Raw genomic sequence first — 71,451 nt, forward strand, 5'->3', positions numbered from 1 at the left:
GAGGCGGAGCTTGCAGTGAGCCGAGATCGCGCCACCGCACTCCAGCCTGGGCAACAAAGCTAGACTCCGTCTCAAAAAAAAAAAGAACCTGAACATGTGAACATTTTAAGTACAAAAGTCAATATTTATATCCTAAGTACAAGATTCTGGAGCAAAGAGATGAAAGAGTTAGCCTCTCCAACCACTCCCATTCCACACCCACCAACAGACTGAAGAGTTCAAAATGGGAGCCAGGCTCCTGCCGACTGTCCATCCTCAAGCCAAGTCCTAGGTGGGAGTGAGAACTTAAGCCCACTTTCTCTCTGGAACCTGGGAGGCAGCAGCCATGCAGATGTACTCTGAGCTAGTGGCATGGTGGAAGTAAAGGAGAAAATGTGGTGTGCAACAGAGGCACCAGAAGACCTCTCAGTTTCCTCAGAGTGGCATGGAGATCAGAATCTGGAAGTTTGTGTGCCTCTAAGATGTGTAAGAGATGGACAAAAGATAACCAGTGACCCCTAAAGGGCCCAGAAGTCAGAGGAGGAAACAAAGTGGCCACCATGGCCCTCATGACCAGGGGCTCTTTGGATGGCCTCTATCAACACATGGCCCTTCATATGCATTTCTTACTTTTCTTTGTATCTCCACTGGCTAGCACAGTGGCCAAGAAATACTTGCTTTGTAAAATAATGTAGTTGGGATAACGAAGCAGTAAAGTGTCCCTAGGGAACCTGAGTTCTGTTTGTACCATTTTCCTTAACTCTTTATGTAACCAATCTCCAGGCACCATTAATAACAAAACAACTCTAACACTGGTGCTCTGATAAGGAAATATGAAAAACAAATGATAGGCATATAGAATTCCAAAATCTGTAGGGCTACACAGTCCGTGAGTACAAGCTGGAATTGCAAACAGACACCTGAAGTATTTTTCAATTATTAATACTTTATTACATTAGCACTGAATATATTAATTTTTCTCCTAACATTTTAGATATCAAATATAAAATTTAGTACATACACACATACATTGTGAATATTTTCTGTTTCCATCCATGCAGGTCTTATTAAGAGTCCTGTGAAGTGGAGGGAATTGGGGATCAGACAGGACTTGTTGCAGAGCACTGGATAAGGAGTGACATTTCTACAGCTTCTTCAGCTGAGTGGATGTACAACTCTTACTGCACATGGTGGACGACGGGGGTGACGCAGGTGCAGCCAACAGTCACCAGCACCTTCTCCAACTGGAAAGAAACAGAGCAGCCTTGGTGCTTCCTCCGGAGGACCAGGGTCTCTTGCTGGATGGGAACGGAATTCATGGAGATGTCTTCCTTTCCTTGAGCATTGATGCAGCCCAAGTGCTTACACTGGGCCTGTACAACTTCCGAGGGATACCGGTTGGGGTCCCAAGTGACACTGCAGGAGGAGCAAGCCAAAGCACCATGGTGAGGCATGGGGGAGGAAGACAGCGAATGAGAGCCCCACAGCACTGGGTGCTCACCTGCAGGGAGGTAGTTCCGCAGGGCTGTGGCACAGGCTCCGGAGCCACACAGCCTGGAAGCATACACCAGCCTCTGGCAGTGACTTACCTTTCTAAGCCTCAGTTTCCTCAATTATAAGATGGGGATTTTCATATTCCATTTTCTCATGCAACTGTTGAGAATGCTCAGTGATACAAGTACATATAAAATACCCCACTGTACAAATGTTAGCATTCAATTCACATTAGATCTCTTATTGGCATTATTATTATTACAATTATTCTTTATTCTCTGCCTGGAGATTGAACGTCACTAGTCAGTCTTCCATCACTAGTCGGACTACAGAGCCTGTTGCTTGGAAAGGAAAGCCACAGTCCCAGAGGTCTGTGAATCTCAGACCTTTTCTTCATTTCTCCTTTAATAGGCCCCTCTGCCTGGAGGCATAAAGACCGCAACATTTATCCTGCCAGCTTGCCACTGTACATACTCCACTTGTAGTGTGACAGGACTCCCACCAAGTTACTTGAGGGTGTGTATCCACTGTCTGAACCATGAAGGATGGGCAGTGAGCCAGGGCCACCAGCACAGCCAAGGAGCAGGCCACTGAGAACCCAAATATCTCAGAGAGTATCTGAGAACCTACCAAGGGAAACAGTCCCATTGGACACACACAGTAGGCAAAGAGCCAGAAAATTTGCTTATGAGCAGCTTAGAGATGGGAGGCAGGGCGGATCTCTAGATCTGTCCTGCTGTGGCCCTAGGGCGCCCCATATGTAAGTCTTAATAAACTCATCTACTCGCTAAGCTGGACTTGTCCAAGTCATTCTTTGGTCTCTCCACATCTTCCCAGTTTGAGGCAGGGGGCACTACAGTCCCAAGGTTTTCTCATAACACACTCACATGAGAAGCTACATGACAACCCCAGAAACACTTCAATTGTCCCTGGAATCTATTTTTATACTTACATTTGGAGAGTAGGAGGGGGTGCTTGGTGTTCCAAGAACCTGTATCTTAAGGCCAAATTACAAAACTGTACCCTGAAGGTCTCCACCTAACATCCCATTTCCCAGACTGGCCTTTCTCCTCCACTCATTCCCACTCCTTAAAGGATAATGTCTAATCTGAGTGGATCTCCTTGAACCGACTTTTCTGTTTCCCATTTATCCTCATGCGGAGATAATTATGCAATCTGCTTTAAAGAACCCTCTCTTCCAACACAGGAAAATTTGTGAATTCTGTCCTAGAGCTACACGAAGCAGAAAAAGGCACAGAGTTTATGAGAATGTGGAAGCAAAATATTAGGACCATCAACCACAAAGGTGAACCTAGCCCAAAACAAGAAAGATGTGAGCTCCCAGGTAAAATGAAATTTTCATTGTTAAGAGGATTTTCCCTTGTATGTTTTCTACGTATTCTACATTTTCTACTTTATGATAAGAAAGAATTAACATATTTTTCCAAAGAATGTGAAGATCAGTCTCATTTGCACTTACGTGTAATTCCAGGGGGAGGTGGAGCGGCTCTCGATGTTACGTGACATGGAAACACGCTGGTTTTCATTGATGATGCCAGTGTCAAGCTTCATACTACCTTCTGGCACAGGTGGGCAACTCTCAGGCTTTTGGAAAAAAGTATGTCCTACTTTGGGGATTTTCCTAGCTGCCACCTCATTCAGAAAGGCAAGTCCCAATATCAACAGCAGCAAGTACTTGACCTGGAAAACAGAAGAGGCTGCAATCAGTTAGAGACTCGCCTCACCTACTAGCAAGAGATGCATGCTTTTGTGGAACTCAGCATTCCTGTCCTTTTATGGGATCAGGGCTTCTCTTTGCACCTCAGTTCCTCACCTGGAAATGGGAACACTCATACCTAAAGGTATCAAGGTGCCAAACTGAGAACTAAACTCATTAGCCTAGCTAGTAAGTGAAGCCCTCCGGAGTCTAAGAGCTTCTAAACAGTGAGACAGAAAGATGCCAGGGTCTGAGATTCGGTTAAAATCCTATCCTGGCTTCCTTGCTGAGCCTCTAGTTTCTCTTCCTTCCAAGTGGATAATAATGCTCATTTTATGAGACTACTAACAAGATTAAATAGCATGTTCTATATAAAACACCTATAAATCTGTAAAACGAAAATAGAGGCTTAATAAACGATAGCTCTTGTTTTTACTTCCAACTTGATATCCCGTGAATCTCCCACAAAATCCTTCCTCCAAGCCACTCCTCCACCTAGAATACACTGCCTAGAATACTCTGTCTGTCAAAATCCTACCCTTCCATTAAGGCCCAGCTCAGATATGATCTCCTCTAAGAACAGTCTCTAAAATGGTTCAATCAGAAGTATGTTTATTATCCTTAAATTATAAAGCTTTGATCATCTAGCACTCAAGCAGCATTTTTTAATTGTCTGGAAATGTAGTATTTGTGTTCCTGTCAGATCTACACCCATTAGATTGTAAGTTCCTGCATATTACACATGTTCATAAACACTTTCGGAATGAATGAAAGAGTGAGTGAGTGAATGAATGAACAAAACGATACAGTTAAATTGAACTATATAGTTAAGCTGACTGCATTAAGAAAAACATTATGCAAAACCAACGTTAGCAAAGTTCCAATTATCCATGCTAATTGAAAGAAACCGGGGCACTAATGATGCACAACAACGGAGAATATGGAAACTATTTCTCTTTAGCTCTGGAGCGTTTTTTTTATACTTACATTGAAACGCCACTTTATCTGGTGTTATAGTAACGTACAAAGAATGAAAGTGCCCCAAAGACCTAATGAAAAGAAAAGCTAAAAATCTTGCCAGATTCCCTTTGTCACAACCATGCTTTGCTCACCCACCATCGCCACTGACCCTTACTGGGGATGAGCAAGGCCCATCACAGACTCTCAACATAATACAGAAGAAGAGCTGAAGGCCGGGTGCGGTGGCTCACGCCTATAATCCCAGCACTTTGGGAGGCCAAGGCAGGTGGATCACCTGAAGTCAGGAGTTCAAGACCAGCCTGGCCAACATGGTGAAACCTCGTCTCTACTAAAAATACAAAAATTAGCCACGCATGGTGGCGCACACCTGTAATCCCAGCTACTTGGGAGGCTGAGGCAGGAGAATCGTTTGAACCCAGGAGGCGGAGGTTGCAGTGAAAAGAAATCGAGCCACTGCACTCCAGCCTGGGCAACAGTATGAGACTCCTTCTTGGGAAAAAAGGAAGAAGAAGAAGAAGAAGAGTTGAAGATAAGTTGCTTTTATTCTCTAGGCTTAGCGTTGTTCAGGCTCACACCTTCCATGAGTTAAGATAGGGAAGGTGATTAGACATGTTGGTTTCAAAGGCTCTCCTTTTCACATTTTGCAGATACTAGAGACAAAAAACCAATAAGAGTAAACAAAAAGGTCATAGTGTCCATTTGCCATACTGAGGAAGCTGATATTAAAAAGAAGTTGAAAGCAAGGTTGACCCAGAAAGGTCAGAATGAGGCTAATTTGCCTTTAGATAATCAGCAAGCATCAACTTTCATCCCCCACAATCGTTCGTTCATTCAACAGCTAGTTCTTGACTTTATAGTGCGGTAGCTCAGGGCATGGGCTTCAGAGTCAGAAGTCCAGGGTCTGTAACTCAATTCCGGGACTCTTAGCAACTATGATTCTGTTTCCTCAAAAAAAAAAAAAAAAAAAAAAAAAAAAAAAAAAAAAGTATATATATGTGAAGATTAAATGAGATGATCCACACAAATCATGAAGAATAGTGGCAGCATATGATAAGTATCCAATACTGGTGACTCTAACTTGCTAACTCTATATTGTGCTACACAGTAGACTAGATAGATGTGGAATTCATGCTCATATACCTTCTGTCTTGACAAAGTGCTATGGCTTTTTTTTTTTTTTTTTTTTTTTTTTTGTGAGATGGAGTCTCACTCTGTTGCCCAGTCAGGAATACAGTGGCACAATCTTGGCTCACTGCAACCTCCACCTCCCAGATTCAAGTGATTCTCCTGCCTTAGCCTCCCAAGTAGCTGGGATTACATATGTGCACCACCACACCTGCTAATTTTTTGTATTTTCAGTAGAGACAGGGTTTCATCATGTGGCCAGGCTGGTCTTGAACTCCTGACCTCAAGTGATCTTCCCACCTCGGCCTCCCAAAGTGCTGGGATTACAGACCTAAGCCACCGTGCCTGGACTGCTATGACTTTTTTTTTTAAAGATGTCAGCTTATATTAAAGGGTCTTAGATAACTTCCCAAGCCTATCAATCACATCTTTAGGGTTCTTAAGTAAATTCCTCCTTTGTGTTTTCTCTTTCCTCTTTTGTGTCATACTCACTGAATCACTATTAATTTTCATTATGAAAGCTTTTAAATACATACATTGGAGTTCTATGATTTAGCAATAATTACCATGTTTCTAACAAGTTATTATATTTGCTAATATAGAGTATTTTAGAAAACGCTTTTACTGGATTTTCACAACTACCTGGTGAGGTTGACAGAGCTAGTATTAATTATCCCAATTAGACAGGTGAAAGAGTTCTGTCCCAAAGGGAATAAATAACTTGGTTGGGTTCACCAGCATATGAGTACCAGTCTCAGGACTCAAACCAAGGTGTCAGTAGTCAGTGCTATTGCCATTGAAGGTTATTTTTATTATTACCAACATTAATCTTAGTTTTGTCTCATTAGAAGAGCCAAGCATTTTAAGCGATGTGACAGCTGAACTAGATGTGCATACGTGTTGTAGGTCACATAGCTCTTTATCAGGAAATCAGATGATGTCTGCAAATTACTCCAATTTGCTCCACAAAGCTTTTGATCTGAAACTGTAGATGTTAGTGGTTATGTAATACAGAGCAGGGGCTCTGAACCAGGCTGTCGCTGGTTCTTAAGAATGATTTAAACAGTACCTCTCAGAGAAATTCAGAGCATTGTATGGACTTGAACTCTTATATGCCACCTAGAAAGCAGATGAATAGATATTGCTCTCAATCTATAGAACAGGGGACAGAGGCAAGGGAAAGCACCAGGTGAAGGTGAGCTATAACAGGACACCAACCTTCTCAGCCTAGCTTTGCACTTCACTCTAATGTGAGCCCACCTGAGCAATCTGAACATTCACCCCCTATACTCACCAGCAATGTGTGTTCTCCTGTAAGCATGCACCTGGTCAACCGCTAGGTCCATGAGAATTTGCCTCAACTACTTATTGAGGATGTCCTATCTGCCTGCACCTCTCAACTTCTAATTCTATTCCAATGCTCCTTGCATTGTTATGTTTCCTCCTGACAACCCAACAGATTTCTTTAAGGAAACTAGAAATAGAAATAGCTATGGAGCACAAAGCTACCCAACAGAATTGCTTGGATGCAATGGCTTTAAATTCAGAAATCTTGCCTCCGAACCATTCAAAGAGAAGCATAGTGTACTTGGAGCCAGAAAGCTTAGATTGGTGTACCAGTTATTGTGCTTACAGTATCCAGAAAAGTTAAATAAATAGCTTAATTGAGCTTTTGTTCATCTGTATAAAGTGGGAAGTATCCCCATGTACTTCAGAGGATTGATCAGAATTTCCAGGATAATAATAACAATATTAATATGAACAGTTAATACTTACTGAATGCTTTCTCTATCATTACCAGTTGTTGTTTATTAGGATGGCCAAATTAACTGAAACTTAAGCATACACAAATCTGCCAATACAGAGTACAGACTCATTTATTCTCAAAGATGTTAATTAATCCTCCCAATAAATGCCATGAGAAAGATGCCATTGTTATCTCCACTGTACAGTTGAGGAAACTGAGGCACAGAGAAGATAAATAACTTACCCAAAAATCCTACAGTTAGCAAGCAGTGGAGCCACATATGCCTGACATCAGAGCCTATGCCCCTAAATATGGCACTTTGCTGCGCTACATGTAATCTTTAAAATAACACATAAATATAAAATAAATTAAAACATACCATTGCTATATGCCATGAACCTTTTGTGATATTCAAGCTCTTTTAAATTATATGGCTTGTAAAAGGAGAAAACAAGGAAATTACCTAAGCCGATAATAAAATGCAGGATTTCCTAACCTCTGTTTTCATGTGCCTCTGTAGTAAATTCTTCCCAGGCCTTATCTAATGCCAGGCAAGATTCCAGACCTGCTGGGGCTAGATTTTCATTGCATTGACATCTCTCTTTCCTCCAAGAAGAATGAGATGGTGCAAAATAAATAAATAGCAATCAGAGACATGGGAAATTTCCCTTCTCGAGGAGCTGTCCAAAGTCAACACTGGGTGATTTCACTTCTTCTACCCAGGGCACTCCTGCGGTCTCACGGGAATCATTAAACCTTTTGAGGCCTCAGTTTCCTTGGTTAAAATGTATATCTACATAATCCCTAAAGGGCTGGCCAAGCTCCCACCATGAGATAAGAATTTCAGGCCAACCTAACTCTATAATGGATGGCCACAGGAGAGAACCTGCTAGTTGTCTGTGATGCCAAGGACTGCACATACTAACAGCACCTGGGCAAAAGCCATTGGGTGAGGAGCTGCATTTTTTTTTTTCTTTGAGACAGAGTCTCGCTATGTCACCCAGGCTGGAGTGCAGTGGTGTGATCTTGGCTCACTGCAACCTCCACCTCCCAGGTTCAAGCCATTCTCCTGCCTCAGCCTCCCGAGTAGCTGGGATTATAGGCAACTGCCCCACGTCCAGCTAATTTTTGTATTTTTAGTAGAGACAGGGTTTCAAGTTAGCCAGGCTGGTCTCGAACCCCTGACCTCAAGTGATCCGCCCACCTCGGCCTCCCAAAGTGCTGGGATTACAGGCGTGAGCCACTGGGCCTGACCTAATTTTTGTATTTTTAGTAGGGATCCGGTTTTGCCATGTTGGCCAGGCTGGTCTCAAACTTCTGAACTCATGTGATCCACCTGCCTTGGCCTCCTAAAGTGCTGGGATTATAGGCGTGAGCCACCGCACCTGGCCAGGAGCTGCATTTTTATGCCATTATAACTTTTCTAGTTATTTTTTTCTTTTTTGCCACCAGACAGGAGTCAAAATTAAAGTCATCTCTGTTTTTTAAAGAAGTAATTCCAAAAAGACCCCAATCAAACCTAACTCCTTAGAATTCTGTTTTCCTGAAATCCTAGGCATGACGGTCCTTAAACCAGAATGATTGTTGCTACTCACCATGACTGGGCCGTGCAGCGTCTTCACTGTCATGTTGCACTGGTTGCTTGCTTTGTGCAGGAAGCTCTTTCTGTGAATGTATCTTCCTGTGTATGCCTGTGTTCTATCAATGAGAGTACCTGTTAGTTATATAGCAATCATTGCCCCTGTTTTGATTGACCTGCTTACTGTCTTTAAGTTGTGGTTGACCCAGAGTTACTGACGAATGCAGGGTTTTTTTTTTTTTATTCCATTTCCCGAAGGGGAACAAAAGGGGACCCTAAAGAAAGGGATGACAGGAAAAGGACCAAATTTTTCTTTCCTTCTACCCTACTTCCACCCCCAGTGCCCACAAATCAGAGCAACATTTTTAATTTACTACGGAGATGAACCAAGTTAGAAATTGTTGTCAAATCTTTTTTGTTCTCCCACAAATTGCCAACACCCTTGTCACGGACCATATGTTCTACTTTCTAGTCATGCAATATGAATCGTGATTTAAATGGGAGAAAACTCATCCTTAGAGGAGCCTTGGTACTAAACTATCTTTACCTCCATTTTATGAACGGGAAAACAAAACTAAAGAAATGAAATGACATCAGTGAAAGATTCAGAAATGATATACCCTAGTAGTTTTGTTATCTCCCTGAACTAATTATTTTTTAACCCCATGGTTAGACTCCTACTGGTGCTTAATAAATAATCATTATTCATTGTGTTGAAAAAACAAACTGTTTTCCTCTGCTCTCACACCACTACCAGCAATGCAAAAGACTTCCATGACCATATATGTGGGGATTTATCTCCATCAACCAGCAAGCAATCAATTCTGCATCCAACGCCAGCTAAGCATCTTCTAATCCAATTCAATTCTGACGTTATCTCCAGGTAGGCAGAGTCAGATCCCAGGGGTGCCCACAAAACTGCTCCCACTTTAAGCACCAGTCACAGGTCCAAAGCTCTGGGACTTCTGACCGACTAGCCTCAAGTTGAGGTTCCACAAACCCCTTGAGTTTGATTAGGTTTGATTAATTTGTTAGAACAGCTCACAAAACTTAGGGAACACTACTTTATATTTACCAGTATATTCCAAAGGATATTTTTAAGGATACAAGTCAACAGCCAGATGAAAAGGTACATAGAGCAAGGTTTGAAAGGGTCACAAGCACGGAAGTGTTCCTTCCCATGGAGCTGGGGTGCACTACCCTCCCAGCACAGGGATGAGCTACTGTTCACCTTTCTTAGAGCCTCCACAAGTTCAACGGTCCAAAGGCTGTTTGTATCCCATCCTCTTGGGCCTTTTATGGAATCTTCATTGGGCAGACATGATTACAACATGGAAAACTGTAAACAAATGTGATTGGATAAAAAGGGTATAACCTGATATTAATAGGTTGAATGAGGAAACCCAGCCAGGCCTGTCTGTTCAGATTCTTGTTGGCCTCTCTGAACAGCATTCCTTCCTCCTGGGTAGAGGGGAAGACCCTTCCTGAATTGAGGGTCTTATGGCCTATGATTAGACAACGTAAGTCAAAGAATTTCTTTATGACCAGCCCCAAGACAAAAGGTGTGGGAGTGATGTTAGATGAGAGGATATTTTCCGTTTCTATTGTCTTGGGGAGAAAAGGTGGGCAGAAGTTCAGAGAGGGAGATTCTTTTTTCTGAGACCTATTTCTTAGGCCTAAAGTGCTCCAACATTACAATAAAAGACTGTCTTTTTCACCTTTATTGCTCTGAAGCTGTCTGAAGCTGCTTCAGTAACCAAAGACAAAAAAGCTAAATACCCCAACAAAAGATATGCTTATCATTTTTATCACTTGGGATATAATGAGGGCTGTGGGAGTTATGAACCAGGAGCCATGGACAAATATATACATATATATAATATCACATTTATACAACACATAAATGCCCATTACCTTGGCTATCTCTGAGAATGATTTTTTTTTTTTAACCAAAATGAATTAGCAAGCAGAAGCCTTTAAATGCAAGATTGGCGGCCCTGGCGCTGCAGCTGGGGCAGCAGAGCCAGGACGCAGGAACTGACAGACTCAGAGATAGGCGGACTGACCATGGCTGATCAGCCGAAGCCCATCAGCCCGCTCAAGAACCTGCTGGCCAGCGGCTTTGGTGGCATGTGCCTGCTGTTCATGGGGCACCCTCTGGACACCGTCAAGGTCCGACTGCAGACACAGCTACCGAGTTTGCCTAGACAGCCTCCCATGTACTTTGGGACCTTGGACTGTCTCCCGAAGACTCTTAGAAGGGGCATCACGGGGCTATATCAGTGAATGGCTGCTCCTATCATCGGTGTCACCCCCATGTTTGCTGTGTACTTCTTTGGGTTTGGTTAAAGGAAGAAACTACGACAGAAACACCCAGAGGATGTGCTCAGCTATCCCCAGCTGTTTGCAGCTGGTATGTTATCTGGTACATTCACCACAGGCATCGTGACCCCTGGAGCACCCATCAAGTGCTGGTTACAGTTTCAGGCTTCTTCAGGGGAAACCAAGTACATTGGAACCTTGGACTGTGCAAAGAAGCTGTACCAGGAGTTTGGGATCCGAGGCATCTACAAAGGGACCGTGCTTACCCTTATGTGAGATGTTCCAGCTAATGGAATGTAATTCATAACATATAAATGGCTAAAAAATATCTTCACTCCTGAAGGAAAGAGGGTCCGTGAGCTCAGTGCGCCTTGAATCCTGGTGGCTGGGGGCATTGCCAGGAAGGGATCTTCAACTGGGCTGTGGCAATCCCCCAAGATGTGCTCAAGTCTCACTTCCAGACTGTACCTCCTGGGAAATATCCTAATGGTTTTGGAGATGTGCTGAGGGAGCTCATCTGGGATGAAGGAATCACATCCTTATCTAAAGGGTCTGATGCAGTGATGACCCAAGCCTTCCCAGCCAATGTGGCCTGTTTCCTTGGCCTTGAAGTTGCCATGAAGTTTCTGAATTAGGCCACCCCCAACTTGTGAGGCTGAAGGCTGCTCAAGACTTCTGGATGCTGGAACTGTCGCTGAGAAGGAAGAGTAGTGGGTAGAACTAAGCAGACTTGGAGAGTGAGGGGAGGGTGACGGTGGGATTAGAGCTCTGTGCATGGACTTGGTAAGACTATTGCCTTAATGACATCCTCTACCTTGTATAACTTGGTGTGTCATTTTGAAACTTGAATTCATTCTTGTCAATGTAAGGGACTTCAAGAGGATTTGGAGATCTAGTAGTTTCTAGACCAGATACAACCTGTGGCAAGAATGCTGCCTACCAGTTGACGGTGGGCCCTACCTCACCCAAAGTGTTTCTCATTAAAGAGGTAATCTCAGCTTCTCACTGGAGGCACTTTGGATGTTTTCAACCAGCTGACCAGGGGCTGAGATCGCCTTCAATCCCTAGCCAGGAACACCCACTTGATTTCCAAAGTACCACCTAATCCTGGGCTGCACATGGGAATTTGGACTTAAGCCCCACATCTGTGTCCAGGTGGACTGGGCTTATATGCCTAGGGAGAGATAACCTATTAGCTGTTGGATTTTGCCTTTTGTTTTTGTTTTTTGTTTTTTTTACATATGCAAGTAATCAAAAGTAAAACTACAGTAGAGCAGCCTAATTTCCCAAGAGTAGGTGAAAAACTTTCCCTCCTACACAGTGAGGACAGTCCCAGCCTGCTGGGATAAGGGTGAAGGAAGGCTCTTTTTGCACACTCTTTTCTCATGAGAGCGCCATATTTTAACAAGAAACAATAAATGTTGTTTCTAATTTTTGAAGAAAAAATGCTTTAAATGCTCTGACATGAAATTTAAATGACCTGCAAAAAGTTAATTTGTCTCAGATCAGTTCAGGTTGTCAAACATTCTATATGTCAGGCATTGTGCCCTAGAGATACACAAACATTCCCCAAAAAACAGTAACTTATCTTTTTTTACATCCATTAAGATCGGGTAAAATTACACATAATCTTTTCACAAGGCAGGACACATTCTAGCAGGGCAAAGTTATTTTCCTCCAGCGTAACATGTTTGAACAACTCTTCGCCTGAAGAAAATGAAGAGTTGTTCTTAGGTTCATTGGAAGGCCCTCCAAAACTGATCAGAATTCTGTGATCACAGGCCTTCCATCCACCCTGCTCCCCTCCATGCCTGTGCATCCCTCTGCACCTCTCTCTGGAACAACCAGAAGTGTAACTTCTACAAAAAGATTTCTTCAAATCACCCTTTCAGGCATTGTTCCTTTCTTCAACCTCTTGTGCCAATACTTGGTGTATCCTGCCCTCACATACATGTTTTAGGATAGTTCCCTGGGGTCTTCATATATCTGGGTAACTTTACCCTGCCCCCCAATAATCTCTACCAGCCTCCTTCTCCAAATATACATCCTTAAATATACAATCTAGATTAAACTGTGTTCTATGCAAAGATAGACTCAAGTCCCCTAGCCAACTCCTTCTAACCAGACTGAACCGCCTAAGTCCAACTTATGGAGAATTTTCAAGGCCTCCCCGGGAGTGACCTTCCATGTGCACAGTGAAGCTAGCTCCATGAAATCAAGAGCCATGTTTTCATCTTTGCTTGTATCCCTTATGCTCCCAAAGCAACATGTGCAATAGACCTTTAAATGTGTACTAAATTGAGTGGATTGAGTCACTCATCTTCTTCAGTGATCTCTTTTCCATTCAGAGCCATACCTCAATGCATAGAATATGCCAGCTCTCTTGAAATAAAGAATGAATAAATCAGTTGGAACCAAGAGTGCCTAATTCAATACAAGAGGATTTGCTAGATTGCAGGGGAGAACAAAATGGTTCTTTACATAAGCAGGAGGCAACACTGACCTTTGCTAAATTTGGTCACAGTTTTCCCCTTTGGGGTAAAAACAACTGTCCTGTCAAGATGCCAAACTAGTAACTGGCTATCACTGAGTTCAAACTGAATCAACAGATTCAGATCCTTATCTCATCAAACATTCATTGAGCACTTCCTATAACACAAATCGTGTGCTAATACCAGGGACACGATAACGAACATATGATGGGCACACAGCTGACAATGGTGGAACCCTTCACTGACTGGCTCTGTACCACTCATGATCTAAGCTGTCACCAGATTTAAGAGTTTCAAAAGTGCATTGGAGCCATTATTCAACACACTGACAGCTAGACTACTACAGTCAACTCCAAGAGCCCACAAAAAAAGACACCAGAAGACTCTGTTGCCTTAGCCATAAGTTACACACAGCCTCAAATGTAGTAACATATTATAGTTTGTCAAACATCCAAATCAGCAAGATGTTTTCATGCCCTTATGTGTGCTTGGAGCCATGATACATTTTGTTGGAGCTACTATCACAGGTAATAGACTATACTATTAAAGTCTCTGCCTTAATGGGCTTAAAATAGTCATGGAAAAAAGTGAACATGCACATATAACCAATCAGATAATAACATGAGATAGCTGGGAATAATGATAATATAAATGTACACATTTGGTTTTACAAATCCAACTTTTAAAAGGTTTTATTCTCATTTTAAAAAGGTGTATCTAGCCAAGTGTGGTGGCTCACGCCTATAATCCCAACACTTTGGGAGGCCAAGGTGGGCAGATCACTTGAGGCCAGGTGTAGTGGTACACACCTATAGTCCCAGCTACTTGGAGGCTCGGTTCAGAGGATCACTTGAGCCCAGCTACTCGGGAGGTTGAGGCTGCAGTGAGAAGAGATTGTGCCACTGCACTCCAGCCTGGGTTACAGAGTGAGACTCTCTCTCAAAAAGAAAAAAAAAAAAAAAAAAGTGCATCTAATCAAGATATGCTACTGCAACATGACAGTATGTCTGCAGTTACAGAAATTCATGCCTTGAAGTAAAGTGCTGTCATAACAAAAAGCATGAAAAAAAGTGGTCAGGTAGCACATCATAATGGCAATAAAATTGCAGGCTGGATAAATGATAATCCATGCTCTACAATGACAAAACATTTAGTTAAACCATTGCCTGCAATAACTTGAGAGGCAGATCTTGTACCTAATAAACTTGAAGCTCTAGAAAAAGAGATTAGAAAATAGAATGTTAGTTGCATGTGTTTGGATATTATTGTCTGCATTTGGCAAGGTAACACATGAAAGAGATGAGTTCAGGAAAGAGTTGGCAGGTTGATAAACAAAAATGAAAGGAAATGAAGAGAGTCCTGAAATTCAGAACCCTAATTAGCCAGGCGTGGCAGTGGGTACCTGTAACCCCAGCTACTATGGAGGCTGAAGCAGGAGAATCGCTTTGGCCTGGAGACAAAGGTTGCAGTGAGCCGAGATCACAGCACTGCATTCTAGCCTAGGCGACACAGCAAGACCCTGTCTCAAAAAAAAAAGAAAAGAAAAGAAAGAAAGAAATTCAGAGCCCTGTAAGGCTGCAAAAAAATTTAAAAATAAAAATAACTATTTCTATCCCTCAAGAGTAAAAGATAAGATTGAAAAAGCCTTTGAAAGAGAAATGCACAATAAAACCTTTCAACCAAGTAAATTACCGAAGGGCAAGAATTAGAATGAATCATCTGGAAAAAAATTTTAATTGGATAAAAGGACTCAATTAAAAGTGTTATAGTTCTAGCAATCTGCCATCAAATCAAAAGAGAGTTATAGGAATAAAGAAACAAAGAAATAGAAATGTTCTAGGAATTATGCCTCAAAAAGAATTGACTCAGATTAAAAGTTCACTAAGTTTTTGAGAGAGTTCTAGAAATTAATCAGGAACCAATCCTCAGTCCCCCAACCATCAAGGAACAAGAACTAAAGCTCTAAGAAAGGTATATTCACCAACACCATGTCAGATGTGACCAAAGAGGTTACAAGGAGAAAAAAGACATTTTTTTAAACCTTCCAAGAAGTGGAGCCAGGGACCACAGAGTAAAAGGGAAGTGAGCCTCTCCCAAAAAGCAGAAAACTACAGACTCCACAAACTCTACATCATCCTTGGGTTTTTTGTTTTTTTTTTTTTTTTTTTTTTTCCTTTTAATGCAAAAGATTTTCAGTTTCGGACTTTTTTGAACCTACTCATTCAATGTTTCCTATTTGTTTGAGTCAAATATTCAAAACCATTATGCACTTTCTAGAATCTCCACAAAATCACAATTCATAGAAACTAACCCTTCTTTTTAAAGATAATGATTAGGTATGAGTATCGTGGCTGACACCCGTAATCCTAGCACTTTGGAAGGCCAAGGTGGGTAGATAGCTTGACCTCAGGAGTTGGAGACCAGCCTGGGCAACATGGTGAGACTTCGTTTCTACAAAAAAATACAAAAATTAGCCAGGCATGGTGGTACACACCTGTAGTCCCAACTACTCATGAGGTTGAGATGAGGGGATCACTTTAGCTAGATCAAGGCTCTAGTGAGCCGTGATCATGCCACTGCACTCCAGCCTGGGCAACAGAGCAAGATCCTATCTCAAAAAAAAAAAAGAAACATAATGATTATTTGTCAGATGAAAACACTGTACTAGGGTCTTCATATGCCAATATTTGTGAGAGTAGAAATTACTTGGGGCTTAGGTAAACAAAAGATTTAAAAAAAAAAAACAGAAGTCCTCCTTTCCCTTCTGTCTCTGTAGGTTTCTCTCATTCGTTCTCTCTCTCTCTTTCTCAAAGCATGCAATTTCTGATCTTCTGATGAAAAAAGAGCTGGGAGAGACGGCAGTGAAAGAAGGGGATCAGAGGCAAAAGTTGAGAAAAGAAAAGAAAATTAAGGAGAAAAAAAGACTTAGGAAAGGAGTTTCCCCAGAGTGCTGTGTGAGGATCCTGGGCGGAATACAGTTTAAGTGGCTGGACAAAGTTCCAGATCGCATGAGGGACCTCTCAATTCTGAATCTATTCTGTGGACCTGTGAAGGCTTTTGCATTCAAGTTTTATCTACTTATTAGCAGAAACATCATTTATTAAACACTCACTCTGTACCACTCTCTGTGCTGGGTAAGAGGAAGAAAAAAGTGCTACCAAAAAAAAAAAAATTGCCATAACAGTTTTCTCCTTCCAAGAGAGCTGCAAATTTTATGTCAGACCAGATGGCACTTTTGTCTTGAAGAGAACTTACCTTTTTGGAAGTGCAAAGACAGAGCCTATTCCAGGGTAAAGACAGGGAAATTTCTACATATAAAAAATAATATGGTCAGGCACGGTGGCTCATGTCTATCATCCCAGCACTTTGGGAAGCTGAGGCGAGAGAATCACTTGAGGCCAGGAGTTCAAGACCAGCCTGGGCAACACAGGGAGGCCTCCGTCTCTACACAAAATTTAAAAAAAAAAAAAAAAAAAATGCTGGGTATTGCCAGGCGTGGTGGCTTACGGCTGTAATCCCAGCACTTTGGGAGGCTGAGGCGGGCGGATCACGAGGTCAGGAGATGGAGACCATCCTGGCTAACACGGTGAAATCCCATCTCTACTAAAAATACAAAAAATTAGCCGGGCGTGGTGGTGGGCGGTAGTCCCAGCTACTCAGGAGTCTGAGGCTGGAGAATGGTGTGAACCCGGGAGGCGAAGCTTGCAGTGAGCCGAGATCGTGCCACTGCACTCCAGGCTGGGCGACAGAGCGAAACTCCGTCTCAAAAAAAAAAAAAAAAAAAAATGCTGGGCATGGTGGCATGCTCCTGTAGTCCCAGCTACTTGAGGGGCTGACGTCGGAGAATTGCTTCAGCCTAGGCAATCAGGGCTTCAGTGAGCCATGATCCTGCCACTGCTCTCCAGTCTGGGTGACAGAGCAAGATCTTGTCTTCAAAATAATTATAATAATAGGAATTTTAGTTAACCCTAGAGAGAAATGAGGAGAGCTGCCACCCAGAAACTCCTAGTAGCTGAGATGACCAGGGAACTAAGAGTCATGAGCCTTATATTGAAATTGTTTCAATGTGTATGTTGTGCTTTAATTCTTTAATTAATCCTTTAAGTCTCTTTCATTATTTCCATGTCTAAGGTAAACCTCTTTATATACAAAACAGGTTTATGACATCTACATGTGTATATATATAGAGAGAGAGAGGACAACAGCTTCAGGAGGGGAGGCAGCACATATGGATAGAGCAAGATTTGGAATGAGAAAGTTGACTCTTTCTTACCCCTCAATCCTGCAATCTAGGAGAATCTTACTGCTCAAAGTTTGGTCCTGGGAACAGCAGCATCTAGCTTGTTAGCACCTGGGGGCTTGTTAAAATTGGAGATTTTCCTGCTCCAATCCCACACCTACTCAATCAGGCTGCATTTTCACAAGATGCCTAAATGATTCATATCACATGAAAGTCTCGGATGCACCTCGTTAGGGAACATTAGGGAAGGTGCTGAACTTCCCATAAAATTGTAGCGAGGTTCACGGAACACATTACATTTTCTGAAACAGAAATTGACTCAAGTATCCTTGAAAGGCTATTGAGATTAAAAACAAAACAAAACAAAATAAAAAAACAGAAGTCTTAAATCTCAGAGCTTCACTCCCTCGTAGCTAAGAACCATACGTATCTTCCTACTTTGGAAGGTTCTTTGGCAAGTGTGAGGATGAAGAGAATAATGGGAAACTGAGGCTGTTCTTTGTCGGCGGCAGCCTCCATGGGCGTGGCCTGTCCTTGCAACCTCAGGCTGGCAGCAACCCCAGGGTTCCGTGCAGACTTCTCTTACTCAGCAGGCAAGCTGATTTCCTGCGTTGAGGTGGACGGAATTAATCAACACGCTGCCAGAACACAATGCCTGGGGAAAGCCCAGCTGAGCATCTGTCAAATGCTGTCACATTTTCCTGGCTTCCTCCCACCAAAATTTCTCCTCAGCTTGATGAGCCTGGGATCAGCAACTTTTGCTCCTGTCCTTTCCCCCCAGTCATCATACTAACAACCAACAGAGTTTTGGGATGATGGGTGGGGATGACAAGCTTAGGCCCGGAAAGATGACCATTCTTGCCCAGGATTAAATTTCCAAGCTTTTAGGCATAGGCCCAAATCTCATCCCTGCCCCCCAACCTCATTTTTTTTTTTTTTTTTTGAGACAGAGTCTCGCTCTGGGAGACTCGATCTGGGCTCACTGCAAGCTCCGCCTCCCGGGTTCACACCATTCTCCTGCCTCAGCCTCCCGAGTAGCTGGGACTACAGGCGCCCGCAACCTCGCCCGGCTAGTTTTTTATATTCTTTTGAGTAGAGACGGGGTTTCACCGTGTTAGCCAGGATGGTCTCGATCTCCTGACCTCGTGATCCGCCCGTCTCGGCCTCCCAAAGTGCTGGGATTACAGGCTTGAGCCACCGCGCCCGGCCCCAACCTCATTTATTAAAGCAAATTCCTTTCCCAAACCCTCCACATGCGACACACTCAATTTTCTGCTTTTGCTCCACAAAATAGTTTGAATTTCTGAGTCTTCACCCTCTCCAGGCTAGTGTCTTGTTCCTGGAAAAACCATTTCAGTTCTGCTCACCTGGGTTCCACCCAACCTCAACATCCACGTCCTCAGACTCAAAATCCACTCGTCTTTCCTTCTTCCAAACTCTCATCATACTTTCATGACATTTCATTTAGCAATTAACTAGAGACGATGAGAGACAACTTTTTTAACAGTCTACTTGAATGGCTATTTGTATGTGCTTTGGCTTTTTAAATTTTAAAGTATTTACTCCTCATCTGCTCTCTGGATTTAAACTTGCTGAAGGAGACAACTGTGACTTCTTTCTGTCTTTTGGCCTTCCCACCACTCTCACACCCCTAGCAAATTATTCTACCCATAGCTGTAGATATTTATTCACTTGATTTAATTTGATGTCAAGACTAGCTTATTTCTTCTTCTACCTAATTTCTTGCTACCTTCAATTTCTAATATATCAGTACTCACAAAGTTGTCAACAAAATTATTAAAGTGGGAATGTTCTAGAGAAGAGAAAACTTACAGCACATATTTTCAAAACTTTAGAAATTTTTCAAAAGGGAAAGAGATTAGACTGTCTCTAGAACACCAAAGCTTAATGAACATCTGGCAGTGACGTTCCACAGTGGAGTTATGCACGGAGGGGCTGTTTGGATTGGACTACCTCCAAGGTCCCTTCCAACTTTGTGATCCTATGGAAATTCAACAAAAAATCGTATTTCGTTTAAAGATACAATTTCAGTCTTGGAAGTAGGAGTATGTGTGTGTGCACACACACGCGCATGGATGCACACACATATATGGGGTGGGGTAATATATCTTCTGCCCTCTTTAGTTTTCTCCTCCTTCTGTGGAAAACAATCACATAACTCCAAATGCTAAAAATTCCAAGTGTCATAACTGTATGTTTCCCAAGAAGATCCAGATTGAGAAGAGAATAAGAGGCAGCAGAGATCCAGTGAGAGCATTGAAACAACCACACTTCTGAGAAATGTGTTACTTTCACTCCTGCACGGATCTGACTCAGAATGACGATTCTCAGCTTCCCCTAATTTCAGTTGAAATGCTGTAGAAGGACACGATGAAATGGGTTTCCTGTGAGGGACGGTTCTTCATCTGTGCAGAGGTAAGGGCTTGAAGGATGTATGAGGGGCAAAGGAGAAAAAAATGAAGATGGGGAGGTACCTGGAAAGGAAAAGTGGAACCTGCCTGCTCTTCCCCGTCTGCCCTCAGGGCTCCAGAGCAGAGGGCGGGAGCTCCTAAGTTAGCAGGGCTCATTCCACTGCTCTCTCTAATGCTTTAGGCCCTGAGTGGGACTGGGGGCAGGGTAGTGTCAAAGGAAGGTGGATGAGAAAGGACACCAAGGAAAAAATAAAGACTGAAAAGGTTCTTGGCTATGCAGAGCCCAGCCCTTGTTTAAGCTAGAGAGAAGGCTTCTTGTAGATTGCACATTTATGTCAATAATGCAGATTTTGCGTTAAACAACTCAGGAGAATACCACCACTAGCAACTCTGTTATCCTGTGACATCTCTGATACCTTATAGGTCATTTCTAGACCTGGAAACCCATTAGTTTAACCATTAAGTCAGGCAAGACATCTCCTTATCTTTGATATCTGCAGCTATCATAGATTTCAGGAGCCACACAGGTCTTCTGAAACAATCTGGTGCAACCCGCTCAGCTGATGATGGGGGCTCAATGGCTTTCCTACAGATACCCAGTGGTGAAGAAGCTTGGCCTGGACCCAGGCCTCTTGACTCCCTCTAGACTGTCTACAAATAAAAGGATCCCTCTCTCCAGCTCTTTCAGGGCCATTTTTCCCTGGTCTAACACTATCAGCTCTTTAACAATGTGCTGACAAAGGAGGGAAATAATTATAATAGGAATAGCCCTGAGCTCTGAATCCTGTCAGATCAGCGAGGCATTAGATTCTCATGGGAGTGGGAATCCTATTGTGAACTGCGCGTGCAAGGGATCTAGGCTGTGCGCTCCTTATGAGAATCTAATGCCTGATGATCTGAGGTGGAATGGTTTCACCCCAAAACCATCTGCTCTCCGGCCCCACATTCACCCTCAGACTGGGAAAAAATGTCTTCCATGAAATCAGTCCCCGGTACTAAAAAAGTTGGGGGGTGGTCAGAGGACCAAATTTATAAAGCAAGCAGCACCTTCTCAGTGATACCTATGACTTGGGGTCAAGATACCTGAGCAATTCTGTTCTCTAAAAATGAGAAATGAAATTAGTCTTTGGGCTTTTTATTCTGAACCCTTTTTAGCCCTTACATATTATCTTTGTATGAGGAAGTTTTTTTGTTTTGTTTGTTTTTTGAGATGGAGTTTCACTCTTGTTGCCCAGGCTGGAGTGCAATGGCACAATCTCAGCTCACTGCAACCTCTGCCTCCCGGGTTCAAGTGATTCTCCTGACTCAGCCCCCAAAGTAGCTGGGATGACAGGCAGGTGCCACCACACCCAGCTAATTTGTTTTGTATTTAGTAGAGACAGGGTTTCACCATGTTGTTCTGGCTGGTCTCAAACACCTGACCTCAGGTGATCCACCTGCCTTGGCCTCCCAAAGTGCTGGGATTACAGGTATGAGCCACCGCACCCCGCCTGTATTCCACCCTAATGGAAACAGGATCAGACCAGGTGATTTCAATAATAGCTTTTTCATTTTTTTTTTTTTTTTTTTTTTTTTTTTGGAGACAAAATCTCTCTCTGTTGCCCAGGCTGGAGTGCAGTGGCACGATATCAACTCACTGCAACCTCTGCCTCCTGAGTTCAAGCAATCCTCCAGCCTCAGCCTCCCAAGAAGCTGGGACTATAGGCACGTGCCACCACACTGGGTTATTTTTTGTATTTTTAGTAGAGACAGGGTTCACCATGTTGCCCAAGCTGGTCACAAACTCCTGAGCTCAGGCAATCCACCCACCTCAGCCTTTCAAAGGGCTGGGATTATAGGCGTGAGCCACCGTGCCCAGCCAATGATAGTTCTTAAGATGCAATATTCCACCAACTTTTCACCTCAGGTTCTCAAAGCTTATACAGTGGTGAAAGTTGCCTTTTCTGCACTTTCTCTGTTAATAATAGGAAGAATTTTTAAACCATTTCCATAACTCTGAATTGCAGATGTTACTGAAATTATTGTCATGAGAAGTCTATGTGCGAGACCTTAAAAATAAACTTCAAATCTCAACCAGACTACATGTGGCAATTTTTAAAAGGTGGGGATGGGATTGAGGATTATACCCAGTGTCAGCAAAGACATAGGACAATAAAAGCATCCTCATACATATGTGTGGGATATAAATCATCAAGTTAGTGAGCTATACCTAAAACTTTAGGCTGGGCGCGGTGGCTCAAGCCTGTAATCCCAGCACTTTGGGAGGCCGAGACGGGCGGATCACGAGGTCAGGAGATCAAGACCATCCTGGCTAACACGGTGAAACCCCGTCTCTACTAAAAAATACAAAAAACTAGCCGGGCGTGGTGGCGGGCGCCTGTAGTCCCAGCTACTCGGGAGGCTGAGGCAGGAGAATGGCGTGAACCCGGGCGGCGGAGCTTGCAGTGAGCTGAGATCGGGCCACTGCACTCCAGCTTGGGCGAGAGAGCGAGACTCCGTCTCAAAAAAAAAAAAAAAAAAAAAAAACTTTAATAATGTTCCTCTTTTTGGTCCAGCAATTATACTTCTAGGAAATTATCCTAAGTAAAATAAGCATGTGCACCAAAATTTGGCAACATGGTTTTTCATCACAGCATTATTTATAATCTGAAAAACTGATAACAAATATCCAACTACAGGTATCTGAAAAAACATACCAGATACGTTTTCTGTGGATTTTAAATATCTTTTATTTATTTCTTATGGTTACTTTCTAGTGTTTCGCCAATGAAAAGATCCTAGGTTTTGTAATAGGAAAAAATATTTGAGCTGTTCTTCATTTAAGAATGTTAACAGGCTCCAGTAGGGCAGTTTCCTGGTTACTAGAGTGCCTACACTAGCACAAGCTTTGTGAGACAATATGAAATAGCAAACACCGGGTCATTACCAAACAGGCCCCTTTGCCCTCAGGGCAAACCCCTGAGATGGCTCGGAGAACATCACTAGCTATAGATAGTCTTCCACTTCATCTCTGAATGCCGGTACCCACACACCTTGTCACACTAGAATTCTGTCATCTAATCCACGAGATTCACTCATAGATGTAGCTCTCTCTGACCACCTCCAGCTCCCCAGAGCACTCCCAGCCCTTTGAAGTGAGCACACAGTATGCTGATTAGAATATAGTAGTTGGCCGGGCACGGTGGCTCACGCCTGTAATCCCAGCACTTTGGGAGGCCGAGGTGGGTGGATCACCTGAGGTTTAGAGTTCACGACCAGCCCGACCAACATAGAGAAACCCCATCTCTATTAAAAATACAAAATTAGCCGGGCATGGTGGCGCATGCCTGTACTCCCAGCCAGTCGGTATGCTGAGGCAGGAGAATCACTTGAACCCGGGAGGCAGAGGTTGTGATGAGCCTAGATCATGCCATTGCACTCCAGCCTGGGCAACAAGAGCGAAACTCCATCTCAAAAAAACAAAACAAAACAACATAGTAGTTAAGAATCAAGAGTGCCAGTAGGATCTCCACCACATTCTAGCTCTGAAACCCTGGGCAAAGTATCTAATCTTTCTAGGCCTATTTCCTCTATAAAATTGAGATAATAAAATCCATGTCACAGGTGGTAGAAACATTTATTATAATTTATATGGTGCCTAGTATATAGCAGCAGGCCATCGTTTCTCATCTGTCCCAGTCACTGAGTACACAGTTGTGCCTGGGAGCCAAAGTTTGGTTGGGAGTTTAGAACCTATATACATCATCCCTATGTTAAACTCCAATTTTCTCAGCTTTTTATTCTCCATTAGGGTTAAATGTGACCTGTGAACATTTGCCTTCTCCTGCAATCAAAGCTTCAAACATCTGACTTCAAATTCAGTTTCAAAAACATTTTTTGTCCCTAAATTCCTAAACCATTGTTAATCTCAAGTGCCTAATCTGAAGCTTGCTTATACAACTGGATATATTATGAAGTGTCACTCTTAAAACTGGTTTTAAGATTCACCAAAAACGAGTTATAGTAGTTATATTAGGGTAGTAATTTTTGTTCTCTAGCTTCCTGAATATTCCATGTCATATTCGTAGTAATTTTTTTTTTAAATAGTTCAGGTGCAGTGACTCATGCCTGTAATGCCAGCACTTTGGGAGGCTGAGGTCGGAGGATTGTTTGAGGCCAGGAATTCCAGACCAGCCTGGGCAACATAGAGACCCCATCTCTACAAAAGATTTAAAAGTTAGCCAGGCATGGTAGTCCCAGCTGCCTGGGAGGCTGAGGTGGAAAGACTGCTTAAGCCCAGGAGTTTGAGGCTGCAGTGAGCCGTGTTTGCACCATTGCACTCCAGCCTGGACAACAGAGCAAGACTGTCTCAAAAAAGACAGAAAAAAAAAACCACACACTTTCATTTTTAGAGATTTTTATCAGGTTTTATTGTGGTTCCTATTCAGGACTACATGCACTGAAATTACTAGAAAAGCAGCACACATATGCAATATTACAGGAGCTGACCTTTCTATTTCAAGGTTAAATAGTGGTACTTCAAGCTAGGAAGGTTTAGCTTGCTACAAAAAGTACCTGCTGGGAGAACTATTATCAGAATGGTAAATCTCAGCAGAGGCTAATAATATACTCCTACAGGCTGTGGGAAAATACTTAGAGCTTAATAGTAAAAATATTCACGAAAAGACTGAAGAGAATGAGCTAGGATTACACACTGGTTAATAATGGACCAGCCAGAATCCAACACGCATCACTAAGGCGCCAGGTCTGAAAAAGAAAGTAAACCAGGTTTATTTTTCAGGAATTTAAAATGGAGTTAAAATTAATTTTGTTCTAAAGTGTTTCTAGGATGGCCAGGTGTGGCGGCTCAAACCTGTAATCCCAGCAATTTGGGAGGCCAAGGTGAGCACATCACCTGAGGTCAGGAGCTCAGGACCAGCCTGGCCAACCTGGTGAAACCCCATCTCTACTAAAAATACAAAAAAAAGACAGACATGGTGGCAGGTGTCTGTAATCCCAGTTCCTTGGGAGGCTGAGGTGGGAGAATCACTTGAACCCAGGAGGCAGAGTTTGCAGTAAGCCACGATCAGGCCACTACACTCCAGCCTGGGCAACAAAGTGAGACTTCATGTCAAAAAAAAAAAAAAAGCCGGGCGCGGTGGCTCAAGCCTGTAATCCCAGCACTTTGGGAGGCCGAGACGGGTGGATCACAAGGTCAGGAGATCGAGACCATCCTGGCTAACACGGTGAAACCCCGTCTCTACTAAAAAATACAAAAAACTAGCCGGGCGAGGTGGCGGGCGCCTGTAGTCCCAGCTACTCGGGAGGCTGAGGCAGGAGAATGGCGTGAACCCGGGAGGCGGAGCTTGCAGTGAGCTGAGATCCGGCCACTGCACTCCAGCCTGGGTGACAGAGCGAGACCCCGTCTCAAAAAAAAAAAAAAAAAATGTTTCTAGAAATTCAATAAAATCTCTTGAAATAATAGGCAACATCCTGGGACACTACCCACAAAGAAGTAATAAGGAAGCATAGAAATCACTGTCCCTAAAAAGCATATTTAACATGGTGGCCGACAACCCATTCTGACCTGCCTCTCCAAGCAGTCCAACCCAGGTTTTATCAAGCGGTGCCAGTGCTAACACGTCTTGTGGGTGGAACTGACACTGAATGTAAAGAAAATCATGGCCAGGCATGGTGGCTTATGCCTATAATCCCCACACTTTGGGAGGCTGAGGTGGGAAGCTCACTTGAGCCCAGGAGTTCGAGACCAGCCTGAGCAACATAGAGAAACACCATCTCTACAAAAAATGTAAAAATTACTCAGGCAGAGTGATGTGCACCTGTGGTCCCAGCCACTCAGGAGGCTCAAGAGGGAAGATCACTTGAGCCCAGGAGGTCAAGGCTGCAGTGAGCCATGTTTGCACCACTGCAATCCAGCTTGGGCTACAGAGCAAGACTCTATGGCAATTTCAAAGAGAAACAAAAGAAAATCACATGCATTACCAGAAGGGACCTCAGAAATCACGTAGTTCCACCAACTCCTTTTCCAGATATGGAAACTATGCACTTTCCTCTAAGTGGCCAGCCTAGCTTGGCATGTTAACTCTGGTACCTAGTGTCAGAAAAGGAACTCAGATGCACATGCCTTTGCTTGCCAGTGCAGGGCTCATGTCACCCTGCCAACCTTTTGGCTCTCAGGTGAGATTTCCTATGCAACCAGAGTTTAATGCTCCCCCATCCTCACTTACAGCAGACGTGGTGTTACCTGGCTCTTGAGGAGGGAGGAAGGGAAAGGATGGCAAGGAAGGGAAAGAGCTTGCACAGAGTTGTTGTTAGGGCTGAGCACCTGAGGCAGCCAGCACACAGGTGATTCTTGCGCTTGCCATATTCCACTGACCAAACCCTCGAGGCAGAGTTCACTTCACAAGCTCAGAATCATTAGGACAACTGATGTAGTCTGAAATCTCCTCAGGAGACATGAGAAAGAGAGGGCTGGCAGATTCACTGGTTTCTGTGAGCCTTTCTCATTATCCCCCTCGATGTTTTCATACCACCCTGCCCTGTTGTGAGGTAACACTGCCCTCAGGAGAAAGCTGAAAATGCATTGCCGAGCTAGCGCCCAGAGGGTCCTCTCTGGGGGGAAGTGCTTGCCTCAAAGCCACACTGACCAGAATGTGGGAACCATCAGAGTGGAAAGGCAGGGAAGGGATGAGAGTTCAGGAATGCAGCCAGGGTGAAATCATCATAATTGGTTTTGATTAAAGGATCATGTTTCATAAACATTTGTCAAAATGAATCACTTTGTTTTAATGGGCCCTGGAACTTGCAGTAATCAAACCACTGCCATGAAGTAGTAATACACCAGGCGGGAACCTGCCATCTGCTTTCCCAGTTATGTCTCACAAGCATCCTACAAGGCAAGAATCATCCCCATTTTACAGCTGAAATAAAGAGCAGCACAAAACTTACCTGAAGTTGTTTGGTAAATTGCAGAGAAGAGATTCAATCTCAGCAATCCTTACCAAACTGTCCTTTTTGAAAACCATCCTTTCATGTTGCCACTTCATTTATCCAGGGGAGTTAAGGAATAAGGTGCCATTTTTCAAGATACAACTTACTTCTCTAAGCCCCCCCAAATTATTTTAACTACAGTATTTCAGACGACAAACCTAAATGTAAACAGACTTCTCTTTTGGAATCAGGCACGTAATTTAGTGATTTTCTCTGGTGAATCTGGGTCACCACTGCAATCTCTGCAGGGTGGCAACAGTGATACCCTCGGGGGTGACTGGCCTCAAGACATGTCAGCCCACCTGAGCAGCCTCTTTCTGGTTCCCACAGTAGGTCCTGCAGTGGACCACCTGTCAACAAGCAAGAACCTACCCTGGAAAAGCTTACTAGCTCTTTTCTGTTATTGTAAGTTGGGAACTACACACGCAAGTGTCTTAAAACTCAATGGAAAGGTTGAGTCATGCTATTTTAATACAATTAATATCTATTGTGGCTGCTATATAGTCTTCCACTTACTATTCTTTTGACTAGTTTGAAGAGTGATGAAATGGTCAGCAAAGTACACCTGATATTACAGCTATTATCACAATGGTAGATGCACATATCACCCCACCCTGTGCCTCAGTTTCCTCAGGGGTGAAGGACAGACTAAGAGTCCTATTGACAGAATGTTTGCCTTTCTAGAACAAATCACTTGAGAAGATCCCTAAAAACTCCTAGAGTTGTTCTTCATAGCTGTACCCCATCAGTAGCACCTGACATCCTCACGGTCCTCCCTGGATTCCTGTATCTCTGTGTCTGCCCTTATTTGGTATATAATCATACTTAATTTTTTTAATAGAGACAGGGTCTTGCCATGTTGCCCAGGCTGGCCTTAAACTCCTGGACTCAAGCAATTCGCCTGCCTTGGCCTCCCAAAGTGCTGAGATTACAGGCATGAGCCACCATGCCCAGCTGTATACTTTATATTTTTAAATTTTCACCAACATATTGACATATCCCCAGCTTAGAGGCCTCAGAGAAGAAAGCACCACTTTTGCACCCACTGCTGTACCTAGCACAACTTCTGACTCATTGTCAATGCTCAATGAATGGCAAATTCCTCCTTCTGGTACCACTGCACTGTCCTTTGAAACTGGGTTCTCTAGACCACTTCCAATAGGACTTGGATCTCGCATCTGTGAGGGGGGGGGAAAATCACAAATAAAACAGAATTCCCCAACAATTTTGTACTGCTTTTAAGAAAAAAATCCCTTTGTCTTAACGAACCAAAGAATATCTCCTGCTTTGTGGTAAAAGATGACTCTCGGCAAAAACAGAGAAGAAAGTACCTCAGCAATCTTACAGCCAAAAACTAGCACAACTTCAGAGCCACATCTGCCACCAGAAAGCAGCTTCCAGTCCATGTGACCCAAGCCCCCCATAAAGTCACATGATCCTTTTTTAAAGTAACTTGAAAAATTCTTCAAAAGCTATTCAAACCGTACAACAGTAGAAGTCCCACCCTGGCCCCATCACAAGCTTATGTGCATACAGGCTAACCAACCCCAAAAAGTGGACACCCAGGTAGTTTCAAAAGCATCCTATAGGCTGGGCACAGTGGCTCATGCCTATAATCTCACAGTTTAGGAGGCCGAGATGCGAGAATCATGTGAGTCCAGGAGTTCAAGGCCAGCCTGGGCAACAGAGAGACCTCATTTCTACTAAAATAAAAAACAAAAACTTAGCTGGGCATGATGGCATGTGTCTGTGGTCCCAGCTACTCGGGAGACTGAGGCAGGAGGATCACTTGAGCCCAGGAGGTCGAGGCTGTCGTGAGCTGATTGTACCACTGCACTCTAGTCTGGGAACAAAGCGAGACCCTGTTTCAAAAAAAAAGAGGATCCTCTAACAAGATCTCATTATGAGCAAGAACTCCCAGGATTTTGAGGTGTCTGACATATCAGGTATTCTATCTTTATGAAGGGTAAGTTTAGATTCAGGCAAAAAGCGCCAGGCAGAGGGGTAATTCTTTTCCTGGACTTTTACTCACTGGCCTCCCCTGGCCATTTAGCTATTTTAAATTGGCAGGGTTTGGTCTGCACTATCAATTTTGACTGATAAATGCTGGTGCTGCTGAGGAAGAAAACTGTCTCTAGAGGAGACATGACCCCCAGAGAGAGCGCACAGCAGGCTGCTGCCACCGTGTGGTAGTTTGCTGCAAATGCGGGAGCAGCAAACCCTGCACGATTGCTCTCAAGGAAAACAAAATTCAATATATGTATGAAAAACAGACTACAACTATTAAGACCGCGTGTACAAAATGGCTAAGTTTATTCAACATCTCAGATATTCATCTGGATATTGGGTTTGTTTTGTGGTACAATATATATTCGCCTTAACTGGTGCTATTGTAAAGAAAGCTCTCTTGACCAGCATGACATGCATCAGAGCTTCTCTCCACCAGTTAGAACCACCCAAAGCCTAGTCTAGACCACAGTGCTCTGCAGGAAAAAAAAAACAGCGAACAGAAAACAGTTGTGCCCCCCAAAAGTACTCAGAAGTCATGCTATTTACAGTTGGGTTTGTGTGGGATGGGAAGTAGGGCGGATGGATGAGCCAGTGCTTTTGCAATGAAGATGCAATAGTCCTTGTCCTCTCTCACTGTCTCCTCTTTCCTCACCCCATGGCAGCTTTCATGACCCATTCCCAAAGGGTCCACCGAGTCCTGACTCAGCTTCATCACCAACATTCCTCGCCTTCAGTTCAACACTGTTAGTGAGGGGAGCAGAGGCAAAGAGTTGGGTTGGGGACGGGGGGAAACACGGAAGAAACTCTCTTGGCACAACCCAAGTTCAGAGGCGAGGCCTCCTCAGATGAGGAAGATGATGCCCTCAGACACCATGACCTGATTGTCATCCTGCATCTTGCTCAGAGCAGCCTGGATCTCAACTGAAGAGAAGGGCTCTTCGCTGTCCCGGTTGATGGATTCTGTGAGGCGATTCATGCCGACTGACTGCGCATGAGCTTCCCGGAACACATCCAAGAGGGCCACCTTGAATGCCTTCAACCTGCCCCAGACAGGAGAAAGGGGGAGAGGAGTAAACAAACCCAAATGCTCTCAGGAAAGAGCTATTCTAGGAAAAGTCATAGTGTTAATATAGTAGAGGTGTCCCCTCAATATTCTTTCTCACACACACATCTGCCTCTGATGGCAGCATTACCCTTGAGGAGCCCCCTTTAAAGTTAAACTATTATACTAGTGCGTGGAAAATTGGCATTCCCCTTGGCTGTAAAACAGTAACCTGGCCAGCATCAATGGGGGACAATTTAGCAGCACTTACTAAAGCCTTAAATGTGTATATCCTTTGGCCCAGGGAGCCCATTTCTAGGAACTCACCTTACAGCTATACTTGCATGAGTGCACACTGATAAATTTAATACTGTTTTACTGTAAACAGGGAACATCCAAATGTCTATCATCAGAGAATTTCGTTAAATAAATTTTTACCCATCCATACCATGGAAACCCTGCAGTCATTAAAAAGAATGAGATCGGCTGGGTGCCGTGGCTCACGCCTGTAATCCCAGCACTTTGGGAGGCCGAGACAGGCGGATCACGAGGTCAGGAGATCGAGACCATCCTGGCTAACACTGTGAAACCCCGTCTCTACAACAAATACAAAAAATTAGCTGGGCGCAGTGGCGGGCGCCTGTAGTCCCAGCTACCCGGGAGGCTGAGGCAGGAGAATGGCATGAACCTGGGGGGCGGAGCTTGCAGTGAGTGGAGATCATGCCACTGTACTCCAGCCTGGGCGACAGAGCGAGACACCGTCTCAAAAAAAAAAAAAAAAAAAGAATGACATCAAACAAGCACAGTGGCTTATGCCTGTAATCCCAGCCCTTTGGTTGGGAGGCCCAGGTAGGACTCCTTGAGGCCAGGAATCCAAGACTAGCCTGGGCAACATGGGGAGACCCCGTCTCTACAAAAAGTAAAAAATAAACACTGTAAAAAGGTAAAAAAAAAAAAAACACTGCACTCCTGTCTCAAAAAAAAAAGAGAGATCTATACAAGCTGATTCAAGAAGCATTTTAAGATACAGTTGAATGGTTGTCTCTGAGGGATAGAGTTACAATTGATTTCTTTTTTTCTAAATACTTTTCAATGTTTTTCAAATTTTCTTCAGTAAATACATGGTGTTATGTGTTTAAAGTATAAAAAGAAAAAACGTAAAACTTGCCTATGGAGTTTCTTTGGTGTTCAGTAAACAAAATTCATAGATAAAAATGTTTCCTAAAACCCTGGTGGTAAAAATTCATTTCAAAAACAAATGGCCAAAATATATCTATCCCACCAAGAAGAATCTGAGGTTACAGTAAGACGTAAGTTGTACTTGTTGTAAAACTCTTCTTCCTAACCCCACACAGACATAATTCAAATTCTTAGAGAGAGAATTATTAATAAAGCAAACGGTAAAATTTAAACAACTGAAGATTCCGGGTAAAGGACATCCAGAAGTTCTTCATGCTTTTCTCGTAACTTTTCAGTAAGTTTGAAATTAAATGAGAATATAAAATGTTAAAAGCCGCGGGTCTCCAGCTTTGTGTTTTACTGATAACCAGCAGTTTTTTTCCCACCCTCTCCAAGGGAAAAAAGTCCCTTCCTCAGTGATACAGAATTCTTGAAGGGGCAGGAGCAACATCCCTACTCACCTGGATTCACTTAACTCCACTTTCTGGGATTCCTTGGTCTCCTGTGAGTCTGCCGTCTTTGGAGTGTGTACTTCAGCGGGTTGATGTTTGTAGAGATGGGGAAGATTAGCAAGGTGAAGCCATTTCCACAAACACTAGGGAAATCATCTCCACTCCCAATCCCTCACTCAGCCTGCTGAACACTCCTATTTCCTAGGGTTCTTATGGGGCCAGGCAGAACAATTAGGACAAAGGGAAATCTTCACTGGATGATGAAGGAATTAGTGAGGCAGGAGACCCTCAAAATACATATTATGTGAAATGCTTATACCAGGTATAGCACAGCACAGTTCATCAAGGAGGTGTACACAATAGAGCAAAGCTTCTTCCAAAGCTTTTACTGTGGGTTTCCCCTGAAGCTCTCTTGGGACAAACCTCTTGGACATAGGCCCCAAACAGGGAGCCAAACAAACAAGAGTCCACAAGAAACTAAAGTGCACAGAGCAACTGGAAAAGTCCAGGAGTCACAGGAACAACCTCCTTCATCAGTAAGGGGCGCTCACTCACCTTGAGGCATTTCCTCCTCTGTGTCACTGAAGTCATAGGGGTCGTATGAATCCCCATCTTTGGCATCTGGCTGGCGAGTCTTCCTTCTAAAATACCCAGGGCAGTTAAGAGAGAGAGAAAGTTTGGAGACAGAAAGGCAAGGGAGCCCCATGTTGTGCTTCTAACTATGGAGAAAAGGAAACAGAACCACTAAGTCAAAGTGAAGCACTAGGCTTAGGCCTTTGCAAACTGCTGCTTGTTCTAAACACGACCAAGTCCCCAGACTAGAACACAAACAGGCGCTGCTTCCAATGCTCTTTCCCACATCACTCACCCTTATAAGTTCAACCATAAGCATGAAGGTTTTTCCCTTAGAATTTTTAAGTATATATTCAAAACCCTCAGTGGTTGGGTTGCTGTTCCTACTATTTAGCATTTCTTCAGTAGAGGGGTCAAAAGCACATGAGAAGGTCTCACTCTCTTTCTCTCTCTTTTACCCAGGTTATCTTCATCCACAAACCGTACAGGTCTAGGAACACCCTCCATGAACAACCTGACATCAATAAGCAGCGCTCATTCCACCCTCTACCCTCTACTCCTCTCCCCAGTCCCACTGGAACTTTTTTTGTTGTTTTCAGATGGGATCTCTCTCTGTCACCCAGGCTGGAGTGCAGTGGCGCGATCCCAGTTCACTGCAACCTCTGCCTTCCAGGCTCAAGCAATCCTCCGACCCCAGCCTACCGAGCAGCTGGGACCACAGGTATCCGCCACCACGCCCGGCTATTTTTCTACTTTTTGTAGAGACAGAGTTTTGCCATATTTTCCAGGCTGGTCTCAAACTCCTGGACTCAAGTGACCCACCCGTCTCAGCCTCCCAAAGTGCTGGGATTACAAGTGTGAGCTACCAACTTTTTGGCCACCAACTTTTTAATCTCATTTGCTTGCCCCACCTTACCTCTTCCTCTTCTGCTCCTGGTCCTCTTGGCTTTTCTCCTCTTCATCTTCTGTCTCTGATTCATCCTCACTTCGCTTCTTACGTTTCTTCTCCTTCTCCAGAACCTAGGCCCAAGGCAAGTGTGGGTGGGCTGGAGGGGTCACTGATGCAGGGGAACTGCATCGAGAACTCCGAGTCTCTTCTGCACCATAAGCAGGAATGACTTCCATGTTTCCAATGGTTTACCTAGCTCCTCTTATCCCTAAGTCCCAGGACCAGGGGCAGAAGTAGAGACTGCTACCCACCTTTTTAAAATGCTGGGAAGTACGTTATATGCTGTTTATATAGTAGGTACTCAATAAATGTTTACTGAATAAAGAAACAAATGTCTAGCACATAATAGTAAAGTGGAAAACAATCTATTTCCTTATAAATCAGGTGTCTAATTGAAATCCAAGACAACCCTTAACCTAGCAAAAAGTGAGGAAGACTTTATCAGACTCACAACTCAACCCCAAAACTAAAATTCACCAGACGGGGGCGGGAGTGGGCAACTAGGAAAAGGGAGTCTAAGCTTTGAGGCTTAATATCTAAAATGACAGAGATGCAATGTCACAAACAGAAATTGGGAAATAGGATGAGGCAAGTTTGAGAGTTCAACTTTAAACATGAGCTTCTGAGGTGCCAATGGGACATTTGAAGAGACTACCAAGGGGAAAGGGTACAGAGGGACAAGGAAGATTACCAAGGTAGCCCTTTTGAAAACACTTTTTTTTCTAAGATGCAAAGGAAGTAGGAGTACACAGAGAAGCAGCTGACTGAAAGTATAGCACATCAACTAAACCAGAATCTCTAGGAGCCCTGGAATCAGCATTTTAAAGCTTTCCATCTGATTCTCAGGTACAGTCAAGGTTGAGAATCACAGAGTGTTCCAGAGGAAAGAGTGAGGCAGACTGATCATTGGAAGACAAATACTGCTTTCTGTTGACGATCCAAATGTAGCTGTCAGTCATGGAAGGCTGGGAAGCCCATGCATCTGTAATTTATTCAGAAGAGCCTCTCATACCCTGGCATCTGAATCCTCACCTTCTTGAAGTAAGCATACTGGACCAACTCCACAGCTTCCTCTGCATCCTGCAGGTCCACAGTCTTGCTCATGCGGGCCTTCGCATGGGCTGTGGCCAGTCGAATCAGAGTTTCCAGTGTTCGGGCTGTAACTGGAGATGTCTAGGGAAGAAAAGGGAGGATTGCTTATCCCAAATCCTTTAGGCATGCCCATCAATCCTACTGCACAGAAAGGGAAATGACACTACCAGAAAAGCCCCAGGAGGCCTAAGCAGAGAATTCAGAGCTCTGTGTTCTCTATAGATACCATATAAAAATGAGAAAGATGACAACAAGGATCAAGGAAATATACCCAAGACTGTTGCAGAAAGGAGGAGCAAGTGAACAGGGAAGAAAATTAGGCATCTAACAACTGGAAAGATAAAAGACTACAGTGTAGAAAAGAGAAGGGAGAAAAATCATCAGTGATTGTAGGCCAGCAATGCAGCAGGAAGTCTGCCTTTATATACATTGTCATTTCACCCTCTTAATAACTTGGAGAAGTTTTATACATGAAGGAAATGGGACTCAAAGACCTTCAAGGAGAGTTTCCAAAGTCACACTGAAGGAGGGATAGGAAAGGAGTAATCTGAGGACAAATATGTAGCTTGAGTAAACTCAGTCCAGAGAAGGAGAACTCTGACACATTCCTAACAAATGTTTCTCACAGGGACCGGTGAATACCAAACCGGGGTGCTTCTACCTTTTACAATGCTATTGTCTGAATGGCCTTCTTGACCTAATCAATCAGAATGAATTGGAAATGAATGAATCAGAAATCTGTGTTTGGGACTAGATATGTGTACAAGTTTCAGGTGATTCTGATGTGTCCAATCCTCTCATTTTATGGATAAAGAAGCTGACCTGACAGGTGAAAGGATTTGTCCACAGTCCAAAAGCTAGCTGCAGAGCTGGGATCAGACATGAAACTACTTCCAGGCCGGGCGTGGTGGCTCACACCTGTAATCCTAGCACTTTGGGAGGCCAAGGCGGGCAGATCATGAGGTCAGGAGTTTGAGACCAGCCTGACCAACATGGTGAAACCCCGTCTCTATTAAAAATACAAAAAAAATTAGCCCGGTGTGGTGGCACGTGCCTGTAATCCCAGCTACTCAGGAGGCTGAGGCAGGAGAACCCAGGAGGATGAGGCAGGAGAACCCAGGAGGCAGAGGTTGCAGTGAGCCAAGATCACGCCACTGCACTCCAGCCTGGGCAACAGAGCGAGACTCCATCTCAAAAAAAAAGAAACTTCTTCTGTCACACCTTCCAGGTCTCCCATTATATGACCCATCACTGACGTATCCTGGTCCCTTCTTGTTTCAAGTTTCCTAAATTACCGTGTATATTCACAATGACATTCAAAACTAAATACATTCACATTTAAAATCATTCATTAAATTTTGTAATAATTTAGAAAGCTACCAGAGTTTGGAAGTCATATACTCCATGACAAGTTCTAATTCCTGAACCACTTAAAAAGCTGGTGAAATCCTAGCCTGCAATAGCATACCTAGAGAATCCAAATTGTCTTGGAATTCACTTACAGACCTCACACTAAGACCTCAACTAAAATAGTGTATGATGCTCAGTTCTAGGTTCAATGAGAGGGCGGGCCACACACCAGAAGTTCGCATGGGGAAAGGAACAGTTAAAAAGAAAGTAAGCTGTTTAATGAGGAAGACGGGTGATACACAACCTCCAGAAAACAAGACCAACAGCCACAGGTAAAAGTTGTGGGGAAATAGGTTTAAGCTTAACAAATATTCTAAAATTTCAAAACAGTAATGTTCTGAGCATGCTGTCACTGGGGGTATTAAAAAGTCCCGGCCAGGTGCTGTGGCTCACGCCTATAATCCCAGCAATTTGGGAGGCCGAGGTGGGCGGATCACGAGGGTCAGGAGATTGAGACCAGTCTGGCCAACACAGTGAAACCCCGTCTCTACTAAAAATTCAAAATTAGCCAGGCATGGTGGCACAGGCCTGTAGTCCCAGCTACCCAGGAGGCTGAGGCAGGAGAACAGCTGGAATCCGGAAGGCAGAGGTCGCAGTAAGCCGAGATCATGCCACTGCACTCCAGCCTGGGCAACAGAGCAAGACTCCATCTCAAAAGAGTCCCAGCAGGGATTTGAGAAGACAGAGTGGGTGAGGCTGGAGTAGATGATCTGGGATCATGTCTAATCCAAGTCTATGTCTATGTCACATAATAAGAGTTCTGGACTTGGGTCTTTCTGCCGCAAAATCCACTGCCCCTAAAAGATTTAGACAAATTTGGGCCGGGCATGGTGGCTCACGCCTGTAATCCCAGCACTTTGGGAGGCCAAGGCGGGTGGATCACCTGAGGTCGGAAGTTCAGAGCAGCCTAACCAACATGGTTTCGAAACCCAATCTCTACTAAAAATACAAAATTAGTCAGGCATGGTGGCACATGCTTGTAATCACAGCTACTCCGGAGGCTGAGGCAGGAGAATCGCTTGAACCGGGGAGGTGGAGACTGCAGTGAGCTGAGATCACGCCATTGCACTCCGGCCTAGCCAACAAGAGTGAAACTCTATCTCACAAAAAAAAAAAAAAAAAAAAGATTTAGACAAATTCATGGACAGCTATATTAGGTTACCAGAAATTGCTCTGAATAACCATCATGGTTGCCTGTTAGTCATTTTTTCAAAGTCCAGTCCAAATATTGTACTCTCTGGGAATCCTTCCTTGACATTCATACCCTTTCAGGGAAGTCTAAAAGAAAATTAACACTTTCTTCATCTATACTCAAATAGCCTTTCATATTCATTCCTTTGTAAGTACCACACTGAGGTAAATATTTATAAATATGCACGGATGTCTTTCTATCTACCTTTGTGCTTCCCCATCCTGGATCTGAGCTCTTTGAAAAGAGTGCTTATTAATTTTACATTGCTTGTAAGAGAGACTAGGTCACTAGTCTAGGTCACTCGACTAGGTCACTAGTCTAGGTCACTCCTATGTTGGCTGAATGAATCATAGCTTCTGGAGGCCAATGTCATTTTAACTAATGAAAGACATGTTACCTCTGGGGTCCTTATTTCATTTTCCTTTATAAAAGGAAATGATTAAAATTGTGTAACAGGAAACTCTTCAGACCAGGGAAAAAAGTCACTAAGTTAAAATGCTTTCAGAGCTCCCAGATAGCAAGGACTCCTGCCCAGCCATATACCTAAGGGATCCTAGGCCCAGGCTCCCCTAGGCACTCACCCTGGCAGTGTCCGAGCTCATGCTATCTTGGCTGCGCAGGCGTGAATACTCTTCTGCAATGTAGGTGGCCGACTCCTGTGTCAGGACAGGCTTGATGATTCTGGCCACATGGATGTACTTCTTCATGAACGCTGCACTCACCATCTTCTCCCTGGAGCCACACACAGTGAATTCCATCTCCCTGTCACACCTTACCACCTGCCTGGATTAGTGGCGTTGCCTCTCAGAAAAGCCAGGATCAAAACAGACAAAGCCTAGAACCCATTATCATAACTCCCATTTATATGGAACATATACAAGATTCTTCCACATATTTTTATTTAATTATTTTGGGTATTATTTGTGAGTTAGGTAGTTTAGATAAAAAGTTTAGGTTATTATTTGCTCTATTTTGTAGGTGGGAAAACTACAGCTCAGAGAAGCTGAAGTAGACTCAAAGTTTTCTGACTCCAAATTCTGCATTTTTAAACCAACAGCTTTGAAGATTATGCTATGCTTCTTACTGCATCATGACCAAAAATAGAGGTGTAAGATCCCACATTTCATGCTTTGAGCACCTGAACACACGTCTCCTTCACCCAAGTCTACTTACAAAGTCTCAAATGTTTCCTATCTGCTGACCCTTCATCACAAATGGCTACATGACACGTGCCATCTTTCATGTATAAGGCACGCCCACCATCAGTTAGGCATGTCATCCAAACTCTATTTTAAGAAAAGACCTGGGCCGGGCGCGGTGGCTCAAGCCTGTAATCCCAGCACTTTGGGAGGCCAAGGCGGGCGGATCACAAGGTCAGGAGATCGAGACCACAGTGAAACCCCGTCTCTACTAAAAATACAAAAAATTAGCCGGGCGCGGTGGCGGGCGCCTGTAGTCCCAGCTACTCAGGAGGCTGAGGCAGGAGAATGGCGGGAACCCGGGAGGCGGAGCTTGCAGTGAGCCGAGATCGCGCCACTGCACTCCAGCCTGGGCAACAGCGTGAGACTCCGTCTCAAAAAAAAAAAAAAAAAAAAAAAAAAAAAAAAGACCTGAACCTGGGCTGAATCACCCAAACATTTACAAGGCAACTGGCCAGGATAAAGGATATATTGTGGACCCAGAAAAGAAAATTAGTCCACATGGTTATGACTCCAGGCATGGTTTTGATCTGGGCACATAATGCCTTAGCTAAGCTTAGACATACACATGTTCTAATATAACACAAATTTCAGTTTCCCTTGAGGCAGAGTTATGAGAATGCTTACTTTTTCTTCTTGGTCCCATGCAGAAGGTTGTCATGCTTCTCGTAAATCTGGGTGTCCTGCTGGTCTTCCTGGCTAAAGTTGGGATCATCTGTGGCCAGGATATCCACAGCACTACCCAAGGGCATAGCTGGTATACCCAAGTTAGGAGAAAGGAGAGTAATAAAGAGTTTAACCCAGGGGAAATTGCTTTTTCTATAGCACAAGAAGGGAAGACACCAAGATTCATAAAGAAAGGGCTCAAAAAGAATCAGACACATGGAACCCACAGATAAAGATGGTGGAACTGCCTGGCCCACAGAAGATGCTCAAAGTTATTCCCAGACCCAGAAATGGACAAAAGACATACCTTAGGATAACCTCCAGTAAGCGAGAAGGGGAGGTGGCTAAACAGTTGGGGGCTCTTCAACATCAACCCAGACACTGAAACACCTACCACCACCTGGGTTGGGCCTGAGAAACTACCACCTGTTTAGCCCCTTTCCATTAGTTACTCTTACTATTCTCATAGCCTCACCATCGCCATCCTGCTCCCCAGGTGCTCTGTAACGGTGCATCCGAAGGACATGGTCTGAGATCTCCCGATCCTGCTCAGGATCCATCTGATCCAGCATGATGAAGAGCAAGTCAAATCGAGACAGCAGTGAGTCCTGTAGTCCAATGTTCTCCATTGGAGTCTTATACTGGTCATACTGGGGAATGTGAGGACAACAGAAGTGGGCATGACATCAATAGGAAGAAAGAACAAGGCTGCTGCAATTCTGGGAGTGGGAATGGAAGGCTTGACCTCAAAGAGCAAAACAGACAAAAAACAGTGAAAAAGTGAAGTATTTTAAAGCCATTAAACAATGTAAATCATCTCTTCTACCTGCAACCCTTCTTTAACTGAGCTTCCTAGGAAGCCCCACATCCTACTACAGGAACCTCTAACAGGCTGAATGTAGGTCTCTAAACCAGGCCCCTCATTCCCAAACCTTATTCTGCTCCTCTCATTCCCAAGGCAGGACCTGACTGAGAGATGATCCCTTTCCCCTACCTGTCATAAAGACAGAGCAAGTTGGTTAGGCTACAAGCACTTAGAACTTTTTGGATATGAGTAGATATGAGCAAAATATCAGAAGATATGAGTAAAACCTCAACTAAAATGGTCAATGATGTACAAATCATAACATCTTAGAAACTGGCCAGGCACATCCACTCACACCTGTAATCCCAGCCCTTTGGGAGGCAGGTGGATTGCTTCAGCCAGGAATTCGAGACTAGCCTGGGCAACATGGCAAAACCCTGTACCTATAAAAATTAAAAAAGAAAAAAAAATTTGCCAGGCATGGTGGTGCACATGTAGTCCAAGCTACTCAAGACGCTGAGGTAGGAGGGTCACCTGCACCCAGGGAGGTCAAGGCTGCAGTGAGCCAGGATCACTCCACTGTACTCCAGCCTGGGTGGCAGGGTAAGACGCTGTCTCAGAAAAAAAAAAAAAAAATCAAGGGAGTTTTTCCCGGGATTCAAAAACCCCAATACTCTTTCAATTCTGGGCCTACTGGACAGATACCTACCCATCCACATACACTTCACAATCAGAGAACATAACAACTTTTAGGTAATAATGATTTTGACCATGTTCACATTTCAGGTTCTGCCATTTTTCTTATATTTCCCAATCACTCTTGAAAATGACATAAACAGGCCGGGTGCGGTGGCTCACGCCTGTAATCCCAGCACTTTGGGAGGCCGAGGCGGGCGGATCACAAGGTCAGGAGATCGAGACCACGGTGAAACCCCGTCTCTACTAAAAATACAAAAAATTAGCCGGGCGCGGTTGTGGGCGCCTGTAGTCCCAGCTACTCGGAGGCTGAGGCAGGAGAATGGCGTGAACCCGGGAGGCGGAGCTTGCAGTGAGCCGAGATCGCGCCACTGCACTCCAGCCTGGGCTGGGCGACAGAGCGAGACTCCGTCTCAAAAAAAAAAAAAAAAAAAAAAAAAAAAAAAGAAAATGACATAAACACACATTATCATTTATTTGACTTTATTTTACTTTTAAAGATGAGGTCTCACTATATTGCCCAGGTTGGTCTCAAACTCCTGGGCTCAAGTGATCCTCCCACCTCAGCCTCCCATAGTGCTAGGATTACAGACATGACACACTGCACCCAGCCCCATCATTAATTTTAAAACCTATGGTTTTCAACCTTGGCTACACATTAAAACTAAACCTGCAGAGCCTCTCTAAACCATAGCTACCAAGAGCTCCAACTCAGAGATTTCAATTCAGAAACTCTGAGCTGGGGACCATGCAACTGTATGTATAAAAAACACCATCGCAACAAGGCGTTCCCATACACTGTAGGATTATAAACTGCCGGGACACAGCATGAGCTCTGGGCTCAAATCCTGGCTCTACCATTTTCAAGTTTGTGGCTCTTGAACAAGTTACATAATCTTTTGTACCTCTATTTTCTCATCTGTAAAATAAAGATAACTATACATTGTGAGGTAGTTACTGATAGAATAAAAGGAGTTGGTAAATACAAAGCATTTATGAGCATTCATTAATAGAAGTATTAACATGGTACAATCTTTAAAGAGGGTAATTTTGCAATCTCTACCAAAAGAAAAATGCACATAACTCTTAATCCAGTAATTTCATTAATAGGTATTTATACTACAGATATATTCCCAAATCTGTAACAAAACACACATAAAGGGATGGCCACTACAGCTTCATTCAAAATAGGAAGGAAAAAAAGGAAGCCACTAAATACCCATCAGATGGAGACTAGTTAAATACATCCCTATGATGGAATACTAGAAATCTATTTTTTTAAAAGGAAAAACTCACCAAACCCCAGGCACAGACAAATATGAAAGATTATATCTAGCACATCACAGTCATGATAAAAACAAAGATAAAGAGATAACTCTTAACAAGGAAATAGTGTATTTGCTGGTACATGCTTAAATTTTTGTTTCCTTAAACACTTCAAAGCTGTTACCTCTTGGCAAAGTGACAGGAGAGAGAAGCAAGTCTTTTCATTTTCATACTATAGCTCTGTTCTGTTTAGAAATTCCTCCGCCACATGCATGTAGTCCTTTTATTTAATGGACTGTTAAATATGTTAAATGGACTGTTTAACTATATTGTTAAAAAGTTACTTTTAAATAAGGAACTTTCCAGGGGAGTCTGCTGTGCAGGAATGGGTGAGGAACCCTGCTCTAAACAAATGATAATAACAAGAAAATGGCCTTATTTTTAGTCTTTGCCCTGGGTCACCTAGAATACACTTCTCAGCCCAGTTAGTCAGCAAAATCAAATGAAGGTGAGGACAATAGCTGGGGCCTGATTCTACTTACCCTGCCGTAGACGGGGTTGGCAGCTGCCAAAACACTGCAGCGGGCATTCAACCGAGCATGGATGCCAGCCTTGGCAATGGTCACTCGACCCTGCTCCATCACTTCGTGGATGGCTGTGCGATCCATGTCAGACATTTTGTCAAATTCATCAATGCAAACCACACCTCGGTCAGCCAGGACCATGGCCCCCGCTTCCAGACGACGATCCCCTGGGAAATGAGGAGGTAAAAATACATGCTACAGTCTAGGTTATAGGGGCCAGAAGGGAAGGATTTCAATCTCCTTCCTAGGAATCTTTCACTTTGCACATGTGAACGCGGCAACGGTGTGTTGGCTGCGAGAAACTTACAGGAAATTCTGGTGGGTCACCTTTTCAGCTTAAACCTAAATATTAATAGTATCTCTTTGTCCCACTTTGACCCCTAAGTAACTAGCTTCTCACAAATCTCCTTTATAGAGTCTCTCTTTGGCCTCATCCTCAAGTAATATCCCAACTAGGCCTCTGCCTTCTCTTCACTGGTCTCCAAATCCCTTCCTCTAGTTCATAAAATAGTACAATCTTTATTTTTATTTCCTTTCTAAAGTGCTAAGACTTTGTTTCAAATCGAAAACATTCCTGTAAATAGATGAACCAAAGACTTAAATAACTCACCCACCATTGCTGAATACTCAGTCCTCTATAATCTGGCCTCAACTAACCTACCAACTGTATCTTCAGAACACAAGCCAGGGCACACAAAGGATCTACGCTCAGTCTCTCTGCTGGGCCTTTGCAAAGGACCCTTATACCCTTACCTGTTTCCTGGTCTGTGGTGACAGCAGCCGTCAGACCCACTCCCGAGGAGCCCCGGCCAGTGGTGGGGATAGCCCGGGGTGCAGTGCAAAGCACGTACCGCAGAAGCTGAGACTTGGCAACCGATGGGTCTCCTGTAGGGTGGGGGCAGTGATGACACTCTAGGAAACTCCCCAGCACCCCCAGCAAGTTCTGCCTTTCTAGCACAGCTCCTGACACAACAGTCATACAGTAATTGGCTTTTAATATTATTTCCTTCGCTTTTCCCTTCACCACTCATGGAAGAATATATCATATACTATAAATCAAGAATTCCAGACATGATAAAAAAAAAAAAAAAAAAAAAAGATTCATTTTAGCCTTTTGATAGGACTGAAATACTGCTAAGTACAGAATGTACAATCTTACATATTATAGGTCCCGACAACCACTACACAAGAACAACAGTCTAAAGCAAATCCCCAACATCATACCTATTAGAAGAATATTGATGTCCCCACGGATGTGGCTGCCATTTTCTAAGTCTCGCTCCACCCCTCCCAAGAGCAAGCAGAGGATTGCTTTCTTGACATAGTCATGCCCATGGATACTAGGGGCCAACGACCTGGCCAGCTGGTCAAAGATATCCTACCGGAGAAAAAACCAATGGCAAGCCTAAGTGAGATTCAATGGGACTTTGTAGAGCTCCACTTTATATACTTTGGCCTATAGAAAATACTTGAAGAGGGCCGGGCGCAGTGGCTCAGGCCTGTAATCCTAGCACTTTGGGAGGCCGAGGCAGGCAGATCACGAGGTCACGAGTTCAAAACCAGCCTGGCCAACATGGTGAAACCCCATCTCTACTTAAAAGACAAAAAATTAGCCAGGTGTGGTGGCGTGTGCCCATAATCCCAGCTACTTGGGAGGCTGAGGCAGGAGAATCACTTAAACCCAAGAGGCAGAGGTTGCAGTGAGCAGAGATCGCGCCATTGCACTCCAGCCTGGGTGACAGAGCAAGACTCCATCTCAAAAAAAAAAAAAAAGAAGAAAAAAGAAAATACTTGAAGAAACATAGAAACATGTACACTGTTCCTAATTGCAAGTTTCTTCTCTAAGACAAATCACACTATCAGGCCATTATCAGAGTAGGCACAGAGGCAGAATTTCAGAATTTCAAATTTCAAAATTTGTTTAGAGGTTTAATCTCTAAGAGAAAAAAGTATTCCCAGGTTCAAAACATTTTAGGTTTAATAAGAACATGTACTATGCTTGAACAGTAACCTTTATCATCACACATTCATATATGTAGTTCAATTCTAAATGTGGATATACATCCTATCTTAAAAAGAAAAAGATAAGAAAAACAAGTTGGAGAACTAAAAGAAAAAATATTTAAGTAGTAATGCATCACCAATGTCTTCAGTAATTAACAGACTTATTGGTACACTTGTAAGTTAACAGCTATCCTAATATTTCTATTAGGCTCATTTAGCAGCCCAGCAAGTAGCAGGTATTAAAATTGTTTAATAACAGAATTATTAAAGAACAAACAGCAAAAACACCCTTCATGTGTTGATTTACCCAAAAATAGAAGAAGCTAACACCAAACACTTTAGACAAAAAAATGTTTTTTGATCTTCTTCTAATCTAGTACAAAAACAGCCATGCACCAAAACACAACTCTTAGAAATCCATTCCCACCCTCAAATTTCTAAACGATGCCCAGACCTTGGATCGGGTTTTACTGAACTTCTTGATCTTGGCTATATCCTCAGCAGAGAAAGAAGGCTGAGCATCCTTGCTCATCTGCTTAACATTACAGGCAATCAGGACAGTCCTGGAACAAAGAGAATAAAGAGGAAGCCCGTTATATTCAATTTCTAACATTAGTAGCTAGTACCCCCAGCAGTAGTAAGCCTTTTTAGGCTACCAAACTAGACCAGCCAATCAGAACTGGGGAGGAGGGGGCAGGTAGTTGTTGTGAATTAAACAACTGGTTCTGTCTGTGACCCAAATATGCTGATCATGCCCCACCTCTGGAATTGACCCACAGAGCTTCAGACAGAACTGTGTATGGGGACGAAGCGTAATTAAATGAGAAACTCCCAGGAAAGCCATGAGGCTGTAATCATTGTCACCAATAACTCTCACTTTTGGCATATGATGGTAAGTATCACCAGCTTTATCTGATAGAAAAGAGGTATTGAAGGTATCCTGTCTCCCAGAAAGGTAGAGTGCTCCACCTATCAGATATAACTCTGGAATACGGCAAACTGGAGAAAGGCTATTACCAGAAATGGAACCTATCAACAGCATTACATACACTTTAGGGCAGACCCTTTACCTGAAAGTCCCAGAGGTGTAGCCTCCCTTCTTTCCAGGAAGGCAACGGTAGGTTCCCACCACCTGAACCCGGTCACCAGGCTTTGCTTTATCCACCAAGTCATCATCCAGAATGACGTCCACAGAGCGGGGGAGCTGGCCAGCTGGGGCCTTCTCTGGCATCTCCTGGATGGTGATGGTCTGGTGATCCTTGTAGACAGAAAGGCCATATTCTGTCTCAAGGGGATTGTTCTCCTCATCCTAGAAAAAGGCACACAGAGGGATAGTGAACTCTGTCCTGTCTTAAAAATGCCACACTCACCTGTCATGGCAAATAAGATGACTTCATAAAATTTCATTATTAAGGAACAAAAAAAGTCAAGTACCTTCCCTAGTTTTTTGTGTTCCCCTCTGTTTTAGTAACAAGCATCGAATGGAAGGGGCAACCCACAGTCTGAATGGACTATGGTTATATTAACATCTAAATTAAGATTCTTACTTCCCCTCTAAAGCTGAATATATGCTTACACTCTGAAGCAGTTTTTCCACTTCTAGGTAATACCCAACAGAAACGTTCACCCAAAGCCATGCATAGCATGTATTATGTAATGCTCATAGCAGCATTATGCCTAATAGTCAAAAATTTAAAAGTATAAAAATGCCATCAATAGTGCAAGGGTTAAATAAACATGGTAGAGTCACATAAATGAATACTGTACAGCAATAAAAATGTATGAAACACACCTATACACAACATGGATAAATCTCATAAACACAATGTTGAGCATAAGAAGCCCAACACAAAAGAGTATTTAAATAAAATAGAAAAACAGCCAAAAGTAATCCATGCGGGTTAGACATCAGGATAGTGGTTACCCCTGGGTAACATGGGCCCTCAAGAGGGACTTTTGAGTGCTAATACTTCTTCATTTGGAGCTGGTTACACAGGTATACTCAGCTTGTAAAAATTCATCAAACTATACACTTATGTGAGCTTTCCTGTACGTATACTGAAGTTTTACTTCCTTCACATTTGAATTTTCTAAAAACACAGTTGTCACTTATTGAGTGTTTGCTATGTGCCAGGCACTGTGCTATTACTTCACAAAATTATCTCATATCATTATCACAACTTTGTAAAGAAGATATTTTCACACGTCATGGACAAGGAAACCAGGAGACTAGGAGAGATTAAATAAGTTCCCCCAGGTCACACAGTTAAGTAAGAGTCTGCACTTGACACAGGTATTAACTCCAAAGCCCACGCTCTTAAGCACCATCACAGACAATCTCCAGAAGATCTGGCCCAATGTATTTCACTTTTCAAGAAGCTTGGCCACAGTAATTAGCAGAAGAGTACTTCCCAAGTACTTCCTGAAGAAGAAATTTTAGAAAAGTGGAGACCTTAAGGTCCAAAGAAGACAACAGAATGACTTAGAGAATACAACTGGCATGAACTAAAGAGACACAGGTTGTAGTCCTTAAGGCCATCACTAACTGGGACCATAAGCAAATTGTTTAATTTCTCTGATCTCAGCATTTCATCTGGAACTACCTCCAGATGAGCTACCTCCAGATGAAATGATGCTAAAGTATGCTTAAGTTATAATTCTAAGATACTCATTCTCGTTTTTGTTTATATGTTTCATTTCTCCACCATTGTGAAGACTGATGGCGAGGACTGGGTCTTCTTTATATCCTTGTCCTCCATAGCACTTAACAGTGCTTTCAATACAGTAGTTCTCAATTAAAATTTGATGAGGGGAGGAGAGGAATTCTTTGATAGAATGAGTTCAGGCATCAAGTAATCAATATTAAAATGATCTTTTGTCTCCTGAGGAAAGCCTTGCATTGTCCTCAATTCAGATCAATCTGAACACTAAGAATAAAGGAAGCATTTTCCTATGCCAGCCTTCTCCCAAACCCACAACGAAATATTTTTAAAGATTACATAACAGTCTAGCATATTTTTCTACTTTTTAAAAAGCAGATTACAAAATTATATGATTATAACGTTGTTAAAACATCTATGTAGGTAACATCTTCTTTTGACTACTCCATAATTTTCTAAAACGAACAAGTGTTTTCTTAAGAAAATAATGAGAGTTACACCTATAATCCCAGCACTTTGGGAGGCCAAGGCGGGCGGATCACAAGGTCAGGAGATTGAGACCACGGTGAAACCCCGTCTCTACTAAAAACACAAAAAATCAGCCAGGCATGGTGGCGGGCGCCTATAGTCACACCTACACAGGAGGCTGAGGCAAGGAGAATGGCGTGAACCCGGGAGGCGAAGCTTGCAGTGAGCCAAGATCACGCCACTGCACTCCAGCCTGGGTGACAGAGCGAGACTCCATCTAGAAAAAAAAAAAATAAGAGTTGTGGCTGGGCATGGTGGTTCATGTCTGTAATCTCAATACTTTGGAAGATGGAAGCAGGAGGATCACTTGAGGCCAGGATTTCAAGTCCAGCCTGGGCAACATAGCAAGACCCTGTCTCTAGAAAAAAGTGAAAACAAAATTAGCAGACCTGGTGGCTCATGCCTATAATCCCAGGTACTCAGGAGGCTAAGGTGAGAAGATTCCTTGAGTCCAGGAGTTTCAGGCTTCAGTGTTGTATAATCGCACCACTGCACTCCAGCCTGAGAGACAGAGATCCTGTCTCTTAAAAAAAAAAAAATTGTGAAGCCAGGTGGCATAGCACAATCCTGTAATCCCAACTACTTGAGAGGATCACTTGAGCCCAGGAGTTTGCAAATTTAGTGCACCATGATTGCACCTGTGCATAGCCACGGCACTCCAACCTAGGCAACATAGGAAAACCTCATCTTTAAACATAAACAAATAAATAAATAAGAATTGTGGGATTTTCATATTAAACTCTGGCCTGCAATCAATCTTTCCTTTGGATTAATCCTTATTTTTCACCCTTTACAGAAAAAAGACTTCAGATATTACAAAACTCCTTGCCTTAAAACAGGTATCTTTGACTCCAACCTCCAAGACAGCTCAATCAGTTTATCCCCCTTACCTTGGTAGGATAGACAGAGCTGGAGGGAAAGGCCACCAGGGTGGTGAGATCAGAATAACGTCGCTCTATGGTCTTCTTAGTAGCAGGACAATAGTGGACACTGCGTACGACTTTGGGACGAACTAGAGAACCTAGGAATGGAAAATGTGCACATATAAACTCACCCAACTAGACGATGATACAAGTGGAACCCAAACCTATGCAAGCCTATGACTCCAAATACTGTGTTCTTTTCACTAGGTTATGATATTTCAATATTACCTTTTGTTCATCTTATTTATATATAGACCACCACCATATCCATGTAAAATTTTAAGTACCACCGATCCCAACTAATGAAATAGGTGGAGTTAGGGTTTGGAATGAGAGCTTGCCAGGAGTTCCAGCTCTCAGCAGAATTCATCATTCTACTAACACCTGTGATTACTCAAGGTCCCCCTAATCAATGTACGCCCTAAGCCCCTCCAAGTTTTACCACATAATTCCAGTGCTCCACCTCTTTGAAGCCACAAGCTACCCAGATCTACTTTGCCTCCCCTGCTTTCCCCACCTCCCTGTCTTATTCTATCTTCATTTCCTTAGTGGCCCCCTTTAACCCACTTACATTTAGTGACAATGCCCTCCACACAGACCACACAGCTGAGGAAGCAGGAGGTAAGAGTCCGCGGGGAGACATGCTTGGAGCCAAAGCTGCCTTCCAATCCTACGTAGAACTCCTCATACTGCTTGGCATAGGTAGCATCAATGGAGGCCACAAAATCCTTTAAGGCCCGCTGGAAGGCAACCAGCTCCTCAAAGGCATTGTTCAGAAGCCTGTACACGGGCAGGAGAAAGAAAAATTAGACAGGGCGGAATTCAAAACAATGGATCCTCAAAACAGCAGGATCATTGAATGGATCATTAAAAACAATGAGAAAATCCAGCTTCTGCTTTCTCCTGCCATCCTATAAGACTCAGTAAAATACCAGAACTAAGGACCAACTTTAATTCAACTTATCAAAGATATAAAAATCATATTCAGCTAAACATTGGAAGGAGGAGCATTTGGGAGGAAAATGCCAACCACCTACTTTTCGGAAAAAATAAAAATAATAATAGGTGCAGGTGAGCTATGAGGACTTCTAGATCAATCCTATTTCATACAAGTCCTTTCCTGAGAGGCTGTTTCAATCTGGCCAAGAGGGAAGGGAGCCATTCTCATTGAGAGCGAGTGTATCTCCTTGCCACTCACCGGTTAGCCCTCTTCTCGTTTTTCCTGCGCAGGTCATTCACATTGACAATCAGCCGGTATTGGTTGTCACTGATCAGCTCCCGAACTTTGCTCTGATAAATTCCCTGATCTTCCTGCAAAACAGCCACCACATATCACCATAGCCACAAATTCAGAAACGTTTCTAAACAGAAGTAGTTCTCACAGCCAGATAGCCACGTCAATCTCTGCAGCAGAGCTGAATCCCCAGTATGTATGTGCTCATCAATTTCTCCCTTTCATTCACTATCTTTAGATTCGAAATACATCCTAAGAGGGGACTGTAAGAATGATAATGACTTCTTCAAGGTCCATGCTGTTATTCCCATCATCATGGACGACCTTTCTGCATGCTGTAATTTCTGTCTTTAGTGGAGAATTAAAATGAGCTCGAGAAGTCTAAAAGGACAGTAAGTGCAAACTTTTAAAATGTTAAGTTGAACCTAACAATGCGAATGTTAAAGGTAACAATGCGAATAGATGGTTATGTTGTTTCACGGTAGTAATCATTTCACCACGCATATCAAAACATGTGCACTTCAAATATATACAATAAAAATGTAAATTAAACGGACTCTTAATAGTCACATTAAAATGGCTTTTCATTTAAGAATTACGTAAAAAGCCGGGCGCGGTGGCTCACGCCTGTAATCCCAGCACTTTGGGAGGCCGAGACGGGCGGATCACGAGGTCAGGAGATCGAGACCATCCTGGCTAACACGGTGAAACCCCGTCTCTACTAAAAAATACAAAAAACTAGCCGGGCGCGGTGGCGGGCGCCTGTAGTCCCAGCTACTCGGGAGGCTGAGGCAGGAGAATGGCGTGAACCCGGGAGGCGGAGCTTGCAGTGAGCTGAGATCCGGCCACTGCACTCCAGCCTGGGCGACAGAGCGAGACTCCGTCTCAAAAAAAAAAAAAAAAAAAAAAAAGAATTACGTAAAAAGTAGTATTTTCCCCAATCATCTCTGCAATACGGAAAGCGTTCTCATACCCCTAAAGGAATAGAGAATCTCAGCTATTTGGTCACATCATCAACCCTTCAAGATAGCTTTTCAACATTCTATGGCTTTTAAGTCTTGGGTTGCACATAAAATCCCCTTGGCCTGCACACAAAACACTTTTTATCTGCATCTTAATTGGTATTGAAAAAGAATGCAGCCGAATTAGGGAGTCTTTTCCTCCTGGTAAAAAGTCAGTCCCTAAAATCTGAGCACTCTGCAACGCGGCTGGTCACTATAGCCCTAGGGCAGCCCCTCCCCCCTCCCCGAGTCTCCCCAAATCAAGAGAGAGCAGTGAAATGCAAAAGGCCGAGGTGGGCTTTGCCAATCTGCTTGCACTTAATGGGAAACTGCCGCCTTTCGCGTGCCCGGACCATCGCTTGTACTTAGGAGAAAGGTGGCTTCCTAAGAGTTCACTTATAGAACACAAACTAGCGAGTCCGGCGTTAGAAGCTACAAGATTGGGGCTGGAGACTCGGGCCCGGCAGGCTCCGCTGCAGCACACGGTATGGAGGTCTGGCGGGCCTCTCGCTTCCCGGGACGCCTCTGCAGAGGCTCCGAGCGCTAAAGCCCCGCGCCGGCGGCTCCCTCACCTCGTCGTCCAGGAAGTCCAGGTAATCTCTCTGGGCCTCGCGCAGCTCCACATCGTCCAGCACCACGGTACCCGCCATGCCCGCTGCCAAAGAACTACCTCTACCAAAGTAGCCCGAAGGTTCCCTAGATGACTCCACCCCGGCGCGAAAACTTCCGAACTTTTCCCGCCACCAAAGCTTACCTCGAGGAAGAGGCGGGGACCCTGGGAGCATATAAACATTATGATTGGCTGAGTTGTCTGACGCCGGAATAGCGACTGTCCAATCAAAAACTTCTTCTTCGGGTTTTCCGCTGGGCGCCGCGCGGTGGCGGGAAACGTACCATCCGGGATCCTCTGTTCCTCCCCTCCCTCCTCCTCCCGCACTGACGAGCAAACTGACCAATAGGGCTGAGAGGAGGCTCACAGAGGCTGGTCACTGGGCAGCTGGAGGGGACAGGCTGGCGATAGGGAAAGCGCTGCGTTCTGGGAGTTGTAGTGTTTTCCCACCTTTCCGGATGTTTTGCAGGGTTTTCTCAAGCTGCAGAACTTTGGACCCATGCAATGACCAAATTCAGGCCGGCGGTAGGACTTTACTTGAAAGTAAATTAAACGTCAGAAGATGGTGGTTTATAACGCAGGGAGATGAAAACATTAAAGCAAATCATTTTAAAGATATATCCAAATCAGAACTGCCCTCAAGTGGCATCCTAGTGTAAAAGTGGATTTTGAGAATCTATAGGATAGGATGTGGAACTATAGTATCTTAGGGAAAGATTAGTTAAAAACCCATTTGCTGATACCGTTACCTGACGAACCCATAAAGACATCGCCGCAGAGGAGGATGAAGTGAAAAGAAAAAAATAGGTGTTTACCCCGCCCCCAAGAGACTGCATCGTGTGTTATACAAATTCTGGAAACCGTTATTACTCCATCTTACTTAATAACGGGTAAATTAAAGGCTTTCTGGTCTTATAAAAAGATCACAGGATCCTTTTAAGTAACTTAGCTTACTGAATGATCAACACAAGAGGGGAAAAAGTGTTTCATGCCCCTTTGATTAAATATCAATCAGTTTGGGAGGCCGAGGCGGGCGGATCACGAGGTCAGGAGATCGAGACCATCCTGGCAAACACGGTGAAACCCCGTCTATACTAAAAATACAAAAAAATTAGCTGGGCATGGTGTCGGGCGCCTGTAGTCCCAGCTTCTCGGGAGGCTGAGGCGGGAGAATGGCGTGAACCCGGGTGGGGGCGGAGCTTGCAGTGAGCGGAGATCGCGCCACTGCCCTCCAGCCTGGGCGACAGAGCGAGACTCCGTCTCAAAAAAAAAAAAAAAAAAAAAAATATATATATATATATATACACACACACATACATTAAAAAGTAACTAAGAGCAAATCTGAAACTACAATGATTGAAAGATCATTGCATGTCCAAATTTGTGTGTTTTTAGTCCGTCGTGGTTGGCTTTTTATTATATTTTTAGTTTTATTTTGAGATATAATGTATATACGGTAAAATGCACAAATCTGAAGTGTACAGCTCAATGAATTTGTACCTGTGCTTACACCCATGTAACCACTCTGCACAATAAAGAGCATGTCCATTGCCCCAGCATGTGTTTTTAATTTTACTGAACAAGAAGCTAAAATACTAGATTGCCCAACACCAGACATTTGATAGCTCTTTATCTGAAATTTCAGCCAACTGATTATTAGCTTATGTTTGAAAGTCTTCAGGACTCACTATATACTGCTAAATATTCTAAGAATAATCTGCCTAAACTAAATATATATGCCATCTATTTGTGTGGGTATATGTATTTCTAGTTATTATTCACTTTATAGTTACTATGTTTTACGCCATCCTAGTGGGCAGATAAATCGATCCTTAGTTAAAGCAAAAAGGCTGTCATTTGACAGCTTGCTTTTGTGTTAATTAACGGGCAAAAAAAAGAGAAAATTCTAGAATAAAGATCCTGTTTGCAGTTATATAGCAAGAGGTAATTACTGATTTACTTAAGATTTTTTTTTTTTTTTTTTTTGAGACGGAGTCTTGCTCTGTCACCCAGGCTGGAGTGCAGTGGCCGGATCTCAGCTCACTGCAAGCTCCGCCTCCCGGGTTTACGCCGTTCTCCTGCCTCAGCCTCCCGAGTAGCTGGGACTACAGGCGCCCGCCACCTCGCCCGGCTAGGTTTTTTTGTATTTTTTAGTAGAGACGGGGTTTCACCGTGTTAGCCGGGATCGTCTCTCGATCTCCTGGCCTCGTGATCCGCCCGTCTCGGCCTCCCAAAGTGCTGGGATTACAGGCTTGAGCCACCGCGCCCGGCCTACTTAAGATTTTTTATCACGCCGGGCGCGGTGGCTCACGCCTGTAATCCCAGCATTTTGGGAGGCAGAGGCGGGCGGATCACGAGGTCAGGAGATCGAGACCATCTTGGCTAACACGGTGAAACCCCGTCTCTACTAAAAATGCAAAAAAAAATTAGCCCGGTGTGGTGGCGAGCACCTGTAGTCCCAGCTACTCGGGAGGCTGAGGCAGGAGAATGGCGTGAATCCGGGAGGCGGAGCTTGCAGTGAGCCGAGATCGCGCCACTGCCTCCAGCCTGGGTGACAGAGCGAGACTCCATCTCAAAAAAAAAAAAAAAAAAAAAAAAGATTTTTTATCACTTGATCATAACTCTTATTAATTTATTGGACAGAGTACTGAGATATCCTCTGCTCTGGAAACAATTTGAAATTAACACTAAAAGAACCGGGAAGCTTAGCTCAAACTAGCAAAGAAGTCGAGTCATTTGTAGTAGAAAGTCCAAATGAGTGGAAATCTGAAAACCGTATGTTTGATTCTCACACTTTTTTCTGGGCTTGTTTCCATATATACAGTATAAGATGAAGAAACTGAATTAGAATATCTCTGATAATCTGTCTTACTCTAACATTCCATGAGCTAATGGCAAATTTGGAAACTATGTAAAGACAATTCTATTTAATGAATTAATCATGCCATGGACTTTGATAAAGACTTGATTTATCCTAATATCATCATCTTTAGCTGTGAAGGATACATCGATATTTAATTGGTGTTTTTCCCTTCTTTCATTAGGGCATGAAATCTTTAAGCAGAGAAAATGTGTTTCCTTTGTTATCGCCGACACCTCCAAACTGCCCAAAATCAATCAGGTTCTTGCTACAGAAAAATTAGGAGCATTTGTACATATCTCATAAAAAGTCCAGCTGAGCTTACCCCATGGTCCTCCTCTATCCTGATTCAAAATTAAAAAGCACATATAAGCTAATAAAGTAGTATATCTACAGTTTCCATACTTGGGTCACATTCCTGCTTTCAACTTTCTTTCCACCCTAGACTTCAATGGACTCAAGCCTATCTCTAAGGCTGCCTAAACGCTAGGGGGCTCCCTGGAGAGCAGAGTATACAGGAGGATAATGGAAAGAAAACAAGATTGCAAAGAGATTGCAAAATAAATGTAATACTGCCATTTTTCTATGTCCGTAGAGTCCAAAAAATACCCAAAGACACAATACAAATTCCATAATAAATATTATTGACATGAAATTATATATACCTTTGTTCAAACCAATGAATATTATATGTTGCAAAACATTTCAAATAATACCCTGTAATTAATAACTTGTTTAGGCACTCAGGAAAGTGCCATAATTCATTAGCAGTCCTTTGACATTTACTCAAAGGTCACCAAAGCTTGGAGGTGAGCAAATCTATGCCTCCAGGTGTCACAGCAGCTCAAGGAATCATCTGCAGGCGCAGGCTTGCCCTAACCTAGCAGTTCCACAGTGTGAAGTCAGAATCTTCAGATGCTATAGCATCTAGAGTTTCAAGCACCAAGACAGGCAGATTTGCTTACTCTTTCTGGCTGCTCTGTATATTAACTGTGCGACTAGGCAACTTACTTAACCACTCTGTGCCTCAGTTTCTTCACCTTTCAAATTAGGTTAGTAGTATCCAACTCAAATAAAGGTTTAAGTATCCAGTGAAGTCATAACAGATGTAAACTACTGAAAAAAGTGCCTGGTATGTAGTAAGCATTAAATAAATGTTAACCATTTGTAGTGGTGGTAAATGGTAGTTGGAGAGCAGTCAAGGGATAAGAGAAGGGGAGGAAGCACTGTAGTGCATTCTGAAACAATTCAGACAACCAAATTCAAGCCCCCTTCCCACTTCCACCAAAAAACTTACAATACAACCAATCCACACACTTCCTTGAGTGGGACCTTTTCCTGCTGGAAGTCCAATTGGCTAAAAAAATAATAATAACATAGGCAGGGTATTGTTTGACTTGGATTCTGACAGTGTTGGAAGCCATCAGATGCATTTACTCCATGCTCAAGGAACATTATGGAATACCAAAAGGACTCCTTTAGAAGACTGTTTTAAAGGAGTCTGATCAGCCGGCACAGTGGCTCACACCAGTAATCCCAGCAATTTGGGAGGCCAAGGCAGGTGGATCACCTGAGGTCAGGAGTTCGAGACCAGCCTGGCCAACATAGACCCCATCTCTACCAAAAATACAAAAAAAAAGCTAGGCGTGGTGGCCGGTACCTATAATCCCAGCTACTTGGAAGACTGAGGCAGGAGAATCACTTGAACCCAGGAATCGGAGGTTGCAATGAGCCAAGATCACACCATTGCACTCCAGCCTGGGTGACAAGAGTGAAACTCTGTCTCAATAAATAAATAAATAAAAGAGTCTAATAACCTTTCTTGTCTCCCTTTTGCACTCTTCTGTTGCTTCCTGGAGTCCTTCCAGTTAGATATGCTAAAAAGAGCCGGAAAATCCAGGAGCCAGACAGAGAACATCAGTGATCCTGATTTTCCCATTAAATATAACAACACAGTTGGCTTGCCAACAATTAGTGATTCATTGGTATTTGCCAAGGTTAATTTCAGTAATCTCATTTCTCAGTCTATAAGAAGTCATCCCCGGCCGGGCGCGGTGGCTCAAGCCTGTAATCCCAGCACTTTGGGAGGCCGAGACGGGTGGATCACGAGGTCAGGAGATCGAGACCATCCTGGCCAACACAGTGAAACCCCGTCTCTACTAAGAAATACAAAAAACTAGCTGGGCGAGGTGGCGGGCGCCTGTAGTCCCAGCTACTCGGGAGGCTGAGGCCGGAGAATGGCGTGAACCCGGGAGGCGGAGCTTGCAGTGAGCTGAGATCCGGCCACTGCACTCCAGCCTGGGCTACAGAGCGAGACTCCGTCTCAAAAAAAAAAAAAAAAAAAAAAAAAGTCATCCCCATTCTTTTTTTTTTTCTTCTTCTTCTTCTGAGAGATAGGTTCACTATGCTGCCCAGAATAGTCTTAAACTCCTGGCCTCAAGTGATCCTCCCACCTTGGCATGAGCCACCGTGCCCAGCCCCCAATCCTTTTTTTTTTTTTTTTTTTTTATGAAGTCTTGCTCTGTCGCCCAGATTGGAGTGCAGTGGCACGATCTCGGCTCACTGCCACTTCCACCTCCCGGGTTCAAGCAATTCTCCTGCCTCAGCCTCCCGAGTAGCTGGGATTACAGGCAGATGCCACCACGCCTGGCTAATTTTTGTATTTTTAGTAGAGACGGGGTTTCACCATGTTGGTCAGGCTTGAACTCCTGACCTCATGATCCACCCGACTTGGCCTCCCAAAGTGCTGAAATTACAGGTGTGAGCCACCGCACCCAGCTAAGCCCCCATTCTTAATTGTACAAGCCTTTACTGATGCTCTGAAGAGTTTTGCTTCAATGCTTAGAGCCACAGATTTGAAGAAGGAAATGACTAAAATTGAGTGAATATGAATATACATATGAAATGCTCTAATAATAACTCCATTCTGTAAATCTGTCTAGATTTGTTGTAAGCATGCATTTTTAAAGATATAGTCCCTTAATGTAATAAAATGATGTACATTGGCATGGTAGGGGAAAAAAGAAATAAAAAGAAATAAATGTTTTTAAAAATGATGAAGAACTTTAGCCATACCAAACAATCAAATATTAGCTAAGCATCTGTATACCTAATTCTTTCCAGGAGCAAAGATTTTTAGATCAGTGCTGCTTGATAGAACTATAATGCAAGACACATACATAATTCTAAATTTTATAGTAGCCATATTTTAAAAAGTAAAAAACAAACAGTTGAAATTAATTTAGTAATATATTTGACCTAACATATCCAAAATATTACCATTTCAACATGTAATCAATAGTAAAAAGTGTTGAGAGAATTTTTTCTTTTTCCTTTTTTTTTTTTTTTTTTGACAGGATCTTGCTCTATCACTCAGGTTGGAGTGCAGTTGCTCTCACTGCAGCCTCAGCATCCCAGGCTCAAGCAATCCTCCTGCCTCAGCCTCCCGAGTAGCTGGAACCACAGGCATGTGCCACCATGCCCGGCTAATTTAATTTTTTGTAGAGATGGGGTCTCGCTATGTTGCTCAGGCTGGTCTCGAACTCCTGGCCTCAAGCAATTCCCCCACCTAGGCCTCCCAAAGTGCTGGGATTACTTTTACTTTTTTTTTTTTTTTTCCTTTTTGCTGTCTTAAAAATCTCGTGTGTACTACCCGCTCTCAGTTCAGACTAGCCACGTTTCAGGTGTTTCATCACTACATGTGGATACTGACTACTACATTAGACAGAAAGCTTTAGAGTATAAAAATCTCTCTTGAAGTAGTTTATGATTCAGCTTGAAGTAATAGTCACCATTCACTGAACATGTACTATGTGCCAGACACTTTGCTAAGCACTTTATAAACCATAAAATCTCATTGAATTTTTACCTCACCTTGTGAAGTGGTCATTTTTAATCGTCATTTTACAAGTGAGAAGACTAAAGTTTAAAAGATCTCAGAATTCTGTACTAGCAAGAGGCAGGGGTAGGATTTGAACCCAGATCTTTATTACTATATCAAATAGCATTTAAGAATAAATAAGGGCTGGGCACAGTGGCTACGCCTATAATCCCAACACTTTGAGAGGCCAAGGCAGGTGGATCACCTGAAGTCAAGAGTTCAAGACTAGCCTGACTAACATGGCAAAACCTCATCTCTATAAAAAATTAGCCAGGCATGGTGGTGTGCACCTGTAGTCCCAGCTACTCGGGAGGCTGAGGCAGGAGAATCGTTTGAACCTGAGAGGCAGAAGTTGCAGTGAGCCAAGATCGCACCACTGCACTCCAGACTGGGCGACAGAGTATGAGACTGTCTGAAAAACAAAAAAAAAAAAAAACAAATGAATATGTTAAGGTTCAAATGTAGAATCTGATCCTTTACATTCAGTAGAATTTACTTCAATATTAAGTGAACAGGTATTTATTTTAAAATATTTTAATTGAGTTAAAAATATGTGATATAGGCATAGTATCAAGCATCATATTTATTAAAAATAACATATACATTTGCATTGATTGAGGGAAAGCTAATGAGAGAAGGGAGTATTTGATTTGAGGATCAAAAGTAGGCAATATTGCCTCTACAGAGAGGTGGAGCAAGGACATTTTAAGTAAAGGCAGACATGGCCAAGCCCTTAGGAGATACTAATGTGACTAGAATGAAAGGTCCACAGGAAGGTGAGTACAGAGTACGACTGAAAGCGGCTGGGTACATTGGGTCTGACTCTAGAGGTCACAGTGAACAGAATAAGTACATAGTGCCTGATTTAGTAGGAAAAAGGGAGTCATTGATGGCTTTTGAGCAAAGGAGAGACTATATCAAAGTTGTACTTTAGGAACATTAATCTGGTCAGAGCATGTGTAGAATTAATTATTTCAATCAAATAAAAGGAAATGAGGCCATGGGCCGGGCTCAGTGGCTCATGCCTGTAATTCCAGCACTTTGGGAGGCTGAGGCAGGCGGATCACCTGAGGTCAGGAGTTTGAGACCAGCCTGGCCAACGTGGTGAAACCCTGTCTCTACTAAAAATGCCAAAAATTAGCCGGGTATAGTGGCACATGCCTGGAATCCTAGCTACTCAGGAGGCTGAGACAGGAGAATCGCTGGAACCCAGGAGGCGGAGGTTACAGTGAGCCAAGATTGCACAATTGCACTCTAGCCTGGGCAACAAGAGCGAAACTGTGTCTCAAAAAAACAAAAAACACAAACAACAACAAAAAAGAAATGAGGCCAGCAAAAGATGTTCCAAAATGGGATCAGAAAGGAAGGGATGCAGGCAAGACATTTCAGAGGGAAAACTGACAGATAGAAAAGCTATTTGGGGGCCAGGCATGGTGGCTCAAGCCTGTAATCCCAGCACTTTGGGAGGCCGAGACGGGCGGATCACAAGGTCAGGAGTTCGAGACCATCCTGGCTAACACAGTGAAACCCCGTCTCTACTAAAAAATACAAAAAACTAGCCGGGCGAGGTGGCGGGCGCCTGTAGTCCCGGCTACTCGGGAGGCTGAGGCAGGAGAATGGCGTAAAAACCCGGGAGGCAGAGCTTGCAGTGAGCTGAGATCCGGCCACTGCACTCCAGCCTGGGCGACACAGCGAGACTCCGTTTCAAAAAAAAAAAAAAAGAAAAGCTATTTGGATAGAAACAGGAATGAGGGAAAAGGAGAGTGATATGGTTTGGCTGGGTCCCCACCCCGGAATCTCATCTTGAATTGTAGCTCCCATAATTCCCACGTGTTGTGGGAGGGACCTGGGAGATAATTGAATCATGGGGCAGTTTTCCCCATAGTGTTCTCGTGGTAGTGAGTAAGTCTCACAAGATCTGATGGTTTTATAAGGGATTTCCCCTTTCACTTGGCTCTCATCTCTCCCTTGTCTGCCACTATGTAAGATGTGCCTTTCACCTTCCACCATGAGTGTGAGGCCTCCCAGCCACGTGGAACTGTGAGGCCTTTAAACCTCTTTTTCTTTGTAAATTACCCAGTCTTGGGTACGTCTTTATCAGCAGTGTGAAAATAGGCTAATACAGAGGGATAAAAATTCTATGTAGGTAGCAGAAATTAAACACAGTGCGTCAAGGGCCTACAGAAAGCATACAAATGTTAAAGATCTTTATTTAGATCTTTAGTTAGAATGAACAGTTGTTTTATAGTTAACACAAAGGAAAAGAAATTTCAGAGACAGTCAAGTCTCCCAAAACATCAGTAGTCAAAAGAATAATTCAACCTTGACATTTAGTTTCAAAACTTTGTCTGGGACAGTATAGAAAAGAAAGGGAAGTTACATTTTGTTGAATTTTAAAACAAAGTATCATATACAAAGTATGTCTCAATAAGGGAAAGTATACATAAAGTATGACTTAATCAAGTTTATTCTAAAAACCTAAGCAAAGGAAATAAATAAAAGTATAAAACATCATGACTGCATCTGGTTAGAAAGGGGGCTGGAGAGCCAATGCACCTTGAAATGAGTTGAGTATTTCTTTTAATTGGTTCCATGTTATTTGCCTGAGAAACTATAGTTCCTATCCACAGCATTCACACCATCAATGTGATAGGCTGATAGAAGCCAGGGCTTGGGACTACTGAATCTCATTGTATCCTTTACTCACCAAACATTTGACAACACAGGAGCAAAACCTGAAAGATGCTTGTGAGGCACTGTGAGATACAAGCTGCAGAAATGGTTGTATTGATCAATCACTTGCCCTTTAGAGAAATATAATAAAATCACCTCTCCTATCCCTCACCCCAGGTCATACCCACAGCTCCCTTCTAGCATCTTACTATGTTCTTCCAGGTCAATTTCAGGAATCTTTAGATAAAAAGAAACACAGGCCTTTGTTACTGTTCTTCCAGCCCTCTTGTATTCTGTTGGTTTTAGAGAGTGTAGAAAAGCTGTTGGAACTCTAATTTTATATTTTATGTGCTGTAAGGATCAAAACAAAAATCTCTGAGAAGCTTAGAGATCTAATGTTCACCTCTTTTTCTCAGCCTTTCACTGGATTCTTTGATGAGCCTCCAAAACATATCTCTGATCTGAAACCAAACCCAGATGGAAATTTTTCCTGGCCTCTGTCCATCTGGTCAGCCACCTGTTTCTCTCTATGCTAATACAGGAAAGGGATATGAGAAAACTGAAGGTGCTGGCTCAGAGCCTGTAGAGGTCTGGAAAAGGTGGCTTTTAAAATAATCATTCTTTATTCACTGGCATGCTTCAGTGCCACCTTCATTACTTGGAAATGCAAAGTACTCCAACAATATTTATGAAAAAAAAAATGAATGTCAGAGTACATACTAAAATTTCAGAGCTGGAAGTCACTTTACAGGCCATTTAGTCTAAAGCTCCATTTCATAGTTTAGATAACTGAGGTCCAAAAAAATCGATTACACTCCAAAATTAACATATTTAAAATGAAATGTTTTTTAAAGGTAGAGAAATACTCAGGACAGAACAAGACCCTCAAAGAAAAGTAGATTTGAGCAAATCATACTTTTAGAATTCAAAAATACATTACTGAAAGATTAAATTAATGGACTGGTTGAAAGTAGAGCATACTTATTTGAAAAGAGATAAACTAGGAGATGGAGCTGAGGAGTGCTCATGAGATGGGCAGCGTTGGGGAAATGGAGATATATTATGAAAAATAATATAATATTCTTTGCTTAGGATTTATATTTTATATCCTTACAAATGCAAAAAACAATGGTAAGCAAATAAATTGGTAAACACAAAGGTAATCTAAGAAAGTCTTGATTCTAAAAATCAATACTAATAATAATGACTAGAAGGCCGGGCGCAGTGGTTCACACCTGTAATTCCAGCACTTTGGGAGGCCGAGGCGGGCAGATCATGAGGTCAAGAGGTCGAGACCATCCTGGCTAACATGGTGAAATCCCATCTCTACTAAAAATATGAAAAAAATTAGCCAGGCGTGGTGGTGGGCACTGTAGTCTCAGCTACTCGGGAGGCTGAGGCAGGAGGATGGTGTGAACCCAGCAGGCAGAGCTTGCGGTGAGCCCAGATCGCCCCACTGCACTCCAGCCTGGGCGACAAAGTGAGACTCTGTCTCAAAATAAATAAATAAATAAATAATAATGACTAGGCGGAGAGTTAAAAACTAGATGTAAATAACTAGGATTGTCTTGCGGCATTTTCTTTTTTTTTTTTTTTTTTTGAGACGGAGTCTCACTCTGTCGCCCAGGCTGGAGTGCAGTGGCCAGATCCCGGCTCACTGCAAGCTCCGCCTCCCGGGTTCACGCCATTCTCCTGCCTCAGCCTCCCGGGTAGCTGGGACTACAGGCGCCCGCCACCTCGCCCAGCTAGCTTTTGCATTTTTTAGTAGAGATGGGGTTTCACTGTGTTAGCCAGGCTGGTCTCGATCTCCTGACCTCAGGATCCACCCGTCTCGGCCTCCCAAAGTGCTGGGATTACAGGCTTGAGCCACTGCGCCTGGCCACGGTATTTTCTTCAGCGATGGAAATGTTCTGTATCTGCTCTGTCCAATCTGGTAGCCATTAGCCACATGTAACTATTGTACATTTGAAATTTGGCTATGCAACTAAGGACAATAATTTTTAATTTTATCTAACACTGATTAATTTAAATTTAAATAGACTTATATGGCTAGTAGCTATTAGACAGCACAGTTTTAGACAATAATAACATGGCAAGTGACTAGAGCCAATCGAAGTTAAAAATTTAAGATCTTTGTATTATTTGGGAGGAGAATGCAGATTTTGAAGGCAGTTGTTTGCGTTAAAAATGTAAGGATAAAGGCTAGAAAAATCAAAATAGATTGTATCATTTCTAAAGTAATAGAGGAAAAGGAAACAAAACACTATAAATAAACAGAAGATAGTAAGAGAGGTGAAAAAAATAAATCAAAGAAAAGCATAGTAAGTAGAAAGCACAAGAAATACAATGGAAATAAATAAGCAATGAACTAGTTTGTTCTTTGGTGGAATACAAAAGTTTAATGGAGCTACCATATGAGAACACTGAGTGAAAATATCAGGTAACAAAAGATATACACAGTATTAGGCCTTCTTATATAAAGTTTCAAAACATACAAACTTACTATTTATTTTGCTAACACAAATATATAGCAAAATATAACAATATTCCTGGAATGACACAAACCCACTCTTAGAAGAGGGAGAAAAAAAGGGTGGGTCTTTGGTTGAATACAAATATTTTATTTAAAAAAATACTTGAAGGAAAATGTTAATATATGCAAAATGTGGGTAGTGAGTGTGAGTTTCAAACTATTTTCTGTTTAAAACTGATAATAGTTTCTTTTCTTTTTTTTTTTTTTTTGAGACGGAGTCTGGCTCTGTCGCCCAGGCTGGAGTGCAGTGGCCGGACCTCAGCTCACTGCAAACTCCGCCTCCCAGGTTTACAACATTCTTCTGCCTCAGCCTCCTGAGTAGCTGGGACTACAGGCGCCCGCCACCTCGCCCGGCTAGGTTTTTTTTTTTTGTATTTTTTAGTACAGACGGGGTTTCACCGTGTTAGCCAGGATGGTCTCGATCTCCTGACCTCGTGATCCGCCCGTCTTGGCCTCCCAAAGTGCTGGGATTACAGGCTTGAGCCACCGTGCCCAGCCAATAGTTTCAAGCTATTATCTTTTATAAATAAAAATTAAAATTCAAAAGGAACACATTAGGCCAAACCATCCAAATACTTTCCTCTTTTCTTTGTGTTGGGTTATTTCTATCTAACTGGTTTAGATCTTAGGAATTAAACTTGGTTTCTTGTTGATTAGGAAAGTTCTGTCCACAAAATAATAATTTAACACAATTATTAATGCCCTTCGCACAGCGGAGAACTAAGGAGCTGGATATCCCGTTTCCACAGGGAAGTTCTGTTTCCTTAGAATAGGGGTGATGTGGTTTAGATGTTTGTCCCCTCCAAATTTCCTATTGAAATGTAATCCCCAGGCCAGGTGCAGTGGCTCATGCCTGTAATCTCAGCACTTTTGGGGGCCAAGGCACGTGGATCACTTGAGGTCAGGGGTTCAAGACCAGCCTGGCCAACATGGTGAAACCCCATCTCTACTAAAACTACAAAAATTAGCCAGGCATGGTGGCACGTCCCTGTAATCCCAGCTACTCGGGAGGCTGAGGCAGGAGAATCACTTGAACATGGGAGGCGGAGGTTGTGGTGAGCCAAGATTATGCCACTGCACTCTCCAGCCTGGATAACAGAGCAAGACTCTGTCTCAAAAAAAAAAAAAAAAAAGAAAAAAAGAAAAGAAAAGAAAAAAGAAATGCAATCCCCAGTCTTGGAGGTTGGAGGTGGGGCCTGGTAGGAGGCGTTTGGATCAAGAGGGCAGATCCTTCACCAAATGGCTTAGCACCATACTTCTGGTGATAAGTGAGTTCTTGTTCTGATCTGGTTGTTTAAATTGTGTGGCATCTCCTGTCTCTCTCTCTTGCTCCCACTCTCACCGTATGATGTGCCTGCTCCCCCTTTACCTTCTGCCATGATTGTAAGCTTCCTGAGGCCCTCACCAGAAGCCAGTGGACATTTGTTCCATGCTTGTACAACCTGCAGAACCATGAGCAAATTAAACCTCTTTTCTTTATAAATTATCCAGTCTCAGGTACTCCTTGATAGCAGCTCAAAAATGGACTAACACATGGGGTTAGCAACACCTTCCCACACCCCCAGTGGATACCTGAAATGGCAGGTAGTACAAACTACATATATACTACATTTCTTGCTATACATATGATAAAGTTTAATTTATAGATTACATTCAGTAAGAGATAAACAAGAATAATCAATAATAAAATAGAAAATCATAATATACCAGCATCACTATTCTTACATTTTGGGCCACTATTAAATTTAATGAGGGTTGTTGTTGGGAAGTGTGGGGATCCTTGGTTCTTGTCTTCTGGCAAAAAGAATTCAGCCAAGAGACCAATTAGTGAAGCAAGCAAAAATGGTTTATTATGGAAATAAATGTACACTGTAAGAGAGGAGTGGGCTGACCTGGCTGGGAACAGCCCCGAGAGTTCTGCAATGTAATTTTTATGTTGAACTTTTTGTTTAAGTTCTGGCCTCTGTCTCAAGTCTTCCTTTGTCTTTGTCTGGTTTCCTGGCTTCTGTCTTAAGTCTCTGCCTTTGTCCCCATCTAATTCCCTGCCCAGCCTTGTGGGACCCTCCCTTACTATTGGTTAATGTGCGTGATTGGGTCCCAGTGATCCATATGAATCCTACCTAATGCAGTGTGTCTCATAACCACCACCCCAGGAAGGTCAAATCTGTACTTACTCCGACTGTGTGTCTCTTAGGAATTCCCCTTTTGCCCTTTTCAAACCCTCCTATTAGCATGTAGTTAGCTACATTCTGACAATTTAACCACAAAACGAATGATTATTGGGCTTTTTTTTTTTTTTTTTTTTTTTGAGACAGAGTCTCTCCCTGTCATGCCCAGGCTGGAGTGCAGTGGCGCAATCTCGGCACACTGCAACCTCTGCCTCCTGGGTTCAAGCGATTCTCCTGAGTAGCTGGGATTAAAGGTGCCGGCCACCACGCCTGGCTAATTTTTTGTATTTTTTTTTTTTACATATTTTTTTTTTTGTGGGGGGATGGAGTCTTGGCTCTGTTGCCAGGATGGAGTGCGATCTTGGCTCACTGCAACCTCCACCTCCCAGGTTCGAGCGACTCTCCTGCCTCACCCTCCCGAGTAGCTGGGACGACAGGCACATGCCACCATGCCCAGCTAATTTTTGTATTTTTAGTAGAGACAGGGTTTCAACATGTTGGCCAGGATAGTCTCGATCTCTTGACCTTGTGATCTGTCCGCCTCGGCCTCCCAAAGTGCTGGGATTACAGGCGTGAGCCACCGCGCCTGGACTAATTTCTTGTGTTTTTAGTAGAGACGGGGTTTCACCATGTTGGTCAGGCTGGTCTTGAACTCCCAACCTCAGGTGATCCACCCGCCTCAGCCTCCCAAAGTGCTGGGATTACAGGCCTGAGCCACCGCGCCCGGCGATTACTGGGCATCTTAAGGCATGTTTCAGGGCATTCCTTTCTGCATACCTTGAGAAAGTGACATTTCTCAGTGTCCCCTCCTTGAGGGGACATTCCTTTTGGTATTTCCCCTCCTCTCTGCTCATATTTAGCATGCATGTTTCAGGCAGTCTCTGAGGTGCTAGATTTTACAGTGCTTCCTCTTCCAGAGGCCCCCTTTCATGATCACGTCTAATTATCTGCCTGTTCTAACAGGGTTACTTGAACACAAGCACTACGATACCTCAACAGTTGATGTGATCACCAAGACCCTGCTAAGTGACTAATGGGTGGGTGCATACACTGGGCAAAGGGATGATTCACCTCCCAGGCGGAACACAGGGGAACAGCAAGAAACTTCATCATGCTGCTCAGAATGAACGACAATTTATTATGAATTATGTCTGGACTTTTCCATTGAATATGTTCAGGCCACAGTTGACTGTGAGTATCTGAAACCAAGAAAAGCAACACTGCAGATGAGGGGGGACACTTGTATTCAACTCTGTTCTATTAATGGAATTACAGAGTGCCCTTAGGTGCCATTTTATAGCAGTAGAGAAGGAGGAAAGAAGAGACAGAAGAAAAGGATAAGGATAGAAAGGAGTGAAGGGGAAGGAAGGAGAAAGGGTTGTGGTAGAGGGCTCCCAATTGCCTTTGCTCACACAGAAGCTACCAGCACCATATCCCTATAAAAGACAGTAGGATGGAACAACCTAGTCTTCTTACTTTGACATTTTTCATTGGGCCCTTCTTTCATCATATTGCAATTAGTGTTTACATGCCTGTTTACTCCAGTGAACCATGTCTTGTTCTGCTTCTTACTCTGAGCGCTTAGCCCAGTGCTTGACATAGAGTAGGCCTTAATAATGCCTGTTGAATTAACACTGAATACACAACTTCAGATCTTAATTGATTTCTTGCCCTCTTGTTTCCATTGATACAGCTTCCTTTTGTTCCGTGAGCCCTCCAGGCCTTCCTCTTTTGCTTCATTTAATTCATGGTCCTTCTTTCAGGCCCTCAAAATTGGAAACCTTTATGCTTTTTCTTTTCTTTTTTTTTTTTTTTTTTCCCCCAGACCGAGTTTCACTCTTGTTGCCCAGGCTGGAGTGCAATGGCGCCATCTCGGCTCACTGCAACCTCCACCTCCCGGGTTCAAGTGATTCTCCTACCTCAGCCTCCCGAGTAGCTGGGATTACAGGCATGCGCCACCACGCCTGGCTAATTTTGTATTTTTAATAGAGACGGAGTTTCTCCACGTTGGTCAGGCTGGTCACGAACTCCCAACCTCAGGTGATCTGCCCACCTCGGCCTCCCAAAGTGTTGGGATTACAGGTGTGAGCCACCGCGCCCGGCACCTTTGCGCTTTTTCCATTTTTGGCTCTAAGTTGGGACACTTAAACTAGTTTCTAGGTGGCCCACAGAGTGCCTTCTCAGGAAGACAAAGGAAACAGACTGGCCACAGTGTCTGCGAATAGGAACTTTCTGGGGCCCCAGAAGTATCGGTATCACCAATTCCTGAGCCTGACTTTTTTGACTTTGTGAGGGGTTTGACAGGGAGCTATAATTGAGAGGATAGAGGAGAGGGATGTGGCAGTTCCTGATACCAAGTTCTCATATCTTTCCCACTCCTTTGTCCCAGGCTGAAGCATAGAGCCCACAAGCACTCCCTCACAACTAGCCCTGGCCTGCCAAAGCCAGCCCTGGTCTTTGTGGTAACAAACCTCTCTCTCGGCCGGGCGCGGTGGCTCAAGCCTGTAATCCCAGCACTTTGGGAGGCCGAGACGGGCGGATCACTAGGTCAGGAGATCGAGACCATCCTGGCTAACACGGTGAAACCCCGTCTCTACTAAAAAATACAAAAAACTAGCCGGGCGAGGTGGCGGGCGCCTGTAGTCCCAGCTACTCAGGAGGCTGAGACAGGAGAATGGCCCGAACCCGGGAGGCGGAGCTTGCAGTGAGCTGAGATCCGGCCACTGCACTCCAGCCTGGGCGACAGAGCGAGACTCCGTCTCAAAAACAAAAAAACAAAAAAACAAACCTCTCTCTCTTCCTCTCTCAATCTCTTTTTTTTTTTTTTTTTTTTTTTTTGAGACGTTGTTTTGTTCTCGTTGCCCAGGCTGGAGTGTAATGGTACAAACTCGACTCACTACAACCTCCACCTCCCAGGTTCAAGTGATTCTCCTCCCTCAGTCTCCCAAGTGGCTGGGATTACAAACATGAGCCACCACGTCCCGCTAATTTTGTATTTTTAAGTAGAGACAGGGTTTTCACCATGTTGGTCAGGCTGCACTCAAACTCCTGACCTCAGATGATCTACCTGCCTTGGCCTCCCAAAGTGCTGGGATTACAGGTGTGAGTCACCGCGCCCGGCCACAATCCTCTCTTTTCAAAAGAAATCAGCTGTGCTTACAGCTGTGGGTGGGGTGGTGCTGTCTTACTGAAGAAAGAAGTCTAGCCTGGCAAGATATTTCTGTCAACTGCACTGTGGGAACCAATCTGTTCTGTTAAGTTGTAGCTCAAGGGGTTTCCTCACAAAGACATTGGGTACAACTGGTCTCCTGGAGGCCGGTTGGCCCACCTTGGACCCATTTCCTCATTGGCCAACCAGCATACAGGACCTGCTCAGCGGGCAGCAGTGAGCTCGTTGACAGCCATATTCAGGTGGAGAGGCAAGTAAGGAGGAAAGCTGAATGTCAGTGAGATATTTGCACAGTCTTCGTACACTACAGCGAGGCAGATATGTGTGGGCAGAGCCACCTGTGGCTTACTTACAGGAAGCCTGCTATTTGCTTCAAGAGAGGACAAGACCAACAGGTTCATACTTATCTCTCCCTCTTAGCAGATTTGAGTGGCTGTGGCTGGCCAAGGACACAGCCATGAGACAGACTCATGAGACAGTCAGTCTCACTGGGCTCTGGACAGGACTTGGGTCTCTGGATGGGTCAGCCTGGGTGAACGACAGCCAGAACAACTCTCTGGTTCCATCCCTCCCTGCCTTAGGCTCCAGCTTGAGCAAAGCAGTGGCAGAGCACAGGGACCTAGGACATTAGCAGTTCAACTATCTTGGAGCCTCCACAGCAGCATCTGTTGTTCTAGGAGCATCCCTGATGATCTCCAACAGTTAAAGGGTATGAAAACAATCACCTCAGCAAATTCTGCAGCAGTTGGGGGCATCCTTGGGAGTCTTTTTTCAATAACATTGTCCTTCACCTATTGCATGACCAGCCACTCTCTGAAATAAAGGCAGAAATAGGTGCAGGGTCTTTCAAGTTGAGCCTGGCTAAGTGAGGTCCACCCTGACCCTCCCATCGCCCACTGGGGTTGGAAAGAAAGGACAGGAATCCTCCAAACTTCCTGATCCACGGCCTTCTAACTGCCCCAATAGGAAGGCTATGCAGCAGGAGGGAGTTGTGAACTGTGAACTTTCACATAGCACAGAGGACTTGCCCAAACACTGTGCTAGGAGACTTGACCAGACTTCAGCCTGGCTTCTGCCTATACTAGACTGTGTCTCTGTCATAGTCTGCTTGTGCTGATATGACAAAATGTCTGAAACAAGGTCATTTATAAAAGAACAGAAATTTATTTCCACACAGTTCTGGGGGCTGAGAGGTCCAAGATCAAGGTATTAGCACGTTCAGTGTCTGGTGAGGGCCTCTGTCTTTGCTTCCAAGATGGTGCCTAGAATGCTGTATCCTCACATGGTAGAAGAGCAGAACAGCAAAAGGGGGCTAGTTACCTCCAGTCACTAATAAGGTCACTAATCACATTTTATAAGGTCACTAATCACATTTATGAGGGCTCCACCCTCATGACTTAATCACCCCCGATGGCCCCACCTGTTAGCACTACCACATTGGTGATTAAGTTGCAACACGTGAATTTGGGGAGACATTCAGACCATGACAGTCCCTAAAGGTGGCCCCAGCCCCTGTGCTAAGTCTTTGCTCAAAAAAAACACAATGCTGCTAAGCTGCAAAATGTACTGTGTCCCAACCCACATTACCAAACAGTTTTCAGTACTTTTCCACTAACCCCTTCTGTAATTTTCCATTTTTCCCAGCCTTTCTTTGTCCTCTCTTTTTTTACTTCCCCAGACCCCCTTTTAATTACCTCTATGTTCTCCCTTTAAATGCCCCATTTACCACCGTCTTAGTTGGAGTGGGCTCAGTTTATACTAAAGTCTCTCTTCAATACTGCAGTGGTTCGAATAAAATCTCTTTCTTTAAAAAGTGACTGATGCTGCTTCTCTTTAACAAGACCAATCTGGAATTTACACCAGTGGCCTCAGCCCTCGTGCTCCCAGGCCAGGAAATAGTGGGACCATCCCAGGCACAACAGTGGGATCCATATGGGGTCTGCTGAGCCCCAGCAGAGATATGACACAGGCTCACTATCATGGAGAAGCCAACCATCAAGAGGCCCCTGAAGATAGTTGACCACAACACTGCCCTCCTGACCTAATCACCTCACCTCCCAAAAAGCCCCACCTCTTAATATCATGGCCTTAGGAGTTAGGTTTCAACGCATGAATTTTGAGAGGACCCACACATTCAGCTCATAGCACCATTAGACAACAGCTTCGCCCCCTGCCCCTAGCTCTGGTAATCACCATTCTACTTTCTTTTTTTTTTTTTTTTTTTTTTTTTGAGACGGAGTCTCGCTCTGTCGCCCAGGCTGGAGTGCAGTGGCCGGATCTCGGCTCACTGCAAGCTCCGCCTCCCAGGTTTACGCCATTCTCCTGCCTCAGCCTCCCGAGTAGCTGGGACTACAGGCGCCAGCCACCTCACCTGGCTAGTTTTTTGTATTTTTTAGTAGAGACAGCGTTTCACCGGGTTAGCCAGGATGGTCTCGAACTCCTGACCTCGTGATCCTCCCATCTCAGCCTCCCAAAGTGCTGGGATTACAGGCTTGAGCCACCATGCCCAGCCCACCATTCTACTTTCTTTTTTTTTTTTTTTTTTTTTTTTTTTTTTTTTTTTTTTTTTTTTTTTTTTTTTGAGACGGAGTCTCGCTCTGTCACCCAGGCTGGAGTGCGGTGGCCGGATCTCAGCTCACTGCAAGCTCCGTCTCCCGGGTTCACGCCATTCTCCTGCCTCAGCCTCCCGAGCAGCTGGGACTATAGGCGCCCGCCACCTCGCCCGGCTAGTTTTTTGTATTTCTTAGTAGAGACGGGGTTTCACCGTGTTAGCCAGGATGGTCTCGATCTCCTGACCTCGTGATCCTCCCATCTCAGCCTCCCAAAGTGCTGGGATTACAGGCTTGAGCCACCATGCCCAGCCCACCATTCTACTTTCTATACATACATATGACTTTGATTACTTTAGGTACCTCATTATTGAAGTCATACAGTAATGTTCCTTTTGCAATTGGCTTATTTCACTTAGCATAATGTCCTCGAGGTCCATCCATGT

The 71,451-nt window shown here is 43.6% G+C and overlaps 2 protein-coding genes and 1 pseudogene across 3 annotated transcripts; 1 reads left to right on the forward strand and 2 right to left on the reverse strand.

The window, feature by feature from the left end:
• Positions 1 to 913: 913 nt before the first annotated feature.
• Positions 914 to 10,658, reverse strand: IL17F (interleukin 17F). The gene is made up of 4 exons (XM_050789287.1): positions 9,854 to 10,658; positions 8,639 to 8,741; positions 2,954 to 3,174; positions 914 to 1,395 (listed from the first exon to the last, which is right to left on the reverse strand). The coding sequence occupies exons 2-4, from the start codon at positions 8,669 to 8,671 to the stop codon at positions 1,158 to 1,160; spliced, it is 492 nt and encodes a 163-aa protein (XP_050645244.1). The 5' UTR covers positions 8,672 to 8,741; positions 9,854 to 10,658; the 3' UTR covers positions 914 to 1,157.
• An 8-nt stretch (positions 10,659 to 10,666) lies between these two features.
• LOC126953689 (mitochondrial carnitine/acylcarnitine carrier protein-like) lies at positions 10,667 to 11,597 on the forward strand (annotated as a pseudogene).
• Positions 11,598 to 29,391: 17,794 nt separating this feature from the next.
• Positions 29,392 to 51,374, reverse strand: MCM3 (minichromosome maintenance complex component 3). 2 transcript variants are annotated; one of them, XM_050789248.1, is made up of 17 exons: positions 51,136 to 51,374; positions 49,527 to 49,639; positions 48,900 to 49,108; positions 48,296 to 48,426; positions 45,288 to 45,526; positions 44,672 to 44,780; positions 43,438 to 43,591; positions 42,967 to 43,098; positions 42,172 to 42,380; positions 39,338 to 39,512; positions 38,824 to 38,950; positions 37,579 to 37,729; positions 34,336 to 34,476; positions 33,271 to 33,374; positions 32,337 to 32,422; positions 31,791 to 31,860; positions 29,392 to 30,148 (listed from the first exon to the last, which is right to left on the reverse strand). In XM_050789248.1, exons 1-17 carry the CDS (start codon positions 51,346 to 51,348, stop codon positions 29,950 to 29,952), a joined length of 2,562 nt encoding a protein of 853 aa, XP_050645205.1. In that variant the 5' UTR covers positions 51,349 to 51,374; the 3' UTR covers positions 29,392 to 29,949. The 2 variants fall into 2 exon arrangements, with proteins under 2 accessions (XP_050645205.1, XP_050645206.1); XM_050789249.1 differs by lacking the exon at positions 49,527 to 49,639 and having other exon boundaries at positions 51,136 to 51,188.
• Between the last annotated feature and the right edge of the window lie 20,077 nt (positions 51,375 to 71,451).

The sequence above is a fragment of the Macaca thibetana genome, chromosome 4 (assembly GCF_024542745.1).
Source record: "Macaca thibetana thibetana isolate TM-01 chromosome 4, ASM2454274v1, whole genome shotgun sequence".
NCBI lineage: Eukaryota > Metazoa > Chordata > Mammalia > Primates > Cercopithecidae > Macaca > Macaca thibetana.

Excerpts from the sequence above, each read along its gene's own strand:
- IL17F (XM_050789287.1), bottom strand. The coding sequence starts at position 8,671 with ATGACAGTGAAGACGCTGCACGGCCCAGTCATG. Across the intron at positions 3,175-8,638 it reads CGCTGCACGGCCCAGTCATG|GTCAAGTACTTGCTGCTGTT; the intron begins GTGAGTAGCAAC and ends TCTGTTTTCCAG. Across the intron at positions 1,396-2,953 it reads ACCTCCCCCTGGAATTACAC|TGTCACTTGGGACCCCAACC; the intron begins GTAAGTGCAAAT and ends CTCCTCCTGCAG.
- MCM3 (XM_050789248.1), bottom strand. The coding sequence starts at position 51,348 with ATGCTCCCAGGGTCCCCGCCTCTTCCTCGAGGTAAGCTTTGGTGGCGG. Across the intron at positions 37,730-38,823 it reads CATGGGACCAAGAAGAAAAA|GGAGAAGATGGTGAGTGCAG; the intron begins GTAAGCATTCTC and ends GTGTGGCTCCAG. Across the intron at positions 33,375-34,335 it reads AGTATGCTTACTTCAAGAAG|GTTCTGGAGAAGGAGAAGAA; the intron begins GTGAGGATTCAG and ends CCTTGGGCCTAG.